This window comes from Limanda limanda, chromosome 11, assembly GCF_963576545.1.
Source record: "Limanda limanda chromosome 11, fLimLim1.1, whole genome shotgun sequence".
NCBI classification, from domain to species: domain Eukaryota; kingdom Metazoa; phylum Chordata; class Actinopteri; order Pleuronectiformes; family Pleuronectidae; genus Limanda; species Limanda limanda.
The window spans coordinates 2,217,540-2,279,605 of record NC_083646.1 but is presented as its reverse complement, the minus strand read 5'-3'; the positions used below and the strand labels follow the sequence as shown (position 1 = coordinate 2,279,605).

At 42.1% G+C, this 62,066-nt stretch overlaps 3 protein-coding genes across 3 annotated transcripts; all 3 read right to left on the bottom strand.

Moving 5' to 3' along the window:
- Positions 1-1,616: 1,616 nt before the first annotated feature.
- On the bottom strand, positions 1,617-10,138 carry nr1d2a (nuclear receptor subfamily 1, group D, member 2a). Its single transcript, XM_061080455.1, has 8 exons — positions 9,797-10,138; positions 6,412-6,648; positions 6,234-6,322; positions 4,747-4,891; positions 3,937-4,622; positions 3,660-3,845; positions 2,695-2,905; positions 1,617-2,577 (listed from the first exon to the last, which is right to left on the bottom strand). The coding sequence occupies exons 1-8, from the start codon at positions 9,825-9,827 to the stop codon at positions 2,378-2,380; spliced, it is 1,785 nt and encodes a 594-aa protein (XP_060936438.1). The 5' UTR covers positions 9,828-10,138; the 3' UTR covers positions 1,617-2,377.
- A 4,144-nt stretch (positions 10,139-14,282) lies between these two features.
- On the bottom strand, positions 14,283-24,945 carry LOC133013506 (ubiquitin-conjugating enzyme E2 E1). Its single transcript, XM_061080462.1, has 6 exons — positions 24,858-24,945; positions 21,476-21,659; positions 20,542-20,592; positions 16,791-16,923; positions 15,551-15,698; positions 14,283-14,403 (listed from the first exon to the last, which is right to left on the bottom strand). The coding sequence occupies exons 2-6, from the start codon at positions 21,628-21,630 to the stop codon at positions 14,306-14,308; spliced, it is 585 nt and encodes a 194-aa protein (XP_060936445.1). The 5' UTR covers positions 21,631-21,659; positions 24,858-24,945; the 3' UTR covers positions 14,283-14,305.
- A 3,209-nt stretch (positions 24,946-28,154) lies between these two features.
- On the bottom strand, positions 28,155-54,555 carry ube2e2 (ubiquitin-conjugating enzyme E2E 2). The gene is made up of 6 exons (XM_061080460.1): positions 54,416-54,555; positions 52,084-52,264; positions 50,641-50,691; positions 35,765-35,897; positions 31,060-31,207; positions 28,155-29,026 (listed from the first exon to the last, which is right to left on the bottom strand). The coding sequence occupies exons 2-6, from the start codon at positions 52,254-52,256 to the stop codon at positions 28,929-28,931; spliced, it is 603 nt and encodes a 200-aa protein (XP_060936443.1). The 5' UTR covers positions 52,257-52,264; positions 54,416-54,555; the 3' UTR covers positions 28,155-28,928.
- Positions 54,556-62,066: the final 7,511 nt, after the last annotated feature.

Sequence of the window (62,066 nt, the reverse complement as noted above, 5' to 3'; positions counted from 1 at the left end):
TAAAGTTTCATTCTTGTGTTCAACTTTATTTTACTCTTCTCTGTTTTATCAGACGATTGCTTTTCTTGTTTTAATTGTAATTTATTCTTAATTTCTTTCCGATAAGCACTTTAAGAAAAGTCCTTTAGAAAATAAAGTTTATTTTCCTCATATGACCAAACAGGTGTTTGCATTTATTCTGGTAGATTTTAGATTTACTCAAATAAAGTTATTTAAATGCGAATGAAATCCTTAAAATTCTAATGTTTATTTCCATTAAAATTCGACAATTATTCTCTGGATTATTCAACTATTTGTTTGGCATAAAAAGGTAAGTAAAGATTAATTGTTGTGTGTCAACAATCAGAAAAACAGATTCATAATTGTTTAACTGGTATAAAAGAGAAAATGATCGACGACAAATTTCAACAATTCAAACCAACTTTAAACATTTTAAACAACCATTTTGTTTCAGCCATAAAACAATGTGACAAAACCAAAGAAAGATTTTTAGAGTTTGAGATATTTCTCACCTGGTTCTGGTTCCTCCGAGCGTCTCACTTATCGTCTCACTCTCTGCAGAGATCAAGATGTTCTCAGGTTTAACGTCCGGCTCGGAAAGTTTTTATAGAAAGTCCGGATCTGAACTTCTGGCACCGACGCCCTTGAAAACAATATCGTGCGTGAGATCATTTTCCATATTCAAAGCACAACTTGGTAAAACATGAAGTGGGTCATTAACATCCAAACCTTCTCATCGTCCAGCTGCAACCAAATTGGACTGGAGATGATGAAGAGAAATCATTCTTCTTATCTTTAATTTCACTGCTTTGTTCACAAACTTGAGTTAATATCACCAGCAGGGGTGTTTCAAGGGACTTTGAGGGTCCCTGGCAAAAGGGACCTGGGGGCCGGGGGGGATTTTTCACCTTGACGTTTGACAGATTCATCTTTGTTTTGTAAAAAGCGAGATTAAAATTTTTAGGGATTAACATGAAACTCACTGGATCGATGTGGGAGGAGTCAGGGGGAAAACCCTTAAATATTGGTGCAGATCCAAAGCAGGATTTTAATTTTTCAACATTCTCTCAGTTTTCCCCGAGATTAACAGAGAATAACTTTGTAACTGTGGTTTTTAAAAGTGTTATATAATTAATATAATTATTATGAACATATTCTAAGCAGCTGCAGGTTGATCACTCATATTTGGGCTCTGAACTCCATCTTTAATATTTCTGCTAAAACCCAATAAGTGAATGTTCTCAGTGTAAATCAAACTGATGCAAGGAAACAGCGCCACACAGTGGAGACCTGTGATTACTGCGACCCCATGGATCGAGCTGCATGTGATAAGCTCATTCACTTCTAGTCAGATATCAATAAAAACACAACTCACACAGAGTACTCCTCACTTGAATTTATTCATACTATATCATTTTTATATTCTATGTTCATCAGATATTTATATATAGATATTTATATAGATATTTACATGTGGCAGTGTTGCCAGTAGAAGAAACAGATATTTCAACAAAATGGATGACAACAAAAATAACAAAAAAACAAGTGTCAAATTCAGTGCTATGCTGAAAGCACACAAAGTCTGATCCCGAAATAAAATGAAAAAACACTTAAATGTCGACACGGAACTCGACACGATGCTGAGTCACACCATCTGCTGGGTTGTGTTACTTGGGTTTTTCTGCGCCAGGAGTTTGTGCAAATCATCGACTCCCCCAGATCATCACCAAGCGTGAACACAACAGACAACACTATACACACAATGAAACAAAGAACTGATGCTTTCTGAGACCGGGTGGGGGGGGGGGGTTAAGTACAGCCATGCATTAGCAGCGGTCGTCACACATTCTGCGATATATCGTCCGGGAGCTTTTTGCTTTTCCTGCCGGACCAAACACACATGCACGTGTACGGGTTCAGTTCCTCACATTCACCCGCTCATCAGAGAATACACTTTGGAATTAAATGGCTTTTTGAGGAAACGTAAACTCTAACAAACGCTCATATGGACTAATCAGCTTCTAGTCTATCTTTTGTTAAAGCCAGTGAAGTTCTCTCTCTTCTGTCACTTGAAGGTAGAGACTAAGCTCCTCGGACACACGTGCACTTGCGTGTGCAGCGAGCGCGAGCGAGCTCCGATGAATACAGTACGTCTTGTTTAAACTCTTCTCTCTTCAGACCCTACGTGGTCGACTTAACAAAAATAGAATATAAAATAATTTTTCAATGCATTCTAGAAACAAACTGGGTTTGTCGAGTACAGAGGGCAGCCGGTGGGGGGGGGGGGTGGAGAGAGAGGCAGGTCCTGGTGGAGGTGGAGGTGTGTGGAGGAGGTGGAGGAGGAGGTGTGCGTCTCCTCCCGGAAGAGTTCACGGGTTCACGGGTGCACCTTGAAGGAGAGCAGCTCCTCTGAGTGCACGTTGTTGAGTGAACGCAGCTCGGGAAGCTTGAGCAGCAGTTTGGTGAACGTGGTCGACGCCTCCTCGCCGCGGTTCTGGATCACCAGGTTCCGAAGAGCCCGGATCAGCTTGTCCTGCAGGAGCTCCAGCGCGTTCACGTCCTGGATCCCTGAGCGGTCTGACCGGGACAGAACACAAACTCGTTAAAGCTACGGATCATTTTAACCGTAACTCATGAATTGATTGAATCTGATTCATCATATTAATCTGAATGTGATGAGTGAAGCGTTCTCACCGGCGGAGACCAGCACCACGGCGGTGAAGAGACTCATTTCGTCGGCGTCGAGCCGCAGCGCCGCCAGCTTCTCGCTGAACTCGCACATGGAGTTGAGCAGCTCGCCGGCGCCCAGCGAGCGCAGCGTGTCCAGGCTGTAGCGCTTCCCGCTCAGGAAGGTCACGGTCCGCTCGACCACGTTGAACAGGGAGGCGAATCGGACCATCAGCACCTGAGAGTCCAGGAGGAGGAGGAGGGAGGAGGAGGGGCTTTAGGTTTGTGGTTGGATTTGTGCAGGTGGTTAAAAAACAAGTAACATCTTTCATGTTTGACGTCTTAACCCCTTATTGCCTGAATTAATTTCCAATATATAAAAAAAATATTATTTGTGTGTTTGCCTGTCATACAGATGCTAAATTAAGTGGAGATTGTTGATTTCAATGTAGCATATACAATAGATATAAAATTGAGGTATGAGTCAAATTAGCGACATTAGGCATAATGGGGCATAACCGTTATTTAACAAATTTTCCAGTCTCTGGTTTGTAGATTATTATATTGATGCTGCTTATGCTTGAAATTGAATAAAAACATATGTTTCTGTACAATCATTGCTGTTCCATCATCACAGTATTTCAAATACAGCTTAATATCTCAAAATAACTTTGCTGCACAGTACCAAGGGGCTAGTATGTATTTTCCACTCCGACCACTAGATGGAAGCAGAGTACTTCCAATACCTTCATGGTATGTGTAGTATTTGCACCATCAGGCATTAGTGGGATAAAAAGACCGGAATGGGGTTTGAGGCAAATTCGAAGATGAGACTAAAGCCACTTTTGTTTTAGAAAAGGTTTTAATCCATCTGTATTTTAATTTGAAAATAAGTCACACTGATGTTTTGATGCAGAATGTTCTGTGCGAATTAAAAACCAGCGTGTTTGACAACATGAGGTGTTTCTGTCTCCGCCTCTTTGACCATTTACCTCGAAGGTTCCCGCCTTCAGCAGGCTGACCTGGTCGCGCTCGGGAAGGTCACGGAAGTCTGGGATCTTCTTGGCGAAGTCGACCACGTCCCGCACGGCCGGGGTGAAGCTCAGGGAGAACTCCTCCCACACCTCCTGGCTGGGCTTGTGGGGGTCCACGTAGGGGGAGGAGTTCATGGGACAGACCTGGAGAGGACCACGGGAGCAGATGGTGAGTTCAGGGACCTTCAGCTTTCACAGGTGATGATTCTAAAAGTGTGAATCCTGAGTCACTCACCAGATGTGCTGTGTTGTTCACGCAGCTGCTTGGAAACTCCAGCCGACTCTGCCTGTCTTCTGAGCGTTGGCAGCTAGGGGCGCTGCTGAGCTGCTGCTGCTGGTAACCTCCCCTCTCGTCCCTGAAAGCAGCGTTGGTGACGTGTTGGCTGTTACTGTAAGAGCCGTGCTGGAAACCTCCCACCGCTGCGCTGTTGTTGTTCCACGTGTTCCAGTTCTCCTGCTGCCCCCCCTCGCACCTGGTCTCCAGGGCAACGGTTCCCGCCGAGGCCGACCCCTGACCTTGTCTCTGCGACCTCTGCTGGCTGAACTCTAAGGCGTGTTGGTGCGGCCGGCTCGTCGTGAGCGCCGACTCGTCCTCGCCGCTGTCCGATGAGCAGGAGGAGGCGGAGCTGGAGTTGGTGTCCATGGAAACCACGGACTCCGAGTCCTGCGGGCACTGCGGCGACGAGGGGTTGGAGCAGGACGTGGAGTCGGAAGCAGAAGGGGAGGAAGAGGAGGAGGAGGAAGAGGAGACCGGGGAGCTGGCGTGGCCCGTGGCGGCCTCCATGGGCAGGGGGGGGCTCTGGTGGCCGTGCAGCATGCTGTGCAGCTGGCTGTTGTTACTCATCATGTTGTTCATGGCGTTCTGCATCTCCAGCAGCATCCTCTGCTTCTCCCGCTTCGGGATGCGGCCAAATCTCACGGCTGGAGAATGACACCACGGAGAAAAGAGACTCGTGAGCAAATCGGCTGGAGGTGAAGTTTGCTTTTATATTTAACTTAATAAGAAATAAAATACACAAAGTCGTCTGTGAAAGCGAACGCTCACCATCTCTGGACATGCCGACCGACAGACACTTCTTGAAGCGGCACTGCTGGCAGCGGTTCCTGTTGATCCTCATGATGGTGCAGTTCTCCATCTTCAGACACTTCTTGTACTGGATGTTCTGCTGGATGCTCCTCCTGAAGAAACCCTGAGGAACCACACGAGCAGCACATGAGCTCCAAGCCTCACAGGGAGAGAACACTGGAACACTTACTTCACATCATATGTGTTCATATAAACCATATTGATATTATATATCATTTTATACAATAATATTGTCTTTTGCACACTCTGTCTACATATTCTTACACTCATAGTATATTATATTATCTATTGTACAGTCAAATACTTATATTTATACCTCTACTATATATCATATCATATTATATCATACTCTCTGTATATTCTTTGTATATATAAGTCTATATACACATATTTATACATGTGTACATGTTATTATTATATTTACTATTATTATTACATATACTGTTGCTGCCATTAATACTATATACTGCTATTATATTGGTATAATTACTATCATATATAAATATATATTGTGTTATATTATAAACTATATATACTGAACTATTTTTATATACTGTGTAACAATAATATTACCATCATATCATCAGTACTATTACCATCATCTTGCCACTGCACCTTATCTACCTATTTATCTTGTGTTTCTGTTTTTATTCTTTCTACCTCAATATGTTTTATTTTATTCTATTGTATTTTATTTTATTGTATTCAAATACTGGCTGCTATGACGACTTAATTTCCCTTCGGGGATGAATAAAGTATCTATCTATCTATCTATCTATCTATCTATCTATCTATCTATCTATCTATCTATCTATCTATCTATCTATCTATCTATCTATCTATCTATCTATCTATCTATCTATCTATCTATGTATCCATCTATCTATCTATCTATCTATCTATCTATCTATCTATCTATCTATCTATCTATCTATCTATGTATCTATCTATCTATCTATGTATCCATCTATCCATCTATCTATCTATCTATCTATCTATCTATCTATCTATCTATCTATCTATCTATCTATCTATCTATCTATCTATCTATCTATCTATGTATCTATCTATCTATCTATCTATCTATCTATCTATCTATCTATCTATCTATCTATCTATCTATCTATCTATCTATCTATCTATCTATCTATCTATGTATCTATCTATCTATCTATCTATGTATCCATCTATCCATCTATCTATCTATCTATCTATCTATCTATCTACCTATCTATCTATCTATCTATCTATCTATCTATCTATCTATCTATCTATCTATCTATCTATCTATCTATCTATCTATCTATCTATCTATCTATCTATCTATCTATCTATGTATCCATCTATCTATCTATCTATCTATCTCTCTCTCTCTCTATCTATCTATCTACACATTCAACCTGCAGAGACGCAGACGCTTCACTCGGGGGGGGAACGTGTCTCACCTTGCAGCCCTCACAGGCGTGCACGCCGTAGTGGAATCCCGACGCCACGTCGCCGCACACTTTGCACAGCAGCACCATGCCGTTGATTTCTGCAGAGACCAGAGAGCAGTGAGTCCCGTGCACCAGGTCACAGATACATGCTCCTCACTGGTGTAGTTGTTTCAGTAGATTCACTTACTGGTGATGCTGCTCTTGGCCGCCGTGGAGGAGCGCCCGGCCTTCTCCGTGCCGTGGCCGCGCAGGTGGCCGCCCTTGGCCGGCGGAGCGATGTCCACGACCATGCCCACGGCCCGGCTGGGCAGCGAGGGGCGGGCCGGAGGCGGAGACGTGGACATGTAGCCGCGGCTCGGGCTGGTGCTCAGAAAGGACTCCGGGCTGGAGGCGGAGCCAGAGGAAATGTAGGCAATCACGCCCCCTGTGGAGAGGAGAGAGATGACGTGTTAAAGTGGATGAATTACTAGAAAGAGTTTCCTCATCGTGGCTACTTGCTCAGTGTTTGCAGCACAAGTTGTATATAATAGTGATATTATGGATATGTAGCCTCGGCCTGCGGCTGGCGTTCTGGTGTGAAAACGATTCCGAAAGCGTTGAAACAAGCTCACGTTGCAAAATGTGCTGTCGAGACACGACTTCCTGCTTTCGAGTAAACCAGTTTCTAAGAAACGTCAGACGCACAACAACAATGGAATAAAGAGTTTCTGTGAATCGGTGACGTGCAGGAATTAAACGGTGAATGAAAAGCAGCTTTGTTTGCCAGATAAAGAAGAAACTCCGACACACCCAGACGGAACAGGAGCAGGTTTCCTGGTCGGCTCAGTCTCTCTGACCTGCTTCCTTCACCACCTCCACTCCTCACTGGTTGAATAACAAGGTTACATAACTGGGTCTCTGTGTTATGGGAGACGGGGTCACTGAAGCACCAGGGCGCCGCAGCAGGAAAACATCCAGAGTCGGGTTATGTCACGACGTGTTCGGCCAGAAAAACACAAGTCGTGACCTTTTTATCTCAAGAATGTGGAATTTAAAGTTTTGGTAACGAGCCTGGAGCCGAGTTACGAGTCTGAGGGAATGTTTGAGATCTGTTCTTTTAAAACTTGGTCGTAAGAGTTCACTGGGTGGATTTAATAAACACGAGTCATTTATAACTTTGAATATATATATGATTTACAGCAGTTTATACGAGAAGGCATCAAGTATCGTGCTGCTGCAGCTTCTCCAGGTTGAATATCCTCATGTTTGGGTCATTTGAACATTTTAAAAACCAACCGAATAAAAGATTACTCGACAATGTTGATAATACATTTTATTAGTTTCAGCCTTTTAAATGTCAGTCCAATGATTTAATGAAGATAAAAATCAATCATCTGTGTTTTTAGCTAGCTTTTAATTGGAATATTTGTATGTATATGTATATTTTCTGTATATTCTTTGTATATATAAGTCTATAAACACATATTTATACATGTGTACATGTTATTATTATTATTATATTTACTATTATTATTATATATACTGTTGCTGCTGCCATTATTACTATATACTGCTATTATATTGGTATAAATACTATCCTATATAAACATATATTATGTTATATTATATACTATATATACTGTACTATTTTTATATACAGTCTAACAATAACATTACCATCATATCATCAGTACTATTACCATCATCTTGCCACTGCACCTTATCTACCTATTTATCTTGTGTTTCTGTTTTTATTCTTTCTACCTCAATATTTTTTATTTTATTCTATTGTATTGTATTCTATTGTATCCAAATATACCGGCTGCTATGACGACTTAATTTCCCTTCGGGGATGAATAAAGTAATCTATCTATCTATCTATCTATCTATCTATCTATCTATCTATCTATCTATCTATCTATCTATCTATCTATCTATCTATCTATCTATCTATCTATCTATCTATCTATCTATCTATCTATCTATCTATCTATCTATCTATCTATCTATCTATCTATCTATCTCTTCATGTTTGGATCATTTGAACATTTTAAAAACCAACCGAATAAAAGATTACTCAAGAATGTTGATTTTTTTAGTTTCAGCCTTTTTAATGTTCTGTCCAAGGATTAAAATGAAGATAAAAATCAATCATCTGTGTTTTTAGTTTAGTTTTTAATTGGAATATTTGTGTAATAGAGTTAAAGGTCTTGCGTGTTTTTCTCGGAGCAGACGATTACCTAACCAACCATGACTGTTCTCTTTCACCACCCACACGTGGACCTGTCATGTACTTCTGTGAAAGCACAGGAGGAGGAGGAGTGGGGGGGTGGATGGAGGAGGAGGAGAAGAACAGATCTAGGTCACCTCTCTCTCTTTCTCTCTCTCTCCCTCTCTCACGTGTCCCCTGCAGTCCTGCCTCGCCGCATACCGCACACACCGCATTATACAAGGCGACGCGTCACAGGCTGCCAGCGGACCAATGGGAGCCCGGCCTCTGCAGGAACGTGTGAACGGTACGGAACGCCCCTCGGCCAATCACAGGAGTGTTCCAGGAACGCGTGTACACAAAGGGCACATGGCCAGGCTGCGTGTGCATGTGAGAGGCGAGAGGAACACACTGTTGTTGTGTCGACGCGTCGGTACCGCGCCCGCGACGCGTCGGTACCGCGCCCGCGTCGCGTCAGCACCGTAATAACAGTGTAATAACAATGTAATAATTATTGTTATTATAATCAAGCGACTGATGTATGTACACCTATAGGATATAAATAACTCGGAGTGATCCTCATGACCCATGAATGTTTTTATGTGATCAGGAAGCAGAATAACTGGTTCTGGATCAGCTCGGAAAATATGTGGTCGTTCATTCAGAAAAACACACAAATATGATTTTAAAACATTATGCACCTTATTTCATCATTATTGTTATTATAAAGGATCCAGTGTCTTTAACATTTACAGCTATAAGACATTAATAACTCGGAGTGAACATCCTGACCCATGAATGTTTTTATATGATCAGGAAGCAGAATAACTGGTTCTGGATCAGCTTTCAGTTATAAAAATACAATAAACTAAACAATAAAACACGTTTATCACTAAAAAGACATAAATGTGTTAAAGTGGAAATCCTGACCCAGGATGTTGGGTTTAATGTATAAATGCCGGAGCTCCAGGTTTTGAATGAAGACATGTCCACCATGCAAACAGAACCGGGACACCAGTGGACCCTGCTGGTTCCTGTACTGGTTCCTGTACTGGTTCCTGAACTGGTTCCTGTACTGGTCCCTGCACTGGTTCCTGTACTGGACTGGTTCCTGCTCTTGTTCCTGTACTGGTTCCTGGACTGGTTCCTGTACTGGTCCCTGCACTGGTTCCTGTACTGGTTCCTGTACTGGTCCCTGCACTGGTTCCTGCACTGGTTCCTGTACTGGTTCCTGTACTGGTCCCTGCACTGGTTCCTGCACTGGTTCCTGTACTGTTTCCTGCACTGGTTCCTTTACTGGTCCCTGCACTGGTTCCTGTACTGGTTCCTGCACTGGTTCCTGTACTGGTTCCAGCACAGACCTTTAAATAACACGTCCTCTTACCAGGCTTCGCTGTCCCGACGTCCGAAGGCATCTCCGACGGACGGGTTGGTTCCTGCTGGTCTCTGGACTGGGTCACTGGTTCCTCTGGTTCCTCTGGTTCCACTGGTTCCACTGGTGAGGATGAGGAGGATGAGGAGCAGAGGAGGAGCAGGAGGTGCAGGAGCAGGAGTGTGAAGAAGAGGAGCTACTGGTCCAGATGTGAGAGTCTCTGCAGCTGCTCGTCATCCAGCAGCGTTTTACCTTCTGAGAGAACAGGACGTGCAAGAGGAACTCCCCCTCCCAGTGTGTGTCTGTCTGTGTGTGTCCGTCTCCGTGTGTGTGCCCGTCTCTGTGTGTGTGTGTGTTGCTCTGAGGCGAGAGAACTGAATGTTCTCAGTAGTGGGACTCGCCCATGTGACCCACTTGTCGGCCCCGCCCCCTCCCCGGCCACTTTAACCCAGTGACACAGTTTCAGAGCCGCGGGTGGGCGGGGCCAGGCGGCCTGACGCGTAACAGAGGGGGCGGGAACCGAGCAGGTCACGTTGCATCGCACAACGTGAAAGCAAGCACACACACACACATGCACAGACACACACAGACACACACACATTTTGCTGGTGGAACATGGAGTCATTCAGGTTTTACTCTACTCGCTTTGTTTCATGTGTACATTATACTTCACACCAAATACTACATATACTTTATACTGCAGTGATGACACAAACAACAAAACAACAACAGGGCTACAAAACCAACAGCCTCACCCCCCCCACTCCCTCCCTCAAACAAATCAAATCATTAAAGTGCACATCTCACATAGCAAAGAATTTAAAGGTCCAGTGTGTAATATTTATAGAAATTGAATATAAAATAATTCTACGTCTGTTTCGAGGGCGTTTCATCTAAATTGTACGAATGATTGTTTTCTTCACCTTAAATGACCCCTTGTATTTAAGTACTTTGTGTACTTTTTATTTAAATCTATATTTAAAATCTATATATTTGCAGCAGAAGCAGATCCTCTCTATGGACGCCGCCATGTTTTTTACACTTTGTCCAAACTGGACAAAGTAAATCTTTTGAGTTTTTATGACAACTGAAGGTTACCACAGTTTCCATTACATGTTGGGAAGGGGAGGGAAGGGGGAGGTGAGGGGTGTCCAGCTGCAATGTGACTTGTCACCACTAGATGTCACTGAATCCAACACACTCACAGTGGATCCCACTTTGAGTGAAAGATAAATCAGAATCAAGTTGTTTATCTATTTCATAAAATACAAAATGTGTATCAGTGTGTTTGCATGTGTACATACATGTGTTTAAGCACATTTGTGTGTATAAATACATGTGTGCATATACACATGTATGTGTGTAAAGTACATGTGAATAGATGCACGTGTTGTGTTTACTATAAACACAACGAGGTGAACTGACTCAAAACAACACATTAGATTCAGAGATTTAGTTTGAACTTTACAACTCTACACTTCCTGTGAACTGGTTTTCTATCACACATTTTTCACACACTGCTGACACAGACACACACAGTTCTCAGGGACAGTCTGGGGACAGGGACTGAACCACAGATCTTCTGGTTAGTGGACGACCTTCTTTACCTCGACCTACAGCCCACAACGACCCCCCTGTGTCAGTAGTGTGTTAATACATCTGTCAAACAAGAAGAAAATGAAATAGTGATACGAGTTTTTAAAACCCTGTTACCAGGGCATGTGTGAAAAGCATCACAAACTAACGGTCACTTGCATGAGTTGATTTGGGCCGGTTAATACACAATACCGATGACATATTGTGTTATCTTTGGCTGCAGACACAATGTTTAGTTTTCCATCAGACTCTGGAGCTGACTTCATCGGCTGTTTGGATTCGTACATGATGTTCATCTCGGCTCTTGACGACGCCTACATGGAAACACACGACTTCCAGAGGAGATGCTGACAATAATCTGCCAAATCACACAAGTCCTCTTTCTACAAGTCTGAGAGAAGTGAAATTTCATATTGTCATTTTCTCAAGAATCATGGAAATACCCTTAAAACCCTCCACATGATCAAATAGTGCATATATGTGTAGGTGAAAAGACACAAAAGTGAAGTTGTTAAGGGGGAAAACAAACCTGGATTGAATTTTAACTAAAATGTAAACATACTTACTTGACATATTGTTCAATACTGTAATATGATGGACTAACTAGCTGCCCCAAATCTATTTTACATATTCTAAAGGAAACATGAAACATTACATATCAGTGTAATCTTTATTTTCTGACATAAAGTGATTAAAACATCCGACTGAGGAGACTTTTCCCTGTTTGGACCGGTTTGGACCTGTGGTCTTATCCAACTACTTAACAACTTACCTTCCTTCCAACTCTGACCTATTTAAAGGAGAAGTTGCAGATCATATCGCATGAGGGGAGAACACGATGTTCTTGGCACTCGTTCCAGCTCGATGTAAGTTAGAGATACTTGGGACGCTCCCGGGCGATGACAGGTGGGGTTGGTCTGTGGCTCCGTGTCATGTGTTTGACACCTTTTACACATTTGACAGGAATAAAACAAATAAATACAACTTTTTCAGAAACCGAGAGGCAGTTCAGTGTCTTCAGAAGATGAACACGCAACAAGTTAAGAGTTGATCAAAAAGACAAAGGAACACAAGGTCGTAAAAGATGCAAAGTTTCATATTTATTTGCAAAACCTACGACTCACTGACAGAATCAAACTGTTTCATTCTCGGGTTTGAAGCTTTTTTTTCTCACGGCCTCTTTTGTTTCTTGTCAGTTTCCTCTTCAGGAGGTGAAATTCAGACGATATCATGTCGACGGGTTTTTCCCTCCCTCTCTCTAAATGTCTCTCTGCTCCTCACGTTGCTTCATCCGTTCCAACAAACCAAACCAACCAGCACATCCACAGCTATTCCACGGTTAGACAATCAAATTAAAACGTGACACCTCTGCAACATGAGACACGTGTCGGATCACGTGTTCCCGATATTATGACACAGGAAAAATGGTTGTGCAAGTGAATTGAGATTTTTTTTTAAAGAGCAAAGAACTTGACGTCACAGTTCAATAGTTGAAGAGGACACAGAATAACAAAACAAACAGCATTCGTTGAATTATTAGTGAATGTGCAGAAACAACAGGTGGGAAGTGGTCCCAGTTTGGACCAGAACCAGTTCCAGGGTCAGAGTAGGAACTGGATTCGCTCTAAGGAAACTGGAAACCTGCGCCGAGGCCAAACATTCGTGTTAATTGGAATCAAGTCGTGTCAAAGAAAGTGAAAAGGAATTCCCTCGATCAGTCGTCGGGCTCGTGTCTCATCGCTCCACCGACAGATTACCAGAGCCTGACGTCCTCGACCTCTGATCTTGGCGACTCCCTACAGAGGTCACACATGTTTACTCCTCCCTCTCTCTGTCGCTGTCTCATAAACCTCACTGATTATACAACAGAGCTGTGATTTGAATGTGAATGATTCACGTCGAAACCTGCTGACCTAAAAAGAAAAATCTGATGAGTCAAGCTGCTGCACGTGTACGACACCAGCTGGGGTTTGATTAGCGGAGATTAGTGAAATCTTAAAGCTGCCGTTTCCTTAAAGCTCGTTCCTTTATGAGGTCGATCGATTTGAAGGGAGATAAGAGCAGTAAGAAAAGAGCCATAAATAGTGTGTTCTGTTAACATCTACCCAGAGTGAGAGTGTGTTTGTTTCCCAGACTCAGCCGGGCGGCCGGAGTTCAGGCCTCTGAGGAATCGTTGAGTTTTGGCAGAACAAAAGATCATCGGGACCACGTCAGCCGTGATCTCACAAGTATTTAAAGAGCTGAACTCTGAAACACAGACTTCATGTTTCTGATCCCAGAGGATGAAAACTACAATCACTCGATATCACTAGATTTAGACAAACTCCCTGCACGGGACTCAACCTGTTTATTATTTTCAGACGATTCATGTTGTTTCTTCCACCAAAGGGATCATGTCTTCAGCCTGTCTGGGGTTCTGCTGGTTGGTTTGTTTATCAGCAGGAAACTGTTTTATCATCGTGTCTCATTATCTGTTCACAGCTTCCACTTATGAGTTGAACATTAACACACACCTATAATCACAAAACTGCAAACTAGACTGAATAGAAATGTTCAATATGTGGATTAAAGTGTCATCGGATGATTAAATATACTCATAATCAACAACATATCAAAAACATTAGAATAGTCATCAATAAGAACCGGGTCCCATGTTCCCAGCATGACATTTAGTGGTTATAGAGAATATGACCACATAGCGTTTACATTTAGAATCCACTCTTTAATTAACAATGTAAAAACAAAAAAAGAAACGGACGAGACTTCCTTTCCATTGTGTTCCTTTATTACCATATTTGCGGAGATAACTTAATCAGGAAGCAAAAAATATACCAGACAATAAAGTACTAAAAATCTGAGATAGAAATAACCCCCCCAGCACAGACCACCCCCTCCTCCTCCTCCTCCTCCTCCTCCTCTGTGGGTTTATGTGGCGTATCGCTTTGTCCACTGTTTGGCTGTTCGGTCATGTTCCGCTCTGTTAGTCGTGTACTGGGTGGCGATGCTTCCCACCAGGGGATCAGCTGAATGGAGAAAGAATTCAATAAAATCATTTAATTTTTCCACAATGTTTAAATTAGAACAAAGACAAATGAACAATAGGTCGAATACATGAAGTCTCGTGAATTTACACTTTCCTCATCTGACATTTTTAGTTTTGTTGTGGAATTCTGTTGAATCTGGTTCTTTTTAACTGAAACGTTTCTCTTTTATAGACACGCAATTACTTAATAATATTTAATTTATAAAGCATCTTTCAAATCAGCTGTTACATAGTGCTTCACAAAGAACGTTAAAGAAAGAAAAATTATTTTATGTGCACAAGATGGGCCGAGGATATTTTAGCACCGTTACAGTTTCAGTTTGTCTTTTAAGGACGGAGATGTTTATATTATCAAATAAAATTATTCGTACATGAGCAGAATCAGAAAGATAATCACTGAGACGTCCGAACAAATCAGCAGCAAAGTTCTACGTTTAGTTTTTGACCCTAAATGGCTCAAGAGATGCAGAAACTCCCCCGTGGGTTTCAGAACATTTATAAACTACAACAGGACGTCGTCCAGATGACGTTGGATTTCCTGTCTAGGATTTCACAGCGATTAAAATATAGCAGCATAAACCTCTTCTATAAAATCCTGGACATGCTGTTTCCGTGCCATTTATAGAGAAAGATGATTCATATCAAATCCCTGGAACTGAAACTGAGTCTGAACATTTAAATTCATGTATATTTATATTTCAGGCTGAGAAAAGGTGAGTTTAGAAGAGAGACAACTAAACACTCTGCTTTCCTGAGTCTGAATTCTTGTAGAACACAAACTCTGTGTGGTAACTTAAATATTAAACCTAGAACGATCAACAACTGAAGAGTCTCACTACCACTGCCGTGTCTGTCTTTGCATTGTGGCCTCACCTGGGTCACTTGCTCTTTTCTGCAGCGAAAGTGTGGTTTTATTATTTATAAGTTGAAGCCCTAAACTGTGAGAGCGCTCCTCGGCCTTGGGAAACAATGAGAGCTGGAAGTGCTCGTGGCTTTTTAATACATCGTTTAACAGTGTAGAACTGAATTTGACTGCTTGTCCACTTGAGGACTTGAGTATGAAAACAAATTTAAAGCACATGCAGAAGTCTCATATTTCCACTTGTATACGTGGATGAGGATCTCACCTGGGTTACAGTCTGTGAGCAGGGAGCAGATGGACAGCAGCACCTTGGAGATGGTGAGGGCCGGGCTCCAGTTGTCCTTCAGGATGTCCAGACAGATCACCCCCTGGCTGTTGATGTTGCAGTGATAGATCCTGGTGCGAAATGTCACCTGCAACAACGAGAAGCGCGTGTGAATCTCACGTGTACAGATGAGGCTCAAATTAACCTTTGTAGATGTTAAAGAAGACTTTTTAATGTTTAATATTCAAGTTTGTGTTGCATTAGTAATTATGGGTAGACTCCTAAACCTTGTACAACTTTGTTATCTTCAGTATTAAACCTGACGTCAATGATTTATTTCCCTTTGTCGTCTGCAGGAGGAAAACAAGCCCTCTGGTGGCTGAACAGAGGAACTTCAGCATGCCAGGAAACCCCATCTTGTCAAAGTAATTTTCTTTCAGGCTTCTCATTGAGACTTTGAAATAAAAAAATCACGTAATGCAGTAAACGCACGGATGCAAACGGTGACAATGAAATTATTTGGAACGAACAAGTGGCCGGAAAACCTGCGTATGAGCATTTTCTAAATCTCTTCTCTGCTCCTTTCACTTCATAAGGTTATTTCCTGCTGTGGTTTCCACCATAAACCAAACTTTTCCATTCACACAAACACAAGAGCAGATATGAAACATGTTCAAGAGCAGAGAGTTTGTCTCAAAAACAAAACAAAACAGCAGAAAGAAAAGCCAAAATACAATGAATGTTACTTATATTTTCCAGGTTGTTGAATATGTTTTACATTATTACATTTGTGTTGTGATTCCAGTGGATAAACAGATGTTTTTACCATCAGGGTTTTATTGCCACTGTCTGGTGTTATTTAAACAGCCCAGATCTAATACTGCTCAGCCAATTATATCCCAGGCATATTGGTATCGTTAATCAGGTTGACTGGGATGGGAACTTTTATTTGACAGAATACAAAATGCAGGAGATGTGATTTTTACTCATATTTTCAATCATTCAAGTTCTATTTGGTTGCATTTGAGTTTCTTTTATTGATATTTAAACTGTTATAACATTCCTTTGTCATTAAGGTTTGATTGGGACATCGTACGAATCCCTGAAGTGTTTTATTTATTACGTTTCTGAGTCAGAAACTCTTACTCGTGAATCTGCCACTGGACCGGACACACACTGCATTTTGATTTGTTTGTGTGGTTTAAAAAGGCTTTAAGACGTGTGGTATCAGCGTCTGTACCTTGGGGGGTTTGAAGGGGTAGTCGGGTGTGAAGGCGATGTCCAGGAAGAAGACGCCTCCCTCGTACACGGAGCCCGGTGGTCCCAGGATGGTCGACCTCCACTCATAGATGTTGTCTCCTTTGGGGCCAGCACTGCAGAGAGTGAAACACAAACACTCAACCACTGGGCGATTGTGAACATCTACACAGGATCATTATTGTTCCCTGAGGCTGAATCCACAACCTACACAAGATCTGAAAATTTAGATTTGATAGATTGTGTGTTTGTTGTCGTCTCTGCCACAAAAAAAACAGAAACGCAAAAGCAGCCTCATCATTTTCAGGGGAAAAGACAAGAGGAGAAAAAGACGACACCTAAACAATGAGGAAGTGTGACAATATGTTAATATAGATAATGAGCAGCTGTTTCTTTACATAAATACAACTGAATCTACATCAATGTTCAAATCAATGCAGTGATCACAACAGTACAACAGTCCTCATGTGCATAATGGAGTGTTTGTGTGTCTATGTGTGTGTTTCTTTCTTCAGCAGCAGTTAAACTTAAAAGTCTATAAATACAACTTCCGTTCATCATCAGCCCGACGTGTCACTTCAGGGAAATACCAGTAAAAGTAACACTTCATTCAGCAGCAGCAGGAGGAGGAGAAGCCGTTAGAACCATTTCCAACAAGACGTGTTGCAAGAAATACGGTCATGACCTCCTCCGCTCTATTCCCAGGTCCTGGTGTTCAAGGATAAACACGTTATCAATATAGAACTTTTAGAAATAACTGGTTTACTAAGTGCTTCAGACGTAAAAAACTGAAAATAAATTGTGCAATTTAATTAGGGTTGTGGACAAAACATCCAATTGAAAGCACTTTTATAAAAGGGAAGTTATTCCACAGTTGTAGACAGTAGAAGTCTTTTCTCCAGTCTTGCCCCCGGGTGCAGAGAACAACAGCTCTCACAGATCAAAGTGTAGAAGCAGGAGAACAAGGGATGAGGAGGTGAGGTCCAGATTTAAGGAATAAAATGTTTAAATTGATTCTTAAAACCACGAGTAGCTAGTGCAACGAGGTGAGAATGAACGTGATGTGCTCACACTCGTAAGAACCCTTAATGATTGATTTCTGGAGGAGCTTTACAGAAAGTAAGGTGCAGCTGATTATAAATAACACTTCATCAAATTTTATCCAATTAGACATTTGTCTGGGTTTATTCCTGAGTTATGATCAAAAACATTCATATCAGAGAGACCTCTGACCTGAACACCCCTAAAATTTAATTTCAAGATCCAAGGGAATGTTGTGGCTGGATTTGAATTTTAAAAAATATATAATTTCGATATAAAATAAATAAACGAGTGAATTTCCGCTGACTGAATTTTGGCAGCCGGATCCGCTTCAGTTTATTTTCCTTCTGAATGTGAGGCGGTGAAAGTTGATTTCCCCTCGTGCATCATTCAGAAGATTCTCCAGTTCAAAGCGAATCCCCAGCGATGAGTCTGTGTGTCATGATCTGTAATCTGTATTGATTTTCCCTCAAAGCTGCCCGGCCTTCCCCCCCCCTCACATGCAGTACATGTGGTCTAGAGACCCTCGGGGGGTCATCATGAGTACAAGATATAATAGTATTGATCCAAAACTCTTGGGGGGGGGGGGGGGGGGTTGCTCACTGCTGTGCATTTCTGATCCACGTTAACACAGATCTCTGGCAGCGTTTCGGTTCCATGAAATCCATCCTGAGAACTCAGCTTGGCTTAATCAACCGAGTGATGAAAGATACGAGTGGAAACGTGACAGATGAGAACTTTCACTTTATATGCATTTACCATCAGACATTAAAGGATAAAGGAATCATTTCACTTTGATATCACGGGGGATGAATGTTGTTTGATGTGCATCAGCGAGATGAAAAGTTCTCCTGAGGTTTAAACAGTTCCCGGCGCAGACGGACATTATTATGTTTTTAACAGTGAAGCAGCTGTAATGTTGAACTTTGAGAGTTTTGAGGGTAAGCACTTTCATAACTCAGTGTAGTTCAGAAAGCTTACACGAATGTTTAATTAAACCAGATGGATTAATTTCATATAAAACTTAGTGAATTGGTTGATTAATTATCTGTCAAGGAGGTGGTAGCAGTTACAGGGACTTTCTATGATTCAAGCCATGAGGCACAAATCACTTTATCTCCATCACTCAGAATTCTGAATTTAAAATGTCTTATGTATTCAGAGACATTTCATTGTTTTGCTAGTTATGCAAGAACTGTGCACTGGTGTGTTGAATAGATTTTGAAAGATACTCAAATCTATTGTTGTCTGAGCAATGACCTTTTAAAAAACATGGTTTAAAATACCTCCTGAAACCCACATTTTAACAACTTGTGGTAAACTTAAGAGTCTGTCAGTTCCAGGTGCTTCCCTGAATCAAACTAACAACTTGATTTCATAACAACTTTCGAATGTGGGCTGGTTTGCCTGTGGGGCGCTAGGTGAACTAAATGAAATTCAACAGCTTTTGCCTGGTGATTATTTCCTCTGTTCTTTTTGTATACATGAGATGAAATGTAGAGAAAAAGCAGCAAACAACCGAGATTCAAAGCAGGAACGGTTTGGTTCTAAGGCTGCGACTGTGAGTAAACACCACTTTCTTTGTCTTTCAGCAGAAAATATCCAGACGCTGTTCACTTGTGTAGCTGCTCTGTGGCCTGAGGTTGCTTGTTTGATCTACTGAGACCTGATGAGAGAGAGACTCCTTTTTCTGTGGGAGGTCAGAGGTCAGACTCTGCTGCAGAACAGACGCCTGAAGCAGAAAGGGCTTCAGTGATTTCCCCACTGGCCACTGCAGGAAGGAGCTTTGAGTCCAGACCATCCACTTTTAAAAAGGAAAGTCGTGCACACAACACTAATGTGCAGCTGCAGAAAAGGTCAATCCCACTTAATACTGAACTCTGTGTGTTAAACACCATATGAATACAGGGCAGCAGATATTTAATTATCTGATTAGGTTCCCAATTACTTGATTTTGTCGATAGAAACTAGTGAAAACTTCCCAATACAATTTCCCTGGCATCCAGATTGTTTCTTGTTATGTCCTGAACATCAGAATATTTAGAAATAAAAGCATAATCCTAAACATGTCCTTATTGTTTAAAAAAAAATGCTATAATTGTTTTTATTGTACATGATAATTCACTTGCACTGAGTTGAATAGAAGAGGACATATTCTAGTCCCGTCAATAAAAAGCCGACAGTACACAAGTGTTTGAATTGCAAATCAAACCGGGACCAGTCCACCAAAATTTATTTTTGTTTTTGTCAAGACAAAATTGTAACTGCACTATTTATACTTCATATTGGAGGAGTGCTTAATATAATTTCAGTGCATGAATATCGGCGCCTAAAATTACTGTTACACGGCTCATATTAAAGTGGTGGATGTTACGAGTTAATTTTAGTTTATCACAGAAACGGACACTAATGACATGATAGTTTTCCACAAGAGAGCGATTAGAATCTTACAGTGGAAAAATGTCCTGTTCCCATGACAATATTGGCGAGTTTAGAAGTTCCTAATTTATTAAAAAGGAAATGCTGCTTGTCAGTAAATATGATTACAAGCGAAAAATAGTCTAGTATCCAGGATATCAGCACCTGAGATAAGGTTTTATAGAAACTGGAACCAGGAGAAGATTAGTGTGACCAGGGTTTTGCCGAGTTCACCGCTGAACAAACACAGACTGGAAGCAGAGAGAGGAACTCACCTGCAGTTGGGGGGCGGGTCCAGTGTAATGTCAGCCAGCTCTTTCTGAATCCTGCAGAGAAACACAAATCAGAATCAGGCTCTGGAGAATCACAATAATGAAACTTCAGGGAGTTACCGAGAGAAAATGATTAACAACTTGAATCACTTTGGTTTGTGAGCGTGTTTTCATCTCTGCCACCGTCTAAACCACGATTGTGAGACTGACTCACTGAAGAACCAGGATGGTGAGAAGTGATCTCTTTGTTTTTTCCAGAAGAGAGAAAAGGGGGGAAGCCTGGTGTCATTTACTGCAAACTCAGCACATCTTGTGACTAAGTACGTTATGATCCATTTACGCTGCTTTCTACGAGCGAGTGGACACGTGGTCGTCGTCTGGACTGATGTGTCCCTGTGTGACTCCTGAAGGATGATGCAAGGGGGAGGAGCTGGAACTATTACTGTAACTTACTATTCAATTTACTAATAGTAAATTACTACTAAATTTTCCAGCTGCAACTTGCTTTATATTATTGTTAAAAGTTGTTTCTTGTCATGTGCCGTTCTTCCCCAAGAGAAATGCCAGCTTATCACCAGACAGAAACGCATTTCACTTTTTACTACACTTTTTATATAATGTATCTTTTATATAGATATTTTTATGTCTAAATAAATGTTACTTTGTATAAGGAAAAGTGAGTAAAAAAGAAGTAAATAGTGAGTAAATATTTATTGTTTTTTTTCTTATGTGTGTTGTATTTATTGTGCTTTTATGTTTCTATGTTCATTGTATGCACCAATAACCAGCGCAAATTCCAGGTGGGTATAAACCTACTTGGCAATAAATACCTTCTGATTCTGATGAGAACAATATCCGGGGAGTGATCGTGAGCTACATTAGAACAATAACTGATTTATCAACCTTTGCACAATCTGCTGGTTTTGGTGCTTTGTACCTTTTGGCGCTGGTGGAAAGCAGCTTGGAGGTCTTGTTCATGCTGGCTTTGCTCTCCCGTTTCTTCTTACAAGGCGTGTCCCTCTGTCTGGTTTGGCTGGAGGAAGGTGGTGATGAGGAAGAGCTGGTGCTGGCACGGGAATCCTCATCCGACATACCGGTTTGGATTGAAGAAGAGCCGGAACCTGTGTGGGAGAAACCAACCGGGGGAAGAAATCAGGTAACTGCGTCAGAGTACAGTGGAAGAGGAGGAGACGCTAACCTGTCCTCCGAGTGGCAGAGAGCTGGTTTCACTAACTCCTCTCCCTCTGTCAGACCCACCATCACAGAACTGCACTAAACCTGTCTCCTTGCTCTGTGTACCTGTACAACACTCCGCTCCATATACACTGACTTCACATCATATGTGATATGTGTTAATATAAACCATATTGATATTATATATCATTTTATACAATAATATTGTCTTTTGCACACTCTGTCTACATATTCTTACACTCATAGTATATTATATTATCTATTGTATAGTCAAATACTTATATTTATACCTCTACTACATATCATATTATATCATACTCTCTGTATATTCTTTGTATATATAAGTCTATACACATATTTATACATGTGTACATGGTATTATTATTATATTTACTATAATTATTATATATACTGTTGCTGCCTTTATTACTATATACTGCTATTATATTGGTATAATTACTATCATATATAAATATATATTATGTTATATTATATACTATATATACTGTACTATTTTTATATACTGTCTAACAATAACATTACCATCATATCATCAGTACTATTACCATCATCTTGCCACTGCACCTTATCTACCTATTTATTTTGTGTTTCTGTTTTTATTCTTTCTACCTCAATATTTTTAATTTTATTCTATTGTATTCAAATATACCGGCTGCTACGACGACTTAATTTCCCTTCGGGGATGAATAAAGTAATCTATCTATCTATCTATCTATCTATCTATCTATCTATCTATCTATCTATCTATCTATCTATCTATCTATCTATCTATCTATCTATCTATCTATCCATCCATCTATCTATCTATCTATCATCTATCTATCCATCTATCTATCTACCTATTCAGTCAAATGTTCCTTGAAACATTAATTCACTCTGACTCTTTCTTTCAGGATGTAAAAACTAAAAATAGCATCAAACATTCATTTTGTCGTGTACAATTCAGAGCATCCTACTGGCGAACCCCCCCCCCCCTCTGTACGCAGTCTTTCTATTCTTGATGTAGGAATTTACACCCACTCTTCCCACAGATCACTTTAAATTCCGAGATACTCTGGATGTCTCGGAATGCACGACAGTCGGGGGTTTGTTTTCACATTGTTAGTACAGAGATTGCCAGAATGACCATCTAATACGTGGGGGTTCAATGGGGGGGGGGGGAATCTCTCTCTCACGCACATTTATTTTTGAGTTTCATTCAATCAAACACTCGAAAGATCACAGACTAAAGATTAATGACAGGACAGCGAAACTGCAGCATCAGCATCTAACCCTCAGTGTAGGTCATTAACCCCGCCTCCTCCATGTCCGTGGATGGGACACAGAGCAAATTACAAAAGTCAACCTACACGTCATACAAGTTTTTCGTAGTTTTGTTCACGTTTTTCCTGGTAAATTTGGTTTTAATTTGTTATTTGGTCTGGTAAAGGTCATGATTGAGAGCCGAGACTGACTTGTGATTGGTCTAGAGCAAAACTCAATAACACAGCTGCAAAACCACGATGACTAAATCTGATTTGACGTTTTGATATAATCAGACGATCCTTCTGCAGCTTGTTCGGCTCGCGCTCGATAATCAACGACTTAATTTCGGGCGAATTATTGTTCGACACTGTAAAAGCGAGCAGAAAAAAATACTAAACCTCAATAAATTCATGTTGTTGTTGTTAAGTAACTCTAGGCTGCTTCTTCCCTAATGGGTGATTATTATCTATCAAACTTTGGTCAGTAAACAGGAAGTAAAGTTCATTCTGTGAGGTATTTAAAGTTTAAAGGGATAGTTCACCCAAAAACTGAAATTCTCGAAAGCCGCTTCAGTTACTTGATGTTTTAAATCTGGACATTCGCTGTTATCCTCGAGTTCACGCGTGGACCACAGACGATAATTAGGCTAATAACACGATGTAGAAGACGCCGTTTGGAATCGGATTCGAACGTTGGGGCTGGCGGACGCTTCGATGACATCACAGGTGCAGAATTAAGGCATTTTTAATGTTTATTTTCTGTTGTTTTTTAACGTTTGAATCATTGGTCTCCATTGACTTCAGTTGTTATGGATTCGGTTCCAACGCCGTTTCAACCCCTTTAACTCCAGAAGTGTTTAGTGGACTCAAACACCCCCCCCCCCCCCCCCTATCCATAATAGTGATGAGGGAATAATAAGTGAATTATCATATTTTGGGTCTTTTTAACGTGTATCATGATTTAAAGTGAATTTAAAGGTCTCATTGTGAAACCAGCCTCACACATCTTCCCTTTAACTCGAGCACATGAACCCTGGATGTGTTGCTGTTTGACATATTTACACTTTAAGTCTTAATTGACATGTAACGTGTTAAATTAATCCCCTGGTTAACTGTATATGAGTGGGGGGGAGTGGGGGGGGGGGGGGCGCGCTAACAAAGCTGTTGTAGCTAACGTTTGCGTGACGGTGAACGAGCCTTTAGCTCCACAGCTAGCTAACAGCTCGGGCTAAAGCTAATCAAGATAATGTTATTATTATTAAATACTAATAAACATAAGGGGTCAGTTTGATCTTCATCGTGGCGGAGGAGCCCCTGGTACACGATGCTACCCCCCCCCCCCCCCCTCTCCACACACACACACACACAGGGGCCCGACGACTTCAGGGGGGTGGCTACTTCCTGGAGCAGCGCAGCCAGGGGATCCTGCTTCGCTAAGCATCCCCATCAAGAGGGGCCGACGCCGGGGAGACACCGAGCCCGGCCCCCGGTCCTCCTGGTTCCGGGACCCGGTGCTGGTGGTGGTGTGAGTTTAAAAAGACATAAGAGACATGTTTAATGTGCGGGAGACAGGGAGACATTAAACCCGTTTCTCACACTCACACACACAGACACACACACACACACACAGACACAGACACACACAGAACGCTCGGCTCCAGCACATAGCCGGAGCCCGTTTTCCGAGCCACCAGCTCCAGTGTTTGTTTGTTTCGTCTTTTTTTCTTAAAACAACCCACGAACGAACCGAGGAGTTCGGCCGGAGACAAGCACCGAACCCCCGGGGAGGGACCGCTCGTCCTCCGCTACCCGACCCCCAGAGAACCACCACCGTATCCCCGGCTGTCTGGTGCAACTTACCCCGTCTATTGTGTCTGGAGCTCCGCCACCGTCTCGCTGCCTGTCGCCCTCTGCGGAGCGGAAGTAGCCTCCCGCGGCTGCAGCGACCCAGCAAGCCCCGGTCCCAGCCCCGGTCCCCGGCTGGAGATGATCACCTGCTCCGGGGTTAACATGTCCAATAACGTGCTTTATGATTTTTAATATTTTAATAACATGACATTACATTTAAAGGTTCTGTAGGTGAGGAGGAGTCGCAGCACATGTTTGCATCAGGAGTTGACTTATTGGACATTTGCTCTAATATTGAATCTGTATAAAGTGAAATAATGAATAACAGGAACATTTTCTTTATTATTATTTGATTCTTCTATGTAATCAGCATCATCTCTTTAATAGTTATGAGTTGATTTGAACTTATGAAGCATCTCTCACTAGTTTCTGTTTAGATTTACAGTCATACAATAAATACTAAGCACATCAATACACAATTTAAGTTGCAGTTCTACACAACACCAATTACAACAGTAGAAAGCTGCTAAAATTAATAGTAATTTAACGATATATAACATTATAAAACCACATGATATATTAAGGCACTTACTTCATCAACCTTTTTTTACTTTCACTTCATTTTTCTGATGCTAGGTTTGTATTCATACATTTAAGTTTCATCAACAGTTGGTTGTTGATCAACTCCTTCGCTGAGGGAAAGCGTGATTGTGTTGTTTACCATATTCAGAAGATTGAATTTAAACTTCAGCAATGACTCAGCTGCTGCATCATTGGCCAACGATGGAAACTGAAAAACCACCTGAACTGACCACAGGCTCGTGGTGACATGTCAGAATTACTCATAACCAACCAGCTGTCATCGTTGCACCAGATACATGAAAAATAAGAATATTGTATGTATCAGATAAGAGCTTGTTGATGTGGGTAGTTTATCCATCTGTTAAATTAAAGGACGTCACTCTGGCTGCATTTCAACACAAGCGTATCTGGACTGCATCTGATTTAATGAGTGGTAAATAAGAAATGAAGAGATTTGCGAGGTGGAATCGTTGACTCGAAGTGATTAAATGAGGCATGAAGAACATTATGCACAGTTACCTGCGAGTGGATACACGAGCTGAGGAGGTTAACAGGGTAATCTTGTTAGACTGAACACCGCTGTGTCAATATTTTGACAGAAGCATGCTCTCAACTCTTGCTTTTATTCATTTCCCATCGTGTCTCTTTACATTTTAAAGACAGAAGAAACCTTTCAACACGTCACCGGAGCTGTAGAATGATTACACCCACAAAGCCATGATTCACCGTGGCATTACAATGATGAAATCTATATCCCTTTAATCTCTGGCATAAAGGCCAGGCCCATTAAGGAGTCAAAGCAGGGCAGCTTGATGTACAGTAGATTTAAGTCTTGTTTATTGAGACACACTGTATAACTGCAGCACGTCAACCTAATCCCTCCATCGGATCTTTGCCAAGTTTACTGTGCATCCGCTGTTATTATCCCAGCATCCATCACCGCAGGTGTGGAGGCTGCAGCCAGTTTGGCAGACGTCCTGCTGCTGGCTCTGCCGCCGGCTAATGGACGGATTATTATTTATGCACATCACCGGCCAATCAGAAAAGGCTCTAAAGCCTCATTTATAATATAATATGTCAGAGAAAGATCAGTGAAATCCATCTCAATACATCCTGCTTTGTTTTCTACACATTTTTACTTTCCCCTTTTTCTTATCCTTTAAAAAACTTATTTTTTAAGCCTTGTTCTCATTCAAACACTTTTACCCTTATATTATTTATTACGAGAGAGAACAAGATAAAACAAAATTTTCACTGATTTTAGCAAATTGTATATTAAAAGATCAATTCTAAAACCATTACACTGAATTACACGCACACATATCTTGTCTTTTTCAATCTTGTTTTTCTTTAAAGAGTCCTTCAAAGCACACGAGACGATTTGCACAAAGTGGAATAAATCTAATATTGAAGGTGAGAATACTCCTGCTTTCCCAGCTGAGTCCTTAATGATCATTCTTCGCTTCATTTATCACAGTTACAACAAAGCAGCGAAAATAACTGCTCGCCGTTCCCTGAAGGAACCGGCACTCTGCGTGTTCTCCCAAAGACATTTATTACTTCCTCAGTTGGATATGATTTATTCAGAACAAAGGGCAGAGGCAGAACATGTTCAAATTTAGTCTGAAATGTCAGAATTATTTTTTACGAAGTGTATGAAAATCTCTAGGTATGTTTGCGTATGTACAAGCGGTATGTTCATGTATGTTTAATGCATCGAGCCCCTTCGCTGCAGCTCTTATCTCATAACGCAAGATTCTTGTCTTTGTGTTTATCTGATGTTGCTTCTCGGTAAATATTTAACAAGAACAAGAGTCTGGCTTTTTTTTCTGAACCAAAAACTCAAATCGATGTGGAGTTATTTCAGAAGGATTCATTGTGCGTGTGAATCATGAATGTTTGTGCAAATATTTCATGGCAACACATGTGATAGATGAGATATTTGTGTCAGGGCCAAAAACTGACATTAGACCACAGACTCTTACTTTGTAAAGATGGACGACATGACAACTCTGAAAAGTGAAGCCACATCTGTATGTAAAGCTCGAGTTAAGTTATTCTTTTCTCAAAGATGGTTTCTGTCATTTTAGGTAAATCTTATCACACACAGTTTGCTCAAGTAGGGCTAATAATACAAAATCAATAAATATTGCAATATAATCTTCAACAATGGCGATATAACAAAAATCTAATATGTGTCAATATGCATGGAATTGCAGTGAGGAGGTAGAATACATTTTGATCGACCTCAGAAAAAAATCAATCTTTATATTTAGTAATATGACTTTTATTGTGATATATATTGTATGTGTCTGTTTCCCTTCAGACTCTGTGCATTTACCATTTGATTAAGATGACTTCAGTTAATTCTCACGCCACAATTTGACTCTTTGGATCCAGATCATCGCCTGAGCACACTAATGAGCCAGATGGCCAATATCTGCACATTTACAGAAATGTTCATTAGTGTGAGTTGTCTTTATGAATAAATACAACTAAACAACAGTTGAAAGCTGTCCATCGATGTAATTTAAGATGTATTTTTCTTTGTGACAGATTTAAAAACCTTCAAGCTACAGGTAATAAAATTAAGAATCAGCCCTAATGTGTCAAACCCCAGTGAAGCAGATAGAGAGTGCGATCAGGAACACTTTATGAGATGATCACTGAGGAGGTGTTAATAATTGAGGAGCGTTGCCGAACACAAATCCCAGACAGGAGCCGAGCGAGTGTTTTCTCACAAGCCAACCACAGTGTGTTTTATTGGGTGCTTCAGTAATACAAGTGCACAACAAACCACTCTGCGATCGCAGAAGGTGGCGGGTAGCCAGTAAATATACAAGTCCTGCCTCTTTCACAGGCAGACCTATACTTTTGTGGTCTGCCTCAAAAGCCTTTGAAAAAATACATACAGTACAAACAAAATCAGAGGAGGTTAAAAAGCATGAAGGATCCATCGACGCAAACCTTCCTGTTCCATGCAGATAACATACGGATGAGGAATACAGAACAGAAACAAGGAAAACAAAGTAAAAGCATATATTCTGCATGTTTGTTCCAGGTGCCACTAAGAAAATGAGAATACATACTGTAGAGCTGGAGGACGATGCGTATGATAATTATAATATTCTTTTTTTTTTTTTCTCCAATACAATACTTCCAACATTCAGATATTGGAAAATAAAAATCCCAATCTACTCTTTGTATAAAAAAGAAGCTTTCAAGTCAACAAGGAACAGAGGACTTTTTTTTTTTTTTGTTGTTGTTTGATTTTTTTTGTTGTTTTGTTTTTGTTTTACACAGAAAAGGTAGATAAAATGTTGGGGGGGGGAGGGAGAAGGAGGAGGGTGATGAGGGGAGGGAGGGTTTTACCGTTGCACTTAGTGAGTGTGCCTTGACAGACTAAGGGTGAGAGAGAGAGAGAGAGGTAGAGAGAGGTACACTGACGGGTGAGGGAGGTAAAGGAGATGGGGGGGGGGGGGTCGCTCGGTGGCGGGGACTCTATGTGGCGTATCTCTTCGTCCATTGTTTGGCTATTCTGTCATGCTCGGTTCTGTTGGTCAGGTACTGTGTGGCGATGCTTCCCACCAGGGGGTCGGCTGGAAGGATCAAAGAGAGAGAGAGAGAGAGAGAGGGAGAGAGAAAGTGAGTGAGTGAATTCAGTCAATGATCAAATCCTTGTTGGATCCAGTGGAAGCTTCCACGAGATAAAGCTGGTGAAAGTATTAGATGTGTAAATATAAACAAACACTCAAAAGACATTTTTCATGTATTTGTACTGAAGTAGATCTTTTTCCCAAGGTTCTTTTCATGTTTACTACACTTCATTATCAAATATCTGTACTTTCTACTCCAGTGCAGTTTTACAATAAGTCAATAATGACACAGGAATTGATCAAATGATCCAATCAGATCGGGCAGGAAACATCAGAGCCTGATTCCTGCAGCAGCAGCATCACTGATGAAGAAACACCACCGAGCCATAATGATGAAGTAGAATAGGCTACACCTGAAAAGTACTTTTACTTTTATTACTGTAAGTATATTCAAAAGCAAATACTTGATTATATTCAAGTAGAAAAGTTAAGGTTGTACATTATCTGTCTATGTACTGTAACACGTTTGAGTATTTCTGCACAACACAGAATCTGTTAATAGCGATGAATGCAGGACTGGTGTTGTGATCACACCATTAAGATGCAACATGTGTCAGGATCCAGATGTTGGTGCAGGTGTTAACGAACCCACTGGGATCCGATCTGTGCATCATGACCACATCACCGGTAAAGAATCTGACGTGTTGCTTCACTATCTGGTGTTGTGATAAGTACATTATTTTAAATGCTCGGATATTAATTTCTTTCTTTCCAGGCACAGAGCTGCAGTTTCTTTTGGACACCAGCAGATTTAAAGTTCAACAGAGGTGACCTCTGACCTGAGCTGGACGTCGCAGAACAAGAGGAAACGCTCACTTGAATTTGTCCCTCGTTTATGTTTCAGTAGAAAGGAATGAAAGCCGGAGGGAATATTCACAGAACGGAAATGTTATGTGACCCAACCGTTTAAGGGATAATGCTGTACTTTAAGTTAAGGGTTCATTTCTTAGACATTTCCTGGGATCGTGTGTGAAGACAGCTGAGGTCAATCTGCAGCTGAGTGTAAGGACAAATGTTTTCAGTTGTGTATTTTCCCCCTTTTGACAGTTTCTTTAATCTCACATTCATCTCCCACTAAATTATCTTTTGCAGCTTCAAGCCTTTTTCTGAAAAGCAGTTTGACCAGAATTAAACCTGACAACGGGTTCCTTCCGTTTTCTAACCGCACTCTCTCTACTCGGCTGATTAAAACCATCCGGCAGATTCACTGTGATGCTGCTGCTCGACTGTAGGCGTCTGCGCCCGGGGGACGGATGTAGCTTTCACTTTATTATGGTGACCTTCAGTAGACTTGATTACATGCTCTCAAATTCAGCTGAATCAATGACCAGTTTATCATATTAGAAGCAGAGAGATCCCCTCAGGAGCAGCGAGCGACTGGAGAGCGGGTGAGGTGGGTGGGGGTTGAAGCTGTAACACGACTATAGGTTAATCCTCTGCTCTTGGACGACCTCCATTAGACTCATATACATATTATAATAAACCTAAAAGACGACGAGTAACGCAGCACAAAATCTTCTTGTTCTTTCTTATCTGAATTCCCTCCACTGCTTTACGACGGAGGAGTGATGTGGGACAATTTGTTCTCAAGCTAAGAAAGTAAATTAATAATTGTTATTTTTACGCCATCTTAAATTATATTAGTCGTATATTGAAGAATCATCCTGGGTCATTTGCTCTTTTCTGCCGCGAAAGTGTGGTTTTATTATTTATACGTTCAAGCCCTAAACTGTGAGAGCGCTCCTCGGCCTTGGGAAACAATGAGAGCTGGAAGTGGTCACAGCTTATTTTAATAAATCATTTAACAATGTGGACCACTGTGTCAAGGTGAGGACTTGAGTATGAAGACAAATTTCATTTAAAGCAGAGAAAGAACAGACCATTTGATCTGAAAGGCAACTTACTGCTCAGTCTTTTGCATCTACTTTATGCAAAAGACTCATATTTCCACTTGTATACGTGGAGGAGGATCTCACCTGGGTTACAGTCTGTGAGCAGGGAGCAGATGGACAGCAGCACCTTGGAGATGGTGAGGGCCGGGCTCCAGTTGTCCTTCAGGATGTCCAGACAGATCACCCCCTGGCTGTTGATGTTGCAGTGATAGATCCTCGTGCGAAATGTCACCTGCAACACACACAAGAGGACGAAATGCAGATTAGTTTAGATCATTAACTGAATAAATAACAAGAAGGCAGAATTTGCATTATGTGACACTGATGGTGTAAACACAATCTCAGCAACATGGTAACTTGGTAAAAAGACAATCTGGACCCAGGGTTGTGTGGTTTAGATTCTCTGCAACAGGTCACTAACAATTAATTACTGAATTAAGTGAAGCTTTTTGATTTACGATGAGTAAATATGAATATTGATCTGAATATCTCAGCAGGAATATGGCCATTTGTTGGTTGAGTGTAAACAAGCAAAAAGTGGCTTCAGATTCATATTTAATGTATAAATAAGACAATGATCTTTAACTTCTTATTCAACTTTGAGCAAGAAAAGACAAATCTGAACTCTTCCTTTAATCAATCAACTAACTAATAAAATTGAATTTATATAGACAAACAAAATGTCTAAAAGACAGATTTACAACTGTAAGTGTGAGTCGTTCGTGATCAACCAAACCAACTTAGAAACTGAACATATTTAGACTTTACCGGATTCTTAAACAATAAAATCTTAAACCTTGTTAAGAATACAATAAATTGAGTAAAAACATTATCATAAATATACATTTGGATCAGTTTCATTTTAAACGAGGAAGCATTAAGTGTGAGTTTGTTCCAAGTCTTTCATGCAGATTAATTCAGCTGCTACTTCAACCAATCAAGCGTTTGCTGATTGTCTTTTTCAGAACACAGTATTTAGAAAGCTTTAATGAGGCGTCCAAAACTGCCAGCGTTGAAAGAAACTAATGATAATGAGATTCACAGTCAGAGCCCCGGCTTTATTGAGACGATTCCCGTTACATTTGTACGACCACAGAATGAAAAGAGATCTGCAGGGACACGACAGAGTTAAGAGGGTTTTAAATGACCTGTGATAAGAGGGTGTTAAACAATAGATGAGATAAAAAAATATGGCCGGGATAAGACGTGACTCCGGATGACTCCAGGAGATGAGTTTTAAGGCCGTGAAGGAAGAGGATTTCCTGCCAGGGTTGAGAGGTTTGTTATACATGAGAGTAATTACAGGTCAGACATGGACGACAGGTAAAAGCTGCAGTTTCACTCCTTGATTCACACGATGGATCAGGAACCAGGACAATGCATCTGTTCCGATTCCTCCACAGAGGGACATTCAGCATTTTTCAGAAATGTATGTCTGAAGGGTCTGGATTTTATTGCATTCAGTGAATTACACTGTTTGGCCATGTCTTGAGTTGTGTCTTTTATGTTTATGTGTCCGTGGAGCTGCAAGACACACATCTAATAAACAATAAGGGATCATCAATCAATCAATCAATTCATTTTCTAGGTTTCTAGCTCCATTTACTCCATCAACATTCAGTTAAACCTCCTGAACCAATTCTCACGTGTCTGAATCTAGATCGACCAACAGAGGGCAGCACGAAGCACCGCAACAATAATGGTGTTGTTGTCGTTGTAAATGAATTCCTCTACCTGTCACAGTGAACCCTGCTGTGTGGTTAGCCTCAAAACATGACCTGTAGCATGCTACCTGGGATTTGTTCTCTCCTAAAAAACCCTCAACAAGCAATCACCCCCCCCCAGCTCAGGGTGTTTATGAGCCGAGCCCGGGCCTGGATTTGAGCTTGACATCTGTTTGGTTCCTGACACTTGACACCTCTGTTTGCTCCAATCACCAACATCTGGCCCCTCCTGACCCCTGACCCTCCAGAGGAAACCTCTAATGAGCCTTGGCACCCCCCCCCACCCCCCAACACACTCAAAAAAATTTTGCACGGGAGCAGGATGTTATAAATAACCCTCTGCAGACACACTGCTCCTCCGCTGGCCCAGCTTCAGAAGCAGGAACTCATCCACCTGGCGAACCTGTCAGGCCGAGCGAGAGAGAGAGAGAGAGAGAGAGAGGGCTTTTGTTTTTCTTCTTTTTGGAGATTTTTGAAAAAGCAAGTCAGGTTCTGGATTCCAAAATTCCCAAGTGCATTCAGCAACCCAGCTTCACTGGAGCGTTTCTACAGCGAGGGAGTGCACGGCAGCTACAGGCCGAGCAGTCTGTGTGTGTGTGTGTGTGTGTGTAGGGGGGGGGGGCTGGTTTGGCTGCAGATCATAGTGTGTCAGAGGGGTAGGAGCTATTGAAGGGGGCGGAAACACTCAAGCCCCTCTGGCTACAGAAAGCTGGGCCAGGGCCTGTGGATTTGTTTGAGTCTGCTGTCAAACACAGAGCTGGTGGTTACACAGCACAAAGAGGGCGAGCGAGGGGAGAGGAGAGGGAGAGGAGAGGGCGGCGAGCACCGGGAGGGGGGGTGTGCATAACAGAGAGCGAGGGAGAGAGAAAGAGGAGGAGGGGGGAGAAAAGGAAGGCCAAGTGAAAGGGTAATTGGGTGCAGTGCAAACTAAAGAGGGAGATTGGCCCCGACAGTCTGTGTGCTCAGTAATGACATCCACTCGACGTGGCTGGAGTGTTCTGCAGACAACACGCCACGGAGGACAAGAGAAGGAGTCGTTCTCCGGCTGAGCGGCGAGCGGGTCGGGACGCAGCACGACCCGGATCACAGCTCAGATCACCACGCTGCTTCAGACAAGAGCCGGGAAACAAAACACAAATCTGCAGGACTAACTCAACAACCGTGACACCAGGGCGACGTTTAAAAACTCTATTCTCTTACTATGACAGTTCAATTGATTTCTCATTTCTCTCATCAACATGAACACAAGTCACAGTGCATCTGTCCATCCATTAATCTACGAAGAACTGGGTCACAGAAAAGCAACAGGATTTGATAACAAAAAAAAGGCTAAATAATACAAACTAAATTTGATTCTGGGATTATAGGCTATTTTGTGGTGAATAACACAACATGTCTGTGCTGGACTTGATGACGTTTCAATAAACCAACCGATGTGAAACTGGAAGAATACACATCTCTCTGAATGGAAAAGAGGAGCCATGAATATGGGAGACACTGCAGAGATGTCAACTTGAAAGGCGACAAGATTTGATTTCAAATTAGAAAAATCAAGACTCCCATGTTTTACCATCCAGGATTAATTAATCTATTTTATTGGTACCAGCTTTTCAAAGCAGCATTGGACATTTTCACTCTAATCTGGATACAAACTTTTCTAAATCATTAAATCAGTACTAGCAGTTCTCTAAAGACGACACATCACAATGTTGGCCTCTAGCAATGTGAAGAACAACAAGTGAAACCAATGTGACACCTCTTCAAGTGTTTTTCTTTGACGACTACAACAGTAAAAACTCTCATTCTCCTGGTTTGACCTTTTCCCTGCGGCCAACACACACCTGAGCAGACGTGCTCCAGCGCCGCTCTTTGAAAAACAAGATGTGCAGCTGAGGTGCTTTGCATAGCTTAACTACTTTCCAGAGGAAGCCCAGGGAAAGGGCAACAGAAAACGTGTTTGTATTGTCCTGCACAACATCGCCTGACGTCTACGAGCCGGTCAGAGACCAGAAGAAGCCTCCAGCGTCCTCTCAGAGAGACGGACGGGTTCAACTCTTGTGTCATGGTAATAAATATAAAGTGAGATATGAGTGTTTCAAAGAAATATACTACTCATGTCCTTGGGCTATCAGGGGGATTACTCTTTTACTTTACTAAGGGCAAACTAATGTCTATTTCTTCTACTTAATCACAGTAACACAAATCTAAAAACATGTAATCACACTACATGATACAGATGTTGTATTATTGGACCCATTTTTCTATCACATTCTGCTCCTGTAATCCATCTAAATCCACAATTCTGCAGGGATCAGGATTATCCTGGTGTTTTTGAATCATACTCAACCCGAGTGGAACTTCTTTGAACAACACATCCTGAACATTAGAGTCTGATCAAGCCAACAACAGCCAATCCTTTCAGTCAGTCGTGTTTATTAAAGTCCTGCGAGAACCACACACACCAGCTTATTGGAAGATGACTTTATCTATTGACAGCTATCTGTGCGTGAAGAGGATTTCAACAAATAGGATAAAACACTGAAACACTTTAAGAATGCATGTTAATCAATGTGCCTTGTCCCTTTTAAATAAGCAAACATGAAAAAACTTAAATATGTGTTGACTGAAGCCCGTTGTGATTTTCAGAGTAAAAGCATGGAGCATTGCGGAGCCTTAAGCAGCTCAGCAGCCGCATATTTCTCTGGAAAGAGTAAATATTGGACTCATAATTAATCAGGTGACGAGAAACACGGCCCACAGTGAACGCTAATGTTGCTCCGCATCTGCTTGGCAGTCCACAAGGTCATATTCATAACTGCTGATTAGCCTGCACAACACATACTTAGTGTGACTTACAGAAAATGTGTGCGACTATACTGTGTGTGTATCTCTACAGGCCAATCTTAGTTACATTTTCTTTCCACATCATTAAACGACCCAGATATTTTCACCACAATTTCCCAGGCTTTCCAGATCCCCTGTAGAAAGTCATATAAATCTATATATGTATAAATAGAATTCAGATATATCCGCATACAAATACTTTATTAGTCACATCTCCTGACCTTGGGGGGTTTGAAGGGGTAGTCTGGCGTGAAGGCGATGTCCAGGAAGAAGACGCCTCCCTCGTACACGGAGCCCGGGGGTCCCAGGATGGTCGACCTCCACTCATAGATGTTGTCTCCTTTGGGGCCAGCACTGGGAAAATGAAGCACAAAAGATGTGTTAATATGATAATCAGCAGAGCTCAGTGGAATCTGCAGCCTGGTAAACTGCCCGATGGCCGATGGAGATTTGGGGGGAAATCAGCCGCTGAGCTGGTAAATGCTGGTTTCTGACAAGTCAATGATGAAGATGTGGGGAATGATGAAGCCGTGGAGGTTTGAGGGATTTCTAGTCCAAGGCTATTTTAGGTGAATTTAGATTATCTCTCAAATGTGTGAATGGAAAATTGGATTATCTGCAACAGGGAGTTGAGTTACCAAAGCATTCCTGACACACTGACAAGCTCCGGTGAGCCAGAGCCAGAGTGTGACTGGAACACCTTCTGCATAATAAGAAATCATCTTCTGCATAATAAGAAATCATCTTCTGCATAAAAAGATATCAAACACTGCGAAATGGATTTGATACCTGAGCCAGAATTCTTTGTTCCAACAATTTCCATCATGAATTGAAAAGGGCCGTCCTTGAATCCTCTGCTGACAAACGGTCACTATAGGGTTTTGCTAGATTTATACAATTACAGCTTCCTACCTAATTGTCCCACTTCTTAATCCCTCATAGATTTGACTTAATCTGGATTTAACGGATCCCATTTAATTTCTAACGCCGTTTGAAGCTGTTGCAAAGGCTTCATCCACATTAATATATGTTTGTTAAAAAGCTTTTGCATAATAAGAAAAACCTCATGCAAACACTGCAAATATGATCTTATACTTGAGCCTGTGGGTTTTGTTGTTGTTTCATGAGATGAGTATTTATGCCGAGTGGGGGGGCTGAAGGTCACATCTGTTGTATAGGCCCAGTAATTAATGCCATTTCCATATTAAGGGTTCCCTCCCCCCCAACTGTTGTTAGTGGTAAGACCCCGAGTTGGCACGGAGCCAGGAGGAGACGGGGACAATGTCCAGATCACAAAGCTCGAGACAATGAACAATCCCTCCGATTTCATGTAATTACCAGGGATTGTTTTCTACACCAGCCCTTAGCTGCTGGCAGATGTTTTTACAAGTGTGTGTCTGTGTGTGTGTGTGTGTGTGTGTGTGTGTGTGTGTGTGTGTGTGAGTGTGTCTGTGTGTGTGTGTGAACTGCAGCATGAGGGCTTTGCTTTCACTCGGAGCTGGGATATCACTGCTCACTTTTACTGAGGGATAAACACACAATGAGACGGAGAGTTCCTGAAAGCGACTTGTGAGAAACCCTCAAACAACAAACTGCATCTGGTTCTCGACAACAGATCATCCTCCAGAAATAGAAATGAAACATCAGACATTTTCCTGCATTTTCAGTATCAGCACATGCAAATTTCCACTAATCTACTCTGCCACTCTTTCACACTGGCCCTCGCTTAAGCCTTCTTTAATTAGCTAATTATGATTTCTTCTTCTCCAGGGAATTACTTGCAGAATACATGCAAATCTGGACTCCTGTTGTTTCAGGCACAAAGACAGGCTCGGATATATCCTGTCAGATTGAAAATGAAATGACAAAGCAGACACAGGGGACAATGCTGGACGTTGTGTCTGCCCTGGAATGATTCTGTAAAAGTAATACTTAAAGTGGCACTGCAGTAATTGATAACTTCCGACACACGAATGGAGACTTCTTGTTGTACAAAGGACACAGATGTCAGACAAGGGGGTTGAAAGATAATGTCCTCATTAAACATATCAGTAAGTTACATTAGAGGGTATTAGCAGCACTGGTTGTGTTTGTTCTGGCAGACACACAAGGATTCTGAAGCACACACAGACAGATGTTGACATCAGAGAGCCAGGAGCCTGTGCTTGGAAAGCCTGTCATAACAACATGAAGTGAGGGAGAGTCACTTTATAAACTGCTGCTCGTATTCAGCTGCTCCAGCAATTTGCCTGTTGTGTTATTTAACAGAAGGTAAATTGGAGCGGAGGGTTCAGACACTTTTCAAGCTCTGGTTTAACAGAAAGTGGCACAAGAGGATCCAGCTGCCAAACCTCTGCCCTGTTAAATTAACTGAAGACATTCTCTTAGGGACGGGAATCGGCAGGGAGCTCCCGATACGATACTATCACGATACTTAGGTGGCGATACGATATGTATTGCGATTCTGTAAGTATTGCGATTCGATTTTACGATTTCCTGGGATTTCTTTTGGTTATTTTTTTTTTTAAAATACTGGACCATGGAAAAATGTTGAATCATACCTTCAAATACAACACAGTCAAATTCACTTAGAGCTTTACCAGTTTTATTTCAAATATTAACATTAACTTAATGACTGCCGGGCAGCCAATAGAGAAAATAAATAAAAATGTGCCCTATTATTGTATAGCTCCTGTCAACTGCACACAAACTGACAGATTAAGAAATGTAAGCCACCTAGGCTACTTTTAAACAATAAATAAAAGGTAAATTAAATAGAATGAATACAAGTGTACTTAAAATATAAACTTTGAAATAAACAAAAAGAAGGCTATTGTTGTTTGCATGTAGGCGATGCAAAGCTAGTGCTTGGGTATGTTTAGATTCTTGTGCAAAAACAAGAGCTGGTCAACATGTTCTGGGGTGTTTTGTTTTTTTTAAAAATCGATTTGGGAGCCAGCATGGCGATTTAAAATTGTCATTCACAAGAATCGCGATTTGTATCTGAATCGATTTTTCCCCCAATCCCTACATTCTCTGATGAAAAATAGTCACAAGGATTCTACTATTTGCTAAATTTGTCTAATTATGGCGTCAATAAATGTCTTGCTTCAGTGGCCGATCATATGCATTTAATATAATTTCATTCACACCCTTACATTTTCAAGTGTGCACTGTAAACCCAGCATTCAAATATTCATCCCTCTCTGTGACAGCAGGCTTTTCACTCCATCTTTCAATGAGGCTGCTCAACAGAACCATGAACACGTTTTGCCTTCAGCTTTGGTCAAATTACATGTCATACAAACTCATTTATTTTGTGTATAACCTGCCTCTACTCACGAGTCGATGTGGCTTTTGATTCCAACTCATTTCTTGTCTTGTAATTAGGTGGAGTGAGTCTGACTGATTGATGGTCAGATTGATAGATGTGGCTGATGACTGGACCTGACCACTCTTTAGCTCCGTTATTACTCCCTGCTGCTGACGGAGACATATAGACGGCTAATTTCTCTCGCTCCAGGCGATCTTTCCTGTGTGAAACCTGTGCTTACATTTCACACATCGTATGTGCTACCCACACCTCAAGGTAACACTTCCATTATCGCTCGACTATTCAAAAGCTTCCCTGACACCGTGGTGAAGGGGAGAGGCGGCGATTCCATTTTTCAAAACATCTCGAACAGAAGCAGATGCTCACTTCCTTTGAGGCTGATGAGTTTGTAGCAGCGATAATAACTTGAGACATGAGGGAAAGATAGAGATGAGCAGGCATGGCAGAGGTCCTCGCTCCGCACAGAGATTTGCTGGAGGGGATCTGACAACCGCACAAGGGCTCCGAATAAAGGCTAAGTCAATAGCTGAATGTGCATGCCACCACTGGCTGTTGCCCGGAGACCTCCTCCCCCCGCTGGCCTGGGCGTTCCTGTGGTGCTTTGTTGCAGCTGGTTGAGGGCCAGCTCATTCAGGATCCGACAGTCTCTCACTCGGCCATTAATTTTTGAGAGAGGTGAGCGGTGTGACCATGGCGAGGAGCTGGCGTCGGGCCGCAGCGAGTCACATGTAGCTTCACAGTGTCGGTGAATGTGTGCACGAGATCCCGTTCACCAGGGTTTAATTAATGCACGTTTAATGTCAGGATTTAATGGCTTGTGTTTCCTCCACCCTGGTGAAATAGGGCTGCAGCATATGTTGCAGGAGAGCCCGACTGATATGGATGTTTAGAGGCAAATGATTCCCAAGATGTCATTCTTGATGAATTATAGCTCAACCCTAAACACAAATAGAACCACATGTATAGAATTTGGATCAAGAAAACAGCCAATTTCTATGTCAAATGCAAACATGAATTCATCTTTCAGCATCGTTTTGTTTTCTAATCTGCAAATATAGACATAGAGAATAAGTGTCTGTGCAAAGATCACATTGCCCTGATTTAAACCAACAGGCTCATGTCTTCATGTCCAGGTTCTGTCTCATCGTGCACGGCTCAAAGCTCCTACTCTGTATTTTCTAAAACCCAGTGTTACTGAATCAATTTTAGGTCAACGAGGGAGTTAAGGAGAAGTAACCAACAACAATCTGAACACCCAGCTCTCGACTAAGAGCAACACCCAGAGAAATATGCCAGGTCACTCATCTGTTCGTGCACACACATCTCTCTCGCACAAACACATGACGCCAACTGCTGTAACACCGCTCCTTATCGGCTTTGTTGTAAGCTGCAATAATAACAACCTCTGTGTAAGCAACACTACATCTGCAGCGCTCTGTCAGCCAAACGTCTTGATTCACTGAGTATTTGGGTCATTTGTTTCAAGGGGTCGGGGATACATTAGTGAGCGGGTGTCCGTGAGAATCTTGCCATTGCCCTGTCCTCCGACATTACACTCATGTGGAAACCCACTCTTACAGCCGGGCTGCTTCCTCCACAACCGAGCTCCAAAGTAGTGCACATCCCACAGAGCCACATCGCCTTCTCTCTGCTCGGTTTATTCTTCCTTGTGAAGTTTGTTATTCTTAATAGAAATAACAGCTGTACAACAGCTTGTATCGCCAGCACGATTCCGTCATAAAGTCATGTTTCTGCTGCCTGAGAGGGAGAGGGTAATTGCATCTCATGCGGACCTTGTTTCTTCCCCTCAACAAAAAGCCCTCATCACCGCTCACAGGGCTCAGAGAGATTGGACGCTTCGAAACCCAGGGGCTCCACTGGGACCGATTTCAGAGGAGGGGGATTAAGAAAACAGTTTCTTCACGGAATATAAAGACGACACTGTACCGCAGACCGACTTGGTCATTTCTACCTTTCGTTCTCAGTTCCTGAAAACTATATAAGCTGTGCCTTGCAATCACAGACGACAGTAATGATTTCCATATATATTGAATGACCTTTCCTTCCCATGATACAATGCAGTATAGAGGAGGATGTCCTCTGTTCATTTAATCATTCACTTGCCTTATTTCATAGACAGGGCAATCTGCAGATTGGTGCCAATGCTGAGAGATAATCTTTATCTTGCAGCACGACAGCTGAGCTAATCTCCACAAAATCACCAAACTATCTCATGGTTATTGTTACCGAGAGCCAATTCCCACAGACACCGGGGCTCGGGTCAAGTTGATGAAAGAGATGAGTTGTGAGATTGGCCTGTGCCTCTCACAGGTGAATTCATGAAGTAGGGTAAATTGATCTTCTTTAATTACAATTTAAAAAGGGTTCAAGAAGATGTTTTCCCAGTTCCTTTATAAGAAACATGTCACTCTTACAGAGACATATGAGGTTTGTTCAGTTTCTCTTCTATCTAGCGTGTTATATTGTTTTAACTGTAAAAGTTCTGCACAAGTTAAAAAGGCTAAACTCTGCGGTAAAGGGAGCTTCTCTCCGCACAGAAAACACTGAAGCTCGGGAAACACCACAATGCCTCACATTTGCATAATGCACGGCTAACTGCTCGACTGACACGCCCCCTAACAAAGCATGGTAAAGCCACCACAACAGTGTGGGCCAGCTGGCCAATCAGAGCAGAGTATGTCTAAAGCAGGAAGGGGTCTTAAAGACACAGGAGCTTAAACCAAGTGTTTCAGACAGAGGCTGAAAAGAGGAGCTGCAGCAACGGACGGTATGAGGAACATTAGCGCCTGCAAACCTTCAAGTAAGAATACAAATTAAAACTATGAAACTGAATAAGAGCAGAATATGTTTTTTCTTTAAATGACAGAAAGGAATTCCAACATCAAAGTAAACACTGAACGCAACCACAACTACAGAATGTGAGACCACAGCTGCAGGGAAACAACAGGAACAAACAGTGTGTGGTGGCAAAGCACTGAAGAGAACCAGCTCTAAAGTTCACTGGGGAGGTTTCAAACACACGTCCTGCCTCCACTCTCGCTCGCTGCGTTTGTGCCAGGCTGTCCCGAGCACTGAGAACAGATCCAGAGAAGCCAATTCAGTGCAGGTTTCATCATCCTCGATTAAAACAATACGCGGGCGAGTTATATAAAACCAACACATGCAACCCACAGCCGCGTTCTCCTGGTGTTGATTATAAGGGGACATTTCAGGCCTTATGAAGGAAACAAAAAAGAAATACGATGTATAATGACGTTCTACCTTATTTCTGGGAAAACTGAAGAAGCATTCATTCAATTTCAAAGAATTGGCAAGCCGTGAATCATGCATCTCGTTATTTCTGGGGTGACATTATGACTGTTAGGAACAAACCGAGCGTAATATATTCCAAGTATGTTTGAGCAATGAACAGTGGCTACAGCAGCGGTATGAAAAGATTCTATGGATTATTTTTTTAACCACCGTAACCAGCAGGAATCCAAGCTGACCACAGCTGGTGAGCTCCATTAAAAAAGGAGAAATACACCGAGTCTAAAAGGGGCTGAAACTTTAATACTCACCGCCCTTTCACAGCCTTTTTTACATGATTAGGTTTCATATTAAATACCACTTTGATATAAACGGCACAAAACGGTCAGAAAACCAAACGTTCAATCACAATCACGGAACATTGTTCAGGCTGGAAAAACTTGAACGGTATCAGCGCTCACAGAAGCAGCAGGTCTCTAATGCAGCTTGTCACACAATAAGCAGGTAAAAAAGCCACCTGAGCCAAAAGCTGCTCGAGGGCCTGATAAATAAAACAGTGGAGTAAACCAATAATTGAATGTGAATCAGAATGTTTCGGAGCGTGTGAATACCGCAGAGCACAAATAAAGCCATTATCGGCATTATTCGCTATTCCACTTCATTCCCCACAGGTGCTTTTTTCCTAATGGCGCCGTCATTCAGTTAAGATCCTCTTTTTTTTTTTTTTTTTTCATCAGTGTGGCTGCTGCGGTTATCAGAAGAGGAACTTTAATGAAGCAATCTTCTCTACCCCCCCGACCGTGAAAGAGCTCCAAGACCAATTACCGTGCAGCTCAACAGACGAGGTGACACCTCCTTCCTCTGTTCGCTCGTCTTTATTGTCTCAAATGACATGGTTTGTTTTTTAATCAAGCCCTTTATTGTTCATCTGTACAATGAATACTGCAATTACTGACCGGACGGCTCATCCAGCGACAGGGGAAACGCTCGAGTAGCTGGCTGCGTGCTTTCCAAGTCGAAGGGAATAACACAATATGATTCGCACAGGAAGGCGACCCCCGAGTGCCGCTGGGTTCAATCAATCCAAACAGCAGTCAGTATTGAACTGAGGAAGTCTACTTGGAAAAGAGATGTTTCAATCACTGGCCTTTAACTCAGGAAGTTTGTCCTCACCGGGGGTTTAGGGTCACGTTAACAAAGCTATAAATAAGAAGCTCTGTTTATTATCCGCATCCTTCGTCTGTAATTCTGTGAGATTCTTCTGAGGCACAACAGAGGTTTTTTGGTGCGGTAAGCATTTTTCTTCTCGGTATCTGAGCTGCTGCTGCAGACAGAGTCGGATGCAGTGCAAATGTTTGCCCGTGGCTAAAAATGAATAATGCAGCGCATATAACATTACCATAATACACAGGCACTGCATGAAGGAAACAGCACAACATCATGAGTCGGAAAAATATCACTTAGCCCACAAAGCCTCGATGTGCACCCAGGGTGAAGGATGACACAACAACTAATAGTAATAATAAAATAGTACGTCTCATGTCCTCATGACCCTCAATCTAAACCAATCTCAAAATAACACAAAAAAAAATAAGCACTTACACAACACACTGTCCTAAATATTGACTCATGGCTGATGTGGTAGTGTGCAGTCGCTTTTCTTAACGTTTTCTGCAACATAAAAGTACAAGAAGTGTGTGTGTGAGTGTGTCTGTGTCTCTCTGTGTGTGTGTGTGTGTGTGTGTGTGTGTCTGTTGAGGGGTAATTATAAACATTAGCTTTGCTTGAATAAAATAAGTTAGAATTTGTGCTGACATGTAAATCAGCTTCGCAGGCCAGGCACTCCCAGGAAATCGTGGGAAAAAAAACAGATTTGCCTCCAAGACAAAACCTGCAGCCTCTTGCAGTTTAAGAACCAAATTAGTCAAGAGCACAATGTTAATATTTTTTAATTTCACAGCCTTTCACCAAACATGTATTCAGCCATAATTAGAGGCAGTCTCTTCAGCCTTCCTGCTCCCTCCACAGAAGCGCTCTGGGCAGCCATTTGGCCCTGTGGCCGAGGGATTGGACTTATTACCAAAAGGTCAGTGATCAGAACAAGCTGAGCTGCCAGATCTGCTGTGGAGCCTCATACTCTGCTGCTCTATTCCCATGACACCGAATTAGCCCTGAGGTTTAGCAGGTAGAGAAACAGAACAAGGGGTTTTAAGCTGCGAGTTAAACAAATCAGCGGAGAGGAAAGGGCATTTGTATTCACTGGTTATTAATCATTTCACCATTTAACAGAATATAAAGAGTGTTAACATTTCGTTCCCCGGACTGCAAATATATATTATCAAGATACTTTAAATCTTCTTGGCAGGAGCAGCAGCATGATTTGTGACTCCACAGGCAAATCCATCAGGTTTTAAGATCCCAGTCACAGGGGTAATGGGATCTCAGAGCAATTGTTTACTTTCCAGTTACTGTATTTGTTCGCTTGCCAGAAGATTCTTCTGTTTGCGTTCACATTATCATTCAGTCATTGCCAAAGAGCTGAACCGCTTCTGAGGAACCGGTTCTGCAGAGGCAGCACCCCAACACAAAATGTCCACACGCTGTGCTTCATGCTCGGCTTCCCCACAAAACCATTAATAACATTGTGGACAAATGTTTGCCAGAAAACTACCTCACAAATGAGGACATTGAGAATTCAATGTCACACATGAATCAAGGCAGGCCGTGTTCGCTGTCAAACAAGTGCCGCAGTGGAAAACATTAAGGATAAATTAAACTCGGGCCGCTGTCAGAAGGAGAGCATATGCTGCTCTCGCTCTATAGGGGCGACTTTATTTCTTTTCCACTCAAAACTTTGTGAGAGGAGAAAAAAAAATAATGAGGGCAGACCGGTTTGCCGGGGAAGAAAATTATTTTCAGCAGATGTTTCATAGGTGCACTAGGAGAAAGGTGGCCATAACAAATCACCACAACCCAGTCTGGCACCATCCATCTGTATGCTGTAACATCCTTCTGCTCCAGAACGAGACCGAGGCATCTTTATCTATCTTCGGGGGGAAGACGTTTTGCAGATAGTGTTTTTCTCTCTCTGCCTTGTGGTCCACGCGAGGGCACTTTAATATGCACCTGCAATTTACATGTAAAGTGCATGTTGGTAATAAACTACCTGAGGTTTGAAGTCGTTTCCATAGAGTAGTTATCCTTTCAAGATTGTTATCAACTTCTTCAAACCCCTTCATTAGACCCTTGTGCAAATGGAAGCATCCACTTATCTATTTATTCTGTTTAGTTAACGAAGCGATTCAGATTCTGAGGTTGTTCCTTCATGAAGGTTCTCAGATTCTGCAGTGAACTGATAGAACCTCCTCTACAAGGTCAGGAACATGCCTGCGTCCATAATTCATCAATATTCATAAAACAAGCGATTGATTAAAACTGATTCATCCAAGGTTAAATGTAGTTGTCATTGTTTTTACTCGCTTGAATTGACGTCACACCCCAAAGATCCGACCAATGATAATCCATTGAAGACACCACGTCCACTACAGTGATCAATTCCAAACCCCGGGAGGTATTCCTCCAGTTAATCCCTCCTTTCCTCCAGCCCCGCCCCCACGCCTCCTCATGAATATTGATGAACCTCCCCCGTCGTGCTTAATGGTAACGCTGTGAGAAATGATGCTGGGTGTGTCACTTGCACATAATCCCCCAGAGGCTCACTTTAAAACTGTGCAACCATCACAGACACGAAGATGATCCCATCAGCGAGAAGAGAAGTAGAGGTCAGAACCTACAATGAGGAGAGCCTCCATTCCTGGGGAGACTGGATGATGATGACAAAGTTACATATTCATATTAATGATTGAAGCCAGGGAGCATGTGATGGACTGAGCAGCTGTGTGTGTGTGTGTGTGTGTGTGTGTGTGATATCATCAGGGAGTGACAGCTCTGTTTTGGGCATCGTGGCGGCATTTCAACAAACTGGGAAAATCCAGGAACCTCAGAAGGTATATTGGTTCCAAAGACCGGCCGTGAAATACATCTGTGCTAAAAGAGGATTGACATTTGATCAGCTGATGCTTTAATCAACTGGCAATTCACTAATTGGCGCTGCAACTAAAGACTATTTCAGACAATTATAGAAAATGTCGGTTTTAACGTCCTTCAGCCTTTTGGTGACGTCTTCATACGTCTGATGTTCTCTGAGAAACAGAACAAAATATCACATATGACAAAGTGACTATAAGATGCTAAAATTGAGTATCTCTTACATTTTACTTCATCATACAAGGACCTTATTTCCATGTCCCAGTTATCAAACTAAATCAGAGCCATCTGCACGAGCAGTACACAAGTCTGCATATTTAAACACAGGCAAAGTACTTCCAGTTTGTGATGCTCAGATCACTACAGGAGATATTCTACGATAACAGATTGCAAATTACTCGTTTGCTGAATCAATGCTCCCTCAGCCTGATCTACATCTACTTCAGTTAGCGGTTTCTTGCATTTCCCAGGATGACTTGTGACAACCTGACAGAGCAAAGGGGTGAACTTGCTCCTGGAAATGCACCCTGGGCTGCGGCTGCATCACATTTACAACAGTTTGAGTTGCCTCAGGAGGAGAAGACGCCGCCTCTGCCTCTTCTGCTGGAGATAATTCTGCTGTGACGGCTGAACATCAGTGAACAACAGCAGCTCTGGGTTCACAACAAACTCTGACATTTACCGTTATGTGTTAGGCAGCTGAACATCGTTCTCTGTGCCAGATGTATTGTTTGTTTGTCCATCCGTGAAAAAGAAAAGGCATCAAACTGCACAGTGGTTGAGAACTGCACAGTACTTCAGCAGCAGGTGATATTTGAACAATCGTTGTTTGGATTTATGCTTGAAATGTCGTTGGAGGCAGACCGAACATAACCAAGAAGAAGAATAACAACTCACAACGGTGGACCGGCAACAGCAAAAACTGCTTCAAACAATCCGTTTTGTTTCAGTGGCAGGGAAATATAATGAGTATTGGAAGATAAACTCAGAAGCAGAGAGGAAATACTTCAATGACGGGAATAAATCAGAGCGAGTAGAGGAGGAATACATTGCAAAGCTGGGATTGGATTCAGTGTGATACAGAGTTCAGTTTACAAATCACACCACACTGATCCGGTGGTCCTATGGACATATGTCATATTTTAACTAATTCAGCTTAAGCTCAAACTTTGAGCTATGTCAGATAAAGCTGAAAGAACAAATCTATGTTTTCTGTGTTTTACATTATTGTCAATGGAATATCTGACAATTTAAACAGACAAAAACATCCTCTCATTTAGGCTTGGGCATTTTATAGTCAAATAGATAAATGTATTAATTGAGAAATAAGCAGCTGATTAATAGATAATGAATCAAGGATACATATGTAGAGCTGCAACTGTTGGATGGAAATTTGATACATTTCTTCTGTCATTTTTTTGGAATTTTAAAGATGTTCTGGTTCTGGCTTCTCAAACATGATGGGATTTCATTCACATTTGACAGTAAGCTAAATATCTTAAGGTTTCGGTCTGTCAGTGAGAAACGTGTACAGAATTCACACAGTTGCCACCAACAAACAATTTCTCAATGTTTCATATAGTTTGATATATCTACCAATTAACTGATTCATTGATAAAACAATCAGACAAAAACGAAGAGTGACAAAACTCAGAGTTGCAGGAAGTCAAACTACAGCTTCTACATAGATAATGCATCATACAACATTATGAAGATGAGTCTAAACCAGGCGACCTTTCTCATAGGTACCTGATTATCAGAGACAATGCTCTTATTTAAACTAAAACACCACGAGAGTTTTTCATCCGTGTCAATGCAGAGACACATCACTGCTCCACAGACAGATGATGATTATACTGAATCTAGTGATACTCAAAAACCTTTCATGTTTCCCCCTCTTCACTGCCTCCAATCAAATTTTGATTCCCGGCGAGACCATTGCAATATTTGTGCACCGTACGGGCAGGAAAACAGTGTCTCCCTCCAGAAGCCACTTCATCTGCATCAATATGTGCACAAGCTGCCTGCATCTCACTTGAAGGGTATGACAGTGAGAATAATTGCCATGTCAAATCCTCTGGGGCTTCAGCATGTTCCTGTTGGTTTAATGTACGACAACTGCCAAGGTGACAAGCGAGCGGTCACACAGCGGAGAGTGAGATAAAGCAGGAGACAAATTCAAATACTCGCTGCTGTTTTTCCAAGTAGGGACAGAGCAGTAAAAGTACAACAACAGTTTGGTTCACACCGTATAAAAATGGATTCTTCAAACTACTTAAACTCCACAGGGTGTGGACTCATCTACACAAAAGGGTTTATTGTACCAACAGTTTGTGCTTTTAGCTGAATTTAAGGGTAATGACACAGTGACCTTCGGGGGATGTGGGCGGCACCTCCGGCCACAGACGTTTCGCCAAATTAGCCTCTCGACACTTCTGAGGCGTTAAAGGCTAAGTTCTGCCTCTCATCACAAATCCACACGGAAACACACAGAGCAGCGTTCTCCATTTTACAGAGAGAAATGCAGCATGAACCCCCCACTCCCCCCCCCCAGCCCCGAGGGTTCGGCTGAGGAGACTGTAGGTGAGACGAAGGAGACTGCAGATTTTAACTATGTGATGAGGACGGCACATTCTCTCTCCTCGACCGGGACAAAGTGGCGAGGGAGTCTGCGGGCGCTTCCCCGGCCAAAGAGAGACAGTCTGGATGACATGACATCAACCGGGGCTCTCAGCGCCGCGTGAGCTGAACGTAACGGAGTGAATCTCTTTAACACAACTCCCTGCCGGCCTCCTGAAGGGGGGGGGGGGGGGGGGGGCGCAACAGCCTGTGACTGCGTTTGTTGCCGGGAACGAAATGAATAACCTTTCAGGCTAACCTGGCCGGGAGCGAGAAGCGTGCGGCATACAAATGACGGCGCTGGCTCTGCGGTGTGCGCTCATTCATGCGAGAATGTAAATGGCGCTGTGATCGTTTTTTGCATGAGAAATTTGGTGGCTGATGCATCTGAACCCCCCCCTCCCCTTGCTCTTTCTTCATTGTTAGCAGACGGCTAATCTGTTTGGGTGCTTCACAGAAAACGCATTATTAGATTTTGATATCATTTTGCGGCATAAAAAAAGGAACACACACAAACACACAAACACACACACACTGAAGAGGATTATCTTGAAGAAGCTTAATTGTTTCCCAGGCAACTAGTTCCCCACTAAGAAGATGACTGTGAAATTTCCGCTAGCGATTATTTTACTTTCAAATGACTTACTCATGTCCTCCAGCTAAATCCTTCATGTGAGCCAACCTAGTTTTTTCTGGGGGGGGGGGGGGGGGTAGGAGGGAGATGGGGGTGGTGGTGGTGGAGGGAGGGGGGGGGGGGGGGTTGGAATAGATTAGAGTCCTCGAGGAAAACAACGTCTCTTTTAGCCTCCAGTACAATAACAAAACTGGGCTGCGAGCTGGAATGAAAAGGTTAGCTCAATGTTTATCGTTAATGATGCTGCGGTTCTGATGAGACCCAGCAGGGGTGATTAATTCATGCAATAAACAAGGCTGTCTCGGGTGTAGTCATTTCCAAATCGCCAGATGAGTCACACAAAGACGTTTTTTTCCTCAATCATTTTAAGCAGGTGCCGATGAGCGAATACGGACAAAACCAAAACGGTCAGTGAACATCAGCATCTCCTCAATCCTGCAGAAGATCGGCTACCATCTTCCTTCTTCCTTCTTTATTTCCACCGAAGTGCTGATTCGGAGAGTAATTAATGTGCTGTAATAAATAGAGTCCTTAAAGACAGTGTCACTTTGTGTTATTTAAGTTAATAAAAGCCAGCTCCGGCCCCACGTCCCCAAAAGCCACGGCTCTTTGTCGTGTCAAGAGAGACTGATGCACATGTGGTATGCCACTCGCCCGCGACCATATCTCTTCCTCAAAGGGGCTGCGGCAGTAGCAGACAATAACCATTGTCTGTGGTAAATCCCCAGGAGAGCAAGGGGAGGGGGGGGAAACCACACGAGAATCCAAAAAGGTTTTTTTTAAAGTAACACTACCTCTCATTTCCCTCCTTTTCAGTGCGATCATAACACTGTGATCTGAGGGGCTGGGTTTCCAACAAGTGGTTGCAGTTTGCATTATGCAGCAACAGCCGGCGCCACAATGAGCTACGTTCACGCTCATTCACCTGAGATTACGATCGCAAAACACAAAAACACACACAAACAACGGCATTATGGGAACAGGAACAAAAGAGAATGCATCGCAGCGCAGCCTTCCCTTTTTTTACACAGACAAGAAACCGTTGAAAAGGAGCCAGATTCCTGCTCACAGCTTCAGCATCTACACACACACACACACACACACACACAGACACACACACACACACACAAGGACACACACTAGGGCTTATGAGTTATTTGAGAAATGGTTTTAAAAAGATAACACCTCCTTACCTGCAGTTGGGCGGGGGGTCTAGTGTGATTTCTGCGAGCTCTTTCTGAATCCTGCAAGAGAGTCAAAATCTATGTTTAGAAAAGGGAAACAGACAGAGGATAAAAACTGAAAGAGCAAGTTTGTCCTGTGTGAGGAGCAAATGTTTCTATTCCTATAATCTGATCTTGAACCACGTGCGTGAGTGGGTGTCATGTTTTGAGTGCGCTGGGCATATAAAAAGGTATAAAATGTTGAAAAAGCTGATGATTTTGATCTTATATGTAATAAAAAAGGATGTCAAGGAAGAGTTGCTTTATCTGCCTGATTGAAAGCAACCTAAAAACACGAGCTTTGATTTCTTTGCAGCCGGTAACGATGGAATATGATGATTCAGGCCTCGAACATATTCGCATAACCACGGCACTTGTCTCCGTGCTGCAGCCCGTTGTGCCGAAGGGACTCGAGCCGGATTCTTCTTAAGTGAATCTCAGACGTACAAAACGGGAGATGTTCAAAAAACATCAGTCGTCGTTTTATAAAAAGACTCGGCGGCCTCAGCTCAACCCTCCGCTCAACCGGTTGCATAATTCTGTCATTGCCGGTCTTTTTTGGGAACAAGTGCTAAGACTGGTTGGAGGTAAGTGTTGGTGGTGGTGGTGGTGGTGAAGGAGGAGAGAGAGGGAGGGAGGGAGGGAGAGAGAGGGAGGGAGTGATGCAGAGCACAAGGCAAACCTGTTCAAACAAAAAGGCTGGAATGGGGGAATATCTCTTCCAAATGACCCTCCAGTGCCCGATAGGGCTGGGAATTGGCAAAAATGTGACGATTCAATAGTATTGCGATTCTGCGATATATTGCGATACTGCAAGTATTGCGATTCGATTCTGCGATATATTGCGATTCATGTCCCCCTTATTATCCAAAGGCAAAGGAAAATCAGACTGCTCAAGTCACTTCAAATGTCACATTTAATTCTGTGAACAACATTGTCTTCTACACATTAACTGAAGTGCAAAAACTTTGTCCTTGAACATTCAGGACACAGGACCTTTGTAATTATTTTCTGCATAGGAGACCTCTCACATGAACACTGAGCTCAATCATATACATAAGAGTAACCTAGAGCTTCAATCAAATTGAGACCTGATGTCATGACCCAAAATGTTAAATTCATTTGGGAAATGAATTTGCAATACTTAGTGCTACAGTATCGATATAATCGCGGGCGCAAAATATCGATACTGCGATACTGAACAGAATCGATTTTTCCCCCCACCACTAGTGCCCGAGCTGAGTGAGTTACCTCCAGTCTGTGTGGATGTTTGAAATGACAATGTCTGCAGCTCTATAGTGTTTTTTAACATACCTCCCCCCCCCCCCCAAGGCACAAAGGGGGAGAGGCCTTTAGTTTAACAAACAACTCCTGTGTAAACGCTTCTCTCTCTGTGGTATTCTGTCTCTTTACCTCTTGGCACTCGTTGAAAGTTTAGCAGCGGTTTTACTGGAGATCTTGGTCTCCTTCTTCTTGGGCTGTGCCTGCTCTCGCTCCTGCTCCGGTACCGACTCCCGTTGTTCGATATCCGAGCTCCCCCCGCTGGTGCTGGGGCTGTCATCCGGTCGCTGCACTTCGCTGGACATCGTGGGCCCTGGGGAAGAGGACGGGAGGTAAAAGACGATGGCAGAGCAAACTCATCAGGACCGCAGGAAATGGGGGTGTAGGGTGTGGAGAGACAAAGTGTGTGCTGATGGAAAAAGAGGTTTGGTGAAAACCTCTTTGCCAATAGGAGTTTTCTATTACGTTAATTCTGCAACTGAAACATATTCGACGACACGGAAACTTCCTTCGCTACCGATCGGACTCTTAACGGTCGACTGCAGAAACATTTGACCCGGGAGTGAAGGCCGGTTGCTTCCATTCCCATTGCAGCCAAAAGCCAGATGTTTGCTGGTGTTGGTGGTTTTTATTTACACTAACAAAAGGCCATTGACTGCTTTTCCATTACCAGCAGAGGATTTTTGCATTTTTGATTTTCCCGACTTCAATCATGTTTGATACCAAATTAGCGCGTTAACCCCGGAGTCTCGTGTCCATCACTACCGATAAAACCCTGTGTCTACAGCAGAGTGGTTTGACCCGGAGGTGAAGGCCGAATATGTCCATTCCAGCCAAAAGCCAGATGTTTGCTGGTGTTAGTGGTTTTTATTTACACTAACAAAAGGCCATTGACTGCTTTTCCACTCAGCAGAGGATTTTTGCATTTCTGATTTTCCCCCGTGTGCATCACGTGTGACGCCAAATTAGCGCGTTTAACCCGGTGTCTCATGTCCATAGCTACCGATAAAACCCTGTGTCTACAGCAGAGTGGTTTGACCCAGAGGTGAAGGCCGAATATATCCATTCCAGCCAAAAGCCAGATGTTTGCTGGTGTTAGTGGTTTTTATTTACACTAACAAAAGGCCATTGACTGCTTTTCCATTACCAGCAGAGGATTTTGCATTTCTGATTTTCCCCCACGTGCATCACGTTTGACGCCAAATTAGCGCGTTTAACCCGGTGTCTCGTGTCCATCACTACCGATAAAACCCCGTGTCTACAGCAGAGTGGTTTGACCTGGAGGTGAAGGCCGAATATATATCCATTCCAGGCAAAAGCCAGATGTTAATGAGGTTTCTTTGACCAGTGGTGCAAAAGACAGATTTGACCTTTGACATTAAATCAGATCTTTGAATTACAAATGTACAGGGTCCTTGTTTCAGGGAACATTATAACAAATAGATAGATAGATAGATAGATAGATAGATAGATAGATAGATAGATAGATAGATAGATAGATAGATAACTTTATTCATCCCCGAAGGGAAATTAAGTCGTCATAGCAGCCGGTATATTTCAAATCAGTCATCTGATGAGCTGTGGTGAGAATGTGAGACTTTATATGAGTGGTTTTACTGGTTTACACTTATAAAGAACATCTGTAAACATCCTCACGCTGAAAGAGAAAAGGATTTAATGTGATTATGAGTCAATGTTGTGACTCTTCGTGGGTTGTTTACCCCAAAAAAGGAAACAATAATCACTAATAAATCAGAAAATTTAGCATTTTAAAAGGTTGTTTTTACCAGGAAGCCAAACCGCAGACAACAAAGCCGAGGAGTGAATATCTTATTGTGACATAAATATAAATATATATATATAAATCTGGTTTTGAGTGGGTGATAAGTTGACGGTTGCCCTTTCCCCAGGGAGAGGAGGGGAGGGGGGACATCAGCGGTTCAAGAAGAGCCGTCTTAGATGATGGTGGTCCCCCCCCCCCATCCAGAAGAACATCAACAGACACAAGTTACAGACGGTTGTTTTCCGGTCGGATGGGGGGGGGGGGGTCAACGTCAGTGGGCAGGACAGACACAATGGGAACCGAGGAAAGCGACGGTAAACACCGCGGGGAGCTAGCTAACGTACCGGGGAACCGGGGGACCAGGGGCCGGGGTATTTAACAAGATGGGACCACGGAGGAAGAGGCCTAAACTGGGTGGAAATACGCAGAGAAAGAGGCGTTTCTGCCCCGGTAGAGCGGGGGGTGGTGGATGGAGGACGGGCCAGCCGGGGCCGGAGCAGCGGAGGGATCCCGGTCGGTGTCTGGAGCAGCGGAGGGGGGAGCGGCGGAAGAACGGCGGTGGTGACCCTGCCTCGGCACAAAGGGAGGCTCGTCCCCACACATCCACTCCCTCCCCCCGGCTCGCTTCCTCCCGGCTCCCCGGCAGCAGTGCGGCTCTCTCTCCCCGGGACGGACACTTACTTGTGGCGGGGCTCCGCGGCGGGTCGTCGGGCTTGGTCCCTGCGGCTCGTCGGGCTCGTCCCTGCGGCTCGTCGAGGCTCCGGCTCCGCGTCGTGATCCCGCGGCGGAAAGTAGATGTCCTCCTCCAGTCGCGCGGCCGTGGCGCTCGCTCCCGCGTCCTCGCTGTTTAACCAGAGCAGCGATCACAGGCGAAGTGAAGCAGCGCGCGGCCCCGCCTCCCCGAGCGCGCCCCCGACACCAGCGCGGTGCTCGCGGGGCCGCGCAGAGAGAGAGAAGTGGGGGGGGGGGTGATGGCTTAATGAGGCAATTACACTTCAAGAACGCGCACGGACTATACCACTGTTACTTAGGGGGGTGGCAGGGGTGTAGCTGGAGATTGTGGGGTCCATATTTACAGGAAATGCCCCCCCCCCCCCTTAGTTGCGCCTTCCGAAATAGCATTAGCTGCTTATAGACACACCGGACTTCCGCACGTCCTCCGAATTTTCGTCGGAAAGCGTGCTCTGTAGTTTCTACGAACTTTATCGACCTAAACCGTTTTCCGTAAAATTTAGGGAATCGGCTACGTAGTTGTCGTGTTCACAACAGCAACAAATCCTACGCGTTATTCAGGCCGGAGGCGGAACAGGAAGTGACCTATTTGCGATCACGTGATCACCAGTGTCGGCTCCTATCATCACAAACTCTCTAGAAAATGTTGGCTTAATGAGGCAATTACACTTAAAGCACGCGCACGGACAATACCACTGTTACTCTGGGTGGTGGCAGGGGTGTAGCTGGGAATTGTGGGGTCCATATTTACAGGAAATGCCCCCCCTCCACCTATGAGTAGTCTAGGGGCACCATCCGTATTAGCATTAGCTGCTTATAGACACACACTGGAATTCCGCACTTCCATCGAATTTTCGTTGGAAGCTTGCTCCGCAGTTTCTACGAACTTTATCGATCTAAACCATTTTCCGTAAAATTCGGGGAATCAGCTACGTAGTTGTCGTGTTCACAACAGCAACAAATCCTAGAGGCGGAGCAGGAAGTGACGTATTTGCGATCACGTGATCACCGATGTCGGCTCTTATCATCACAAACTCTCTAGAAAATGTTGTCTGTGTTTTCTACGTGTATGACAACACTTTTTCACCAGGAGATATTTGTTTTCTTTTCATTTTTGCGTGTGTCGCGTGTGTAGACTTTTGTTAAGTTTGAATACATAGTTGAATCTATCGTGTGCCGGGCGTGTGTTTAATTACACGCTTCAGAAAACTGTGTGTTGTTGTGTAATCTTAGTCCGAACACACCCTCATGCCTCAGTTTATTGGTGAATTAACCGACAGCACTCTTATCATTAAATCAAATTACAGCTGTGAGGTGATACCTCTATAGTGTGAACCGTTTGTTAAAGTCAACGGCTTGTCTGTGGTAACATGTGTAAAAGTTGCTGTATTTATGATTTTTTCGTAGGTTTCTAGCGATCCCATTTCTAAACATGAATAATCACCTGAATCATGGATGTTGGTTGTATAATTGGTCCCTCTGTGTCAATCGTGGCCCCTTTATGGCCTCTGATTGAGAAAAATCCTCAATTAGCCACCGTTTCCAGGGGGATTATTCATGAATCTTTGTAAAATCAGGTACATTTAGGGAACTGATATCGATGAGTGAGTGAATTTGATTTAATTAAAAGGGACTTTGGGGTTTTGGTGGACGCTTCCCAGCTCTGTTGTGTGACTAGTTTGAAATGCAGTAAATACATGTTTAGAAGTATAAGCTTTGGTTGAGGCAAATGGTCTTGGGTATTTAATATGCACATTATGCAAATGCATTACTGTGGGAAATCAGTGAGTTACTTAAAACCAAAACAGACTTCAAGCCCTGAAAACGGCGAAATGCTTAAAACAACTTCTACAGCTCCTTCCAATCCACCCTCTTCATTTATTCATCTGGTGTCGTGCACTAAAGTGTTGTTTACTTGTTGTTGTGAGTTTATCTTTGATGCTCGGTCTCGTTCCTGTAATGACTTGAATTCCCCCTGAAGGGATCGTTAAAGTTTCATCTGATCTGGTCCAAAAACATTTGTTTCAACTTTTTGAACATTCCTTGCTCACTCTGATTTACATGTAATTGTTAAACTGTCACATGTGATAGGTTCCTCAGAGGAGGGTCCACCAGTGCTATCGTGCATTTACCGGCATTTGATGGCCCTTATTATGCCTAATACAAACCAGCTCAAACAGGATAACTGCAACCATATGACTGCCAATCCGGAATAGGACCTGGTTCCAGGGGCCCGGCTCTGTGCCGGGGCCGGAGGAAGTGGAGGTATTTTAAATGATCGGAGATGATGTAGTTTAGGTTACGAGACAAATAAACCAGAGGAACGAGACGTCTCTTATGAAAGCTGATTACTTACTAGGTAATAGGAGCACAATGTAAACACTATGAAGAACTAATATTATTGAGAATATTATTTCAACATTTTCTCAATGTATTTGTCAGACTTTGATGTGTTGATGACAGTTGGAGAATGTGACTAAGTGCATTTTTAACTCAGGTAAAAAGGAAGTAATCACATTTTAAATGAAGTTCAACTTCCCTTTACTCTAGATTTCCACTCTACTTCAATTCAGACAGAGACATATTTTTTTCCATAACCTTTATTTTGTAGCTTTAGTGACATATGAGCTCAGTGGTAGTTGTACTAGGCACTGAAACTGGAAAATGTTAGTTACACATTAGCATAATTAATAAGTAATAATTGTATGATATAATATAACTTTCACATTTATATTATTTTCTCAATAATGAGCAGTTTCCATTCATTCAGCCAAAAACACTTAACTAACTTAAGTGACATTTTCAAAAAACAACTTTCACTTATTATGGATCATTTTTCTTGTTTCATAATAGTTAGTTAATATGTTAGTAAAGAACAATGGCGAGGGAAGTAGTAAGATCATTTACTTAACTAATTTGCTAATACCACATTAGTATTAGCATCAAATTATAGGTAAAGTAACAATAGTATAAGTACTCATAGGGCAGAATGGCACATTTCGGAGTAATGGATATCATATCATTGGATTATAATGACTCCACCAGGAGATAATGTTTTCACTGCTGTTTGTTGGATTCTGTTAAAAGTACAGAACTGATTTCCATGAAATTGGGTGGAAGGGTTGAATATGAGCCACAGGAGAGCCCATTAAACACCACCGTTAAAAGATCTTTATATCTTCTCCACCAGCGGTAAATAAGATATATACTCACCACTGTTACCGCTCACTGTTTCCAAACCGTTCTCCTGCACAGCAGTTGTACGTCTCTCTCTGAACAGCCCACACTGTAAATGTACAACATGCATTCCTGAGAGCTAAAGCCTTTATTGTCTGGATTAATAACCACATACTCAGAGGTAATGGCTCACAGGAAGCGCTGTTCTTTTCTTCTCCCCTCTCCGGAGTCAATCCAGCGAGCTCTGTCGGAGCGCCTGAGGGGAAGCTCAGTCGTAAACTATGAGGAATAAATTATTCAATAACTGGCTCCAAACCAGCGCCCGACGTGGAATTAACGCCCGCCCTTTAGTGAAACGTCAGTTAAATATAATTTATTTAAATAAGGATAAAGCAAGGAAAATAGTAAATCACAATCATCCAATATGCTTCAAAGTCTGGCGTCGCCGTGGGATGATTCTTTAGAGATCAATAAAGCACATAAAGACTCTGTGGTTGCACCGCTCGACTCTGGTTTTGTTTGCATAGAGATTTATCGGCACGAGGATGTTTATTTCAACTGTGAAATTTACAGCCTGGGATTTTGCCACGAGGTCTGACAGCGTGGCAACAACAGGTTGCAGGAACGTAAAAAAGGTGTTTTGTGTCTGTGATGTTAAAACAAGGTGTAATTTACTACTTACACAAACTGCTCTGGATTCCACGTTGGGTCAAATTCTAAACGTCAACCCTCTGACGTCATGTGGTCGAACCCCACACTGCACACAGGGGGTTGTGGTTTATCTTTGACGCCATTTTAATAGATCCAAAATAAAGTCTATTATAGAATATTCTTTCTTTTTGCAGCAGAAGGCCTCTGACCTCCACCTCTTCAAGTTATACACTCTAGATGACGTGGGGGGTGTCAGAGAGGGATGAGAGAGAAGTAAGATATATGTATATATTTGATTGATTATTTATTTAAGCCTCAGAAAACACATTGAGGAATAAGACCCTCATATACAATGGTGCCGAGGGTACAATGAAGAGTTAATGCATTGAAAGAAAAAATAAATAAATAAGAATGAAATAAATATATATATATATACAGTAATACAAGGGAAAAGGTCATAAACAATCATTTTTGACGATTCAATAAAATACTATGGTTAAGTCAACTAACAGTTACAATCACTGCAGGAGAAGTCAGTTGTACATGAGATAAGATTCGAGAATTCCCTTAAAGAAATAAATGAGCACAACCTTAAAGATTTTTGGACCTCATTCCAAATGTAGGATGCCTTATAACAGAAAGCTGTCTTCCCCAAGTTAGTGTTAACACGAGGCAGATATACATATGTGTGGTTTATCTATGACGTCATTTTAATAGGTCCAAAATAAAGTCTATTATAGAATATTATTTTATTTTTGCAGCAGAAGGCCTCTGACCTCCACCTCTTCAAGTGATACACTCTAGATGACGTGGGGGGTGTCAGAGAGGGATGAGAGAGAAGTAACAATTATGTATATATTTGATTGATTATTTATTTAAGCCTCGGAAAACACATTGAGGAATAAGACCCTCATTTACAATGGTGCTAGTGTACAATGAAGAGTTAATGCATTGAAAGAAAAAATAAATAAATAAGAATGAAATAAATATATATATATATATATATACAGTAATACAAGGGAAAAGGTCATAAATAATCATTTTTGACGATTCAATAAAATACTATGGTTACTAACAGTTACAATCACTGCAGGAGAAGTCAGTTGTACATGATTTAAGATTCGAGAATTCCCTTAATGAAATAAACAACCTTAACGATTTTTGGACCTCATTTCAAATGTAGGGTGCCTTATAACAGAAAGCTGTCTTCCCCAAGTTAGTGTCAACACGAGGCAGATATACATATGTGTGGTTTATCTATGACGCCATTTTAATAGATCCAAAATAAAGTCTATTATAGAATATTCTTTCTTTTTGCAGCAGAAGGCCTCTGACCTCCACCTCTTCAAGTTAGACACTCTAGATGACGTGGGGGGTGTCAGAGAGGGATGAGAGAGAAGTAAGATATATGTATATATTTGATTGATTATTTATTTAAGCCTCAGAAAACACATTGAGGAATAAGACCCTCATATACAATGGTGCCGAGGGTACAATGAAGAGTTAATGCATTGAAAGAAAAAATAAATAAATAAGAATGAAATAAATATATATATATATATATACAGTAATACAAGGGAAAAGGTCATAAACAATCATTTTTGACGATTCAATAAAATACTATGGTTAAGTCAACTAACAGTTACAATCACTGCAGGAGAAGTCAGTTGTACATGAGATAAGATTCGAGAATTCCCTTAAAGAAATAAATGAGCACAACCTTAAAGATTTTTGGACCTCATTCCAAATGTAGGGAGCCTTATAACAGAAAGCTGTCTTCCCCAAGTTAGTGTTAACACGAGGCAGATATACATATGTGTGGTTTATCTATGACGTCATTTTAATAGGTCCAAAATAAAGTCTATTATAGAATATTATTTTATTTTTGCAGCAGAAGGCCTCTGACCTCCACCTCTTCAAGTGATACACTCTAGATGACGTGGGGGGTGTCAGAGAGGGATGAGAGAGAAGTAACAATTATGTATATATTTGATTGATTATTTATTTAAGCCTCGGAAAACACATTGAGGAATAAGACCCTCATTTACAATGGTGCTAGTGTACAATGAAGAGTTAATGCATTGAAAGAAAAAATAAATAAATAAGAATGAAATAAATATATATATATATATATATACAGTAATACAAGGGAAAAGGTCATAAATAATCATTTTTGACGATTCAATAAAATACTATGGTTACTAACAGTTACAATCACTGCAGGAGAAGTCAGTTGTACATGAGATAAGATTAGAGAATTCCCTTAATGAAATAAACAACCTTTAAGATTTTTGGACCTCATTCCAAATGTAGGGAGCCTTATAACAGAAAGCTGTCTTCCCCAAGTTAGTGTCAACACGAGGCAGATATACATATGTGTGGTTTATCTATGACGCCATTTTAATGGATCCAAAATAAAGTCTATCGTAGAATATTCTTTCTTTTTGCAGCAGGAGGCCTCTGACTTCCACCTCTTCAAGTGATACACTCTAGATGACGTGGGGGGTGTCAGAGAGGGATGAGTGAGAAGTAACAAATATGTATACTGTATGTTTGATTGATTATTTATTTAGGCCTCGGAAAACACATTGAGGAATAAGACCCTCATTGACAATGGTGCCGAGGGTACAATGAAAGTTAATGCATTGAAAGAAAAAATAAATAAATAAGAATGAAATAAATATATATATAAATATATATATATATATATATATATATACAGTAATACAAGGGAAAAGGTCATAAATAATAATTTTTGACGATTCAATAAAATACTATGGTTAAGTCAACTAACAGTTACAATCACTGCATGCAGGAGAAGTCAGTTGTACATGAGATAAGATTCGAGAATTCCCTTAATGAATCAGAATCAGAATCAGAAGTATTTTATTGCCAAGTACGTTCACACATACAAGGAATTTGCTCTGGTAATTGGTGCAAACAATGAACATAGCACATAAAGATGCAATAAATACAGCATGCATGGAGAGCAATAAAAAATGGGAAACCAGTATATATTCACTCACTGTTTACTTCTAATTTACTCACAATTTACTTTTAATTTACTTTTAATTTGAAATAAACAACCTTAAAGATTTTTGGACCTCATTCCAAATGTAGGGATCCTTATAACAGAAAGCTGTTTTCCCCAAGTTAGTGTCAACACGAGGCAGATATACACATATTTATATATATATTTGTACCTTTTCTAAATGGGACAATATAGGACGATGCATTAAGTCAACCATCACACTCCCTCCTTGGCTGCATCACTTGTCACAGTGTTATATTTCATTGCATGTTTCCTCTGAGCAGCCGCTTGGTTTCATCTGCTCTGGAGCGATCTCCGTTTGCATCTCAGGAGGCGACGGAGGCGTTTCCCGCTGTGGGATCAAAATATTGATAAATAATAGAAAGAGAAAAGGTTCCGCTCTCACTGCTGCTGCCTTTTTTAAAGCTCACCCAAGTTGGCAGGTATGGCACCGGGTGTCAGCTCGGATCTGGCTGAGCGCGTCACACGCCGCCCTCATTCTAATGAAGCTCCTCTGGATCCACAGTCATTAGATCAGCATGAGAAAGGGACTCTGGCCAGTGTGAGAGGAAAGGGAGGTGGGGGTCGGGCACTTGGCGTGATGGACACCGACCTATTAGGCCTCCACGTGAATGGGGGGGGGGGAGCGCTTCAGTGAATTCACTTCCTCGGTTCTTCCCCCCCACCCTCCCCTGGCAGGCCCCAAGGTCACGTCTGCTCGCTGCTGAGGAGGCTTTTGTG

What these genes read in the sequence shown, in the direction of transcription:
- ube2e2 (XM_061080460.1), bottom strand. Translation starts at nt 52,256, where the DNA reads ATGTCCAGCGAAGTGCAGCGACCGGATGACAGCCCCAGCACCAGCGGG. An exon ending in CTTTCAACGAGTGCCAAGAG is followed by an intron (nt 50,692 to 52,083) that starts GTAAAGAGACAG and finishes ACTCTCTTGCAG; the next exon opens with GATTCAGAAAGAGCTCGCAG. An exon ending in GACCCCCCGCCCAACTGCAG is followed by an intron (nt 35,898 to 50,640) that starts GTAAGGAGGTGT and finishes TCATTTTCCCAG; the next exon opens with TGCTGGCCCCAAAGGAGACA.
- nr1d2a (XM_061080455.1), bottom strand. Translation starts at nt 9,827, where the DNA reads ATGCCTTCGGACGTCGGGACAGCGAAGCCTG. An exon ending in GGTCGGCATGTCCAGAGATG is followed by an intron (nt 4,623 to 4,746) that starts GTGAGCGTTCGC and finishes GTCATTCTCCAG; the next exon opens with CCGTGAGATTTGGCCGCATC. An exon ending in CGTGGTGCTGGTCTCCGCCG is followed by an intron (nt 2,578 to 2,694) that starts GTGAGAACGCTT and finishes TGTCCCGGTCAG; the next exon opens with ACCGCTCAGGGATCCAGGAC.
- LOC133013506 (XM_061080462.1), bottom strand. Translation starts at nt 21,630, where the DNA reads ATGTCGGATGAGGATTCCCGTGCCAGCACCAGCTCTTCCTCATCACCA. An exon ending in GACCCGCCCCCCAACTGCAG is followed by an intron (nt 16,924 to 20,541) that starts GTGAGTTCCTCT and finishes CACTCTCTGCAG; the next exon opens with TGCTGGCCCCAAAGGAGACA. An exon ending in GCTCACAGACTGTAACCCAG is followed by an intron (nt 14,404 to 15,550) that starts GTGAGATCCTCA and finishes TTCTCCATTCAG; the next exon opens with CTGATCCCCTGGTGGGAAGC.